The 72,089-nt window shown below is 38.6% G+C and overlaps 3 protein-coding genes across 3 annotated transcripts; 2 read left to right on the top strand and 1 right to left on the bottom strand.

Annotated features, from left to right (window-relative positions):
• Nucleotides 1–15,832: 15,832 nt before the first annotated feature.
• Nucleotides 15,833–16,426, top strand: LOC145284006 (uncharacterized). The gene has a single exon (XM_080133098.1). The coding sequence runs from the start codon at nt 15,833–15,835 to the stop codon at nt 16,424–16,426; it is 594 nt and encodes a 197-aa protein (XP_079989224.1).
• A 21,540-nt stretch (nt 16,427–37,966) lies between these two features.
• Nucleotides 37,967–38,587, bottom strand: LOC145284005 (uncharacterized). The gene has a single exon (XM_080133097.1). It carries the CDS (start codon nt 38,585–38,587, stop codon nt 37,967–37,969), a length of 621 nt encoding a protein of 206 aa, XP_079989223.1.
• A 4,574-nt stretch (nt 38,588–43,161) lies between these two features.
• LOC145284022 (uncharacterized) lies at nt 43,162–65,469 on the top strand. The gene is made up of 4 exons (XM_080133111.1): nt 43,162–47,185; nt 52,748–52,955; nt 58,315–58,516; nt 63,464–65,469. The coding sequence occupies exons 1-4, from the start codon at nt 46,413–46,415 to the stop codon at nt 63,775–63,777; spliced, it is 1,497 nt and encodes a 498-aa protein (XP_079989237.1). The 5' UTR covers nt 43,162–46,412; the 3' UTR covers nt 63,778–65,469.
• The last annotated feature ends 6,620 nt before the right edge of the window (nt 65,470–72,089 follow it).

Genomic DNA, 72,089 nt, shown 5'->3' with positions numbered 1-72,089 from the left:
CTATTTTAATTTTTGTGTGTGAAAATATTCAATAAATAATTAATTCAATGGTAATATCGGTAGTTCGAGAAATTCATTTTTCTTGGAGTTATATCGAATTCATTAATACGGATTTCAGGGGCTTTTTTTTCGTAATATTCCTGTAAAAAATTACTTTATTTTTTTTTTTTATTATTACAAATTACGATGCTTTATTTATATAAAAAAAGCAAAAAATAAATTGTTTTTATTTACTACTGAAAACCATAACTTTAGTAAAAGTATTTTTTGTTTAAACAAAATAATACATTTCCACTAAGATTTAAATAAAAATAATTAATTCATTATATTCCGCGATCATTATTTGATAAATACTGAAAATTTCATTAAAATAAGTTAATTTCCTGATTTTGGGTGATTTTTTAAGTAAAGGGAGGGGTCAAAATACATTTTGAGCATCGGCATTCATGTTGCTCGTACCTAGTCAAATAATTTACGCCGCTAAATTACACATTTGCCAGAAGTGTTAAAACTAAAGTAATATTTTTAAAAATAAATATATGGTTTCGTTTTACGTATCATGCTTCTGTTCCGTTCCATATTTATATTAACCGTATCCACTTCCGGTAGCTTAATTCTTCCGAACACAGATTTTGAAGAAAACCCAAAATGTTTATGCATTTTTGTGGATCGCCATTTATTTTGCACATGTTTAAATAAGAAAGGAAACATAATACTTTGTACGCGCCCCTGTAGTACAAAAAATAATCCCAAAAGCAACTAAATTCAAGAAATACTTACTTTTTATTTGACAATACGCGTTCGACGATATGTTTTCCAGAAAGAACCGATTATAAATAAGATGTATGAATAAAAATAGAGCGACTTTCCCGGCGGAAATCAATATCCAAGATGGCGACCAGAAAAGCAGGTTCGCAGAAAATTAAAGCATGCGAAATTAAAAATTTTAAATATGAACGATCTCTTTGGTGAATATAATGTAAAAAATGAATATTATATTTATCGCGCTATTTCTACAAAAATATTTGGTTATATTGAAGATGTTGGCCGTGATTATGGCACGATCGTTGTTAAACAGGCCTATTCGATCGAAATGACGTCATACACTTTCATGCAATTGGAACGTACTAAAAAGTTAAAATATTCATAGTTAATGATAGCCTTTGTGTTTTTGTTTTTCTAAAACTTTAAAAATTGCTTTAAAAAAAAAAAGGAATGAAAATAACAGAGTCTGAATTTTAATGAAACTGAATTTATTGAATATATATATATATATATATATATATATATATATATATATATATATATATATATATATTTTTTTTTCAAAAATAAATCAATTCTGTATGAATTTGGATGCTTTTACATTGTAAGATATTTGATGTTTTATCTTACCGTTTTTTTGCTCTTTGACAATTAACAACAAGGCTTATCTTTAAAATTCAAAAGAAATTTGATTGATCCTTGGTTGCAAAAGAGAAATGCCTATTTTTTGCCTCTGTAAAGAGCTGGTATCAACCTCATAAGGTGTTAATTCTTTATTTCTTCTACAATTTGCTGGTTCATTCTGTATTTGAAGATATGCGTTTGCAGCCACAGAAGGGACCAACAAGATGTCTTAAGATGTAAAGGATCCAATATTCGCACTATCAGCATAGTGCACAAGTCCATGATCAATGTACATGTTAATTTAGTAATAATACCAATACAAGTCTCTTAGCGGACTTAATAAAGATGTGCGTATATATAGGCATGAAATAAACTGATTCGAGTCTCTAACGGACTCTTAGTAATAAGCCTAATTATTTAGGCATGTCTCAAATAGATAAAAGTTGGAGGCTCGATGCCTCCTGCAGGGGTTTAGTTTCAGAATCCGTCTTCTTGAGTTCGGCTGCTGCTGGTGAGCTGAAGCAGATTCCCTGCATCGGTCCAGTTCAAGTTCTTAGCTGAAACTGAAAAGCAAACACACAAAATACAAAAAGCCCACAAAAGTGCAACACTGTGCAGAAAATAAAATTGGCCACTTTGATTGGTCCAAAACAATTTTGGTCCAAAACAATACATGATGCAATTGTCAAATTTCTGACAGCATGAAGTATATAAATATAAAGTTGTTTAATACATTTTAAAGAGTACAATTCATTTATTTCGATTGTGGACGATCTGAAAAATTTAATCAAAGAACTTATGAAATTAAAACATGCAAAGTTAAGCAATGAAGATTATAAATTTTAAAGTTACAAAATCAACCTCTGCGATATAAAGAATATGGCATACGTCAATGTTGGAATACCCTGACCAAATCACCGTTAAAAAAAATCGTCTGCACATATAAAACTTAAAAATCGAATCGGAAACTCGAAAACAAAATGAAACAAACTTTATTTTTATTGTTACCAGAAAAGATGTATTTCTCATGTTATTATTTTAGTAAGAATGAATTACTACTTCGTTATCTTTCTTACTAAAATATTTTGTTATCTTTTTTACTAAAATGTTTCGTTATCTTTCTTATTAAAATGTTTCGTTATCTTTCTTACTAAAATGTTTCGTTATCTTTCTCACTAAAATATTTTGTCATCTTTCTTACTAAAAAATTTTGTTATCTTTCTTACTAAAATGTTTTGTTATCTTTTTTACTAAAATGTTTCGTTATCTTTCTTACTAAAATATTTCGTCATCTTTCTTACTAAAATATTTCGTTATCTTTCTTACTAAAATGTTTTGTTATCTTCTTACTAAAATATTTCATGTGAGAAAATAAAAAAAGAAGATTGCTTACTTGGTGGCGCCGGCCTCGAGGGCGGAATTCTAATCTGAGTGGTTGAGAGGACGAGTCTCTTATAGACTTGGAGGAGTAGTGGGAGGCACAATTCTTCCGTTATAAAAGAATTGTGTCTCTGACTAGTACCAGTTCTGTTAATGACTTACTGGTGAACGGTTGGCACAACTTAGTTACTCACTGCTCGCCGTACTACAATACTTGTTACTCGACCCAGTAGGGGGGGGGGTCGCATAGGGCATCCTTTGCAACCCCTCGGAGCTTACGCTATCACCGGGTAATCTACTTTACCCTCTAAATAGTTTTTTTTTTCCACATCTTGCAAAGGCTTTGCTGCTTCACTCTTTCGTTGGTTAACTACTGTCATGAACGTCACGAAAGAGCAGCTCCTATGCAGAAGGGAGTCATTGACTCAGAAGATTCAGGGACGACTGAAGATGTGTCGTGATGGAGTTAGGCCATCAGCGTACTCATTCTTAAGGACTGAGATTTGACAATTCATTGTCGAGTTAGAGACTTGTATTACACAGCTGGAGTTAGGCTCCTTTGATGAGAGTACACCTGCCGAGATTGAGGATGCTTGGCTGCCTCAACTGAAGGATTATTATGAAGACTTGGGCAATTTGGATCAAGCATACCGACAGCCAGAGCCCAGCCCTTACTCGGAATCTGCCTTTGAGTTCTCAAGGGCTTCTGCAACTACCAGGAGAGGTTCTTCCTTCGTTGTTAAACCCCCACGTATACAGATCACAGGGCCTACATTTAGCGGACAGGAAATGGAGTCCGACCGCATGAGTTTCAGAAACTTCTTGACTAGGTTTGAGAACTGCGTGATCGGCATGGCCAATGATGCTGAGAGGTTGAACTTCTTGAAGTGTTCACTCTCAGACAGAGCCTTGAGGCTGGTAAATCACCTGAGTTGCACTGACACCAATTACCAGCGAGCCATGGCTATATTGAAGAGGGAGTATCTGGACCTGGATGAAATCATTGACCAAATATTCCAGGATATTCTGGACTATGTACCAAAGAAAGGTGGAGCCCTTTTTGAGCTGGGGGACTTCGTTTCCAGGACGGCATCGCTGTTGGAAGTGCTGGGGAATTCCTTTTCGTGTGACTTTTCTGTGGACGATTCTGGCGGAGCCAGACTGATGGCTAAGATTCTATTAAGGAAATTTCCTCTCGAATTGAAAGGGGAGATAATAGCGCTAACAGATAGACGGGTGCCGCCTTTGTCCTCCATATTGAGACTAACTGGAGAGGCAATAAAGAGATTGCAGATTAAGGGCGGTGTCTCCACTGCATTTACATCAACAGTAAGACAGAATACATCTCAAAAGTTTGGTAGGGGGAACGCTATTACTCCTTCTTTTCATGTGGATGTGAACAATGCAACTTCAACCGGGTATTCCCGCACATTGCCACCCATTCTCTCAGTTACATTCTCTTGTGGAACAAAGACAGTGTCAGTGAATTGCCTACTGAACACGGGTAGCGGGCGGACATATCTGGCGGCAGATGTACTGAGAACTTTGTGCCCAATCGAAACCCTTGGTGTCAATTGTCAGCTGAGATTGTCTACCTTTCTAGGTGAGTGTCAGCGTGGGTTCACAGAGGTAGTCCTGGGAGTTGACTTGGGTTCTGGAAGGACTGTGACATCTCCTGTCTTGGTAGCCGATGGTATGAACTTGTCGGTTTGAGTGGCCAACTTGGAATCTCTATTACGTGTCTTTCAGGATGCAAACTATGCTTTGCCGGCCAGTTTGAGATCAGAGTGGACTTAATACCGCTCAAGGGAATAATTGGGTTAGACCTGATTGAACACCTGGACTCATTGAAGCTGATCCCATGTTTGAATGGATGGGCCTTTGCAACCCCGCCTGGATTGGTCCCGTTTGGAGCAGTGGACTCTTTTTTTTTTGGAAGATAAGCCCCTCTCTGAGGTTACTCACCTCTCGTTTAATTTGGTGATGGAACATACCCCCCAGGTCGATGCATCACATTTATGTTTTGTCCTTGAAACACAATCAACATACCTGGATCCCATGGCAGAGTACTTTCCTGACAGTATGGTGCAAAGAGGACTAGAACAAATGTTTACGTTGGAATCTCTGGGGCTTCCCAGTCAGGAGGACTTCTCTGATTATGATAAAGTGCAGATGAAGCGGTTTGAGGAAATGGTAGAGCTTCGGGATGAAAGCTATTATGTGGAGCTCCCCTGGCATCACGATAGATTAGCCAGAGTCCCCTCTAATCATTCAACTTCGTTGCATGTTTTAGACCGGGTGGCAGCAAACTTGACTAAAAGAAAAATATATGATGAATATTTGGAGGTGTTTCGTCAGCAACAGGAGGACAGTATAATTGAAGAGATTTTTGTCTCCCCTCAGGAGTTCGACAAATATGTGTGGATACCACATAGACCAGTTTTCAAGTCGGACCCTACGGCAACAACCAGGATCAGACCAGTGTTCAACTGTAGTTTGAAGACAGGAGATGGATTATCGCTGAATGAAGCAGCATATTCTGACATTAACTTAACAGGGGACATCTTAAAGTTGTTGTTGGCCTTTAGAGCCAACAATTATGTGCTGCTAGCAGACATTCGCCGAGCATTCCTAATGATTCGGCTTAAGCTGGAGGCGGATAGGAACCGGTTTTGCTTTTTTCTTAAGCAAGGAGATTGTTTGTGCTGCTTCCGCTATACTACCTTGATATTCGGGTTTACCTCAAGCCCATTTGTGTTGGGGTGCATCTTAAAATTGCATGCGGCAAAATACCCTCAGGATGCTTGCCGCAGAATGATGGAGGACCGGTTTTATGTGGATAACCTTGTGGCATCCGTGGCAGACGCGAGTGAGCTTACTACATTGTATTCCCTTGTTAGAGAGCGTTTGCTGGAAGGGGGCTTTATTATCCAGTCATGCAACTCAAACAGTCAGGCGCTCCGCACTAGGATGAAGGAGGATGGTACTCTAAGTATCCATGAAGAGGAGTGGGAGAGAGTACTGGGCTACCGATACTCCCCACATTCGGAGGAGTTGTATGTCGCTTCGGTAAAGTGCAATCCTGACGTGACAACTAAGAGAGGTGTTCTTTCCGAGTCAGCTAAGGTCTTCGATCCATTGTCCCTATGTCTCCCGGTTACTATCCACAGTAGAGTGCTAATCAGGTCCATGTGGAAGAATGGTGCAGGTTGGGATGATCCACTCCAGCCGGCAATCTTGAGCGATTGGAGAGAGCTAGCCAGGGACCTTTCAGGATTGAGTGACTTCCGTTTTTTGCGCAAGGCACTTATGGCAGGGCTGCCTGGAGATATGTACCTGTTTTGCGACGCGTCCAAGGAAGCATATGAGTTTGCCGTGTATATCGTGCAAAATGGTCGGTCATCCTTATTATTTGCAAAAGCTAAGGTGGCACCTATGAAGGACAAGACTTTGCCTGTGTTGGAACTAATTTGCCGTTTTCCTCACCTTCAAGTGTCTCCCCACAATCCTGGACAATTGTGAATCCTGGACAATTGTGAAGGATTTGTCCCCGAGAATTTGTGTATAGCCACGGATGCACAGGTGGTCTTGCCCTGGATTTTATCTCAAAACATGGCTAGCAAAAATGTTTTTGCAAAAAATAGACTTAAAGATATTCTGCAGATGAAAGTGGAGTTGGAGTCTTGCTATGGCTTGAAGACTCTCTTCAGATATGTTGATAGTACACTCAACCCGGCGGATTTGTTAACAAGAGAATTAACATTGAGAAAGTTCCAATCTAAAATGGAATTTTGGTGTTCAGGCCCTTCCTGGCTATGCAAAGGAATAACTCAATGGCCAGGACAGGATATGCCCTGTTTGAGTGAGATATGCCAGTGAATGGCCCGCAATTCATGTTGATATATATTCAATTGCTATAGGGTTATCTGCCCCTTTCCAAAACCCTTTTACTGTGGGGATTCTCTCCCCTTTTATTGTAACTCTTCGGTTCTTCATGTTGTAAATAAAATACATACACATTGTATGCATCTTAGTATTTCGTCAAACAAAATGTGTTCATAGTAATTTTTAAAACCTTTCTGGATGTCGCAGGCTCCGGTGATGAGGTATGTGTCCCCACATTTTTATTAAATGACTTCCACTCATTTTCAACAATTCAGCGAATTGTTCTTTAATCCATGATCAGGAGTACACTTCCACCATACCTTTTCAGAGGTTTTCCTCATTCTCTGGTTTACTGACTGTTACTGCCTTGGTGTTTAAGTTCCTAGCCATCCGATTTAATCGACAATGGGACTACAACTCTAAGGCAGCGATCTACCTTATGAAGACAGTGCAACGGCAAGAATTTCCCGTGGAAGTGGAGTACCTAAAGGAGCCGAGTGGTAAACCCATGCCAGTTAGGGTTCGTGCCCTGGATCTTTTTCTGGACCCTGACGGTTTGATTCGATCTCGGGGAAGAATCAATCAATCTTCCTGTCGTTTATTTATGTTTGTTATTATAAGTAATTGATAACCAAGTTGTCGTTTTATTTGATATAGAACTTTATTACATATTTACATAGGAAGAAAGATTGAAGTTACGTGTGTAGAGGTCTACGCCATGTTGTCGAATACGATATGTATTAGGCGGTTTACATCAATATTCATACGCCATGATTTCCTTGTTACGCGTATGAAAGTAGTTCTATGATAACACTACATCCCCCTTACCAGAAGGAAGAAAAGTAGTACACATTGTTCAGATGTTTATTGTTTGAATCTGTTTGGCCTATGGATTTCACGGCCATGTCTTGTTATATTTGGTGCATGTTTCTTAGTGTTTATTTGGTTTGAGATGCTTGTGTTAGGGAGTTCAGATTGAGATTGGGTTTGGTCACTGAAGTGAACATGTTTATGGGTTGCTTTTCCATCTGCTCTGATATGGACTCTGTTACGTCTTTTTGACGATCCATCTGGCAATTTGAGGATGTACGATCTAGGTTCTGTACATTTGCTGAGAATTGTTGCTGGTTTCCATTTTCCAGTTTGGTTATCCCACATACGTACATGTTGTCCAGGGACAAGTGCTGGTAAGTCATGGTCTGTTTTATCGTGATAGGTTTTTTGTATATCCTGTCTGTGCTTTAGTTCTTCGTGGATATGGTCACGGTTGGGAAATCTGTGATTCGTGATTTTTGCAATCAGGTTCGATTTCATGATGCGACTGTTTAGAAGTTCAGCTGGGCTTGGAAGTTTGTGGCTGATAGGCGTTGTTCTTAAACACAGCATTGCAAGGTTAATATCTCTTCCTGCTTGCTTTGCTTTGACTATTGTTCTTTTAATGGTTTGAATCTGTTGTTCAATGAAACCATTTGATTTAGGAAACCTTGGAGATGAAGTGATATGATCGAATTGCCATTGTTGAGCAAATTCTTTAAATGCTTCACTGGAGTACTGTGGTCCGTTGTCACTAATAACTCTGGTGGGAATACCATGTTCTGAAAATATCTGCTTCATTGTTGATATGACCATGTTGCTTGTGGCCATGCCATTCATTTTCCGTATGATTGGGAATTTACTATAATAATCAGCAATTATGAGGTATTCCTGGTCGTTACAGTGGAACAAGTCAGCGCCAACAACTTCCCATGCTCTGCTAGGGATGTCGTGTGGTTCTAACGTTTCTTTTGATTGTGCTGGGAGGTTTTCCTGGCATATTGAACACTTTTTGATCATGTTCTCAATATCAGTGTTAATTCGCTCCCAGTAGACAGTATCTCTAGCTTGCAGACGTGTCTTTTCGATACCTTGATGGCTGTAATGTAGTTGGTCCAGGATAGTTTTCTGCTGATTTTCAGGGATAATAATCCTTGAGCCTTTCATGATTATGCCATCACTGACAGATAACTCATCTCTGTATGACCAGTATGACCGAATTGTCGGTGGTACTTCCTTAATTGAGTCTGGCCATCCTGTTGTTATGGTTTCATGTAATTGGTTGAGTATTGGATCAGACTTTGTTTCCTTTTTTATTTCATTCAGGCGTTCGCTCCTGAATCTCACCAAGTCAACCCGAATATCTAAGTCGATCATGTCAGTGTTTTGAGTACTGGGGAGACGACTTAGTGTATCAGCTATAGTCATTTCTTTGCCTGGCATGTATTCTATTTGTATCTGGTATCCCTGTAATTTGGTCATCATTCGGTGTAGCCTAGGAGGTGCACTGGTCAGTGGTTTCTGTAGTATCATGACCAAGCGTTTATGGTCGGTGTGTACCTTGAACTTCCGCCCATATAGGTAGACATGATACCTGTGCACACCAAATACAATTGCTAGAAGTTCCCTTTCTATGCATGAATACCGTTGCAGGATTATATGCTTTAATGTCCGCTTTGTATTATTCAGTTGTCTCATTGACACAATGTTCAGCAGGGAGTGAGAAGATATTGGTTCATGGGCATCTCTGATATGTTCTCTGATAACTTTCCAGTCAACCCTTTTGTAGTACCTTATCGTTTTGAGCAATAGCTTTTCACCTTGGGGTTGGGATTTGAGTGTGATTTCTACTGATACCACTAGTTTCCAAGTGGACTGTGAGCATTGGTTACACAATCCTCAGGTGCTGTGCTAAGGAATACTGTGCTAAGGAATAGGTCTAGAAGTGAAGCTTGCTGGTGGTCACTATCTGTTTAATTTTCTCCAAAGCTATTTTAATAAAAAAAAAACGAAAGATAATCCAATTAGAAAGCAGAGATTTTAACAAAAGAAATGCAACCAAATTACCTGCAAGTTGAGAACTTCGTTGTCATCTTGCATCTTTAAAGATTTTGACGCGTATGCAATAGGTTTTTTGTTTTGCATTAATGCTGCTCCAAGTCCTTTTAAACTCGCATCAGTTTGCAGTATTGGTACTTCATTCGTGTCGAAGTATGTTAGTGTGGAGTCTTTGGTGATTATTGTTTTAAGCATCTCAAAGCATACCTTGTGATGCTCTTCCCAGAGAAAAGGTACGTCTTTTTTCAACAAGCCTCTTAATGTATGTGTCTTGTCAGCTAAATTTGGTATGAATGGTGATAAATATGTGACAAGGCCTAAGAATTCTTATAGTTCTTTTTTGCATGTTGGATATGGCATGTCTTGTAAGTCTTTAAGTTTTTCAGGTTCTGGGCTAACACCATTTTTACTATATATCATTCCAAAGAAAGATATATTTTTTGATTTTATTTTGCATTTTGCTGAATTAAACACAAGACCATTTTTTGCAGCTACTTGCATGAGCCTGTATAAGATCTTATCATGCTCCTTGTCCGTTTTACTATAGACAACAATGTCGTCTGTAATTCCAATTGCTCCGTCAACTTGTTCGAGTATCTGGTCCATTTTCATTTGGAAAATGTCCTGGGATACACTTAACCCAAATGGTAATCTCTGGAAACAGTATCTGCCAAAAGGGGATTGGAATGTCGTTAGCAGCTGAGATTCCTGATCCAAATGTATGGACCAATAACCAGCTTTGGCATCAAGTTTAGAGAACAGCTTGGCACCTGCAAAGTGGTGTGTTAGCTCCTCCACTGTAGGGGTTGCATGGTGTGGTCTCTTTAGCGCAATGTTAAGGCGTCTTGGGTCTAGACAGATTCTCAGGCTTCCATCTTTCTTGTGTGAGTAAGCTAGGCTGGAAACCCAGTCTGTTGGCTCTGTGACTTTTCTAATGATCTTGTTGCTGACCATTTTGTCTAGTTCCTGTTTTATGTTGTCCTTTAGGGCAATTGGGGTTTTTCTTGGTGGGTCAATGTGAGGTTGTACGTTTTTGCTCGTTGTTAACTTGACATGTCCAGGCATAGAGCCTATTTTGTCGAATTGATCTGGATAGATCTGTACCAAGTCTTCGATTTTGTTGATTGGTTTGACTATATTTTGTTCTTTCACCGTGCAGTGAAGAGTGACCATTTTCAGTATTTCCAGTGATGGTAATCCTAGAATTGCTGGTCCATTTACATCTACTATATAGAAGGTGCTTTCGTGCCAATCAGGGGTTTGGTAGTTGCATGGTATACTGATATTGTCATAGCACTTTATCGGTGTTCCATTGTAGGCTATTAATTTTTTGTCCTTACTTTGTTTTTTTAGTTTTGGGCAGCCATCAGTAGTTAATTTCTCAGGAAACATTCTACGGAATGTCGAAATTGGTAATGTATTGCCTTGGGCTCCAGTATCGACTTTAATTCGTAGTCTGTGAGTCCCGTTTCGATTAGGTAATTTTATATTTATATAAGTGAAGGCTTCATCTCTCTGTGTTTGAGAGGGTGAGTTAATGGTGGAAAAAGTTAAATTTTCGAATTGTTCATTTAGTTCCTGGCTGTTGTTCCTGGATAATATATCAGTTTGGATGAGGTGTTTTTTCTTGGTCTGGTTCATGTTTAATGGTTTTTGTTTTCCACGGTCTCTGTTTTGCGATCTTGACCTTGATCTTCTGTTATATAAACATACTGTTGCCCAGTGGTTATATTTTCCACACGTTTTGCATTTGGAACCAAATGCTGGGCATGCTTCACGTCGACGTTCGTGACTTTTTCCGCAATTAAGGCAGTTGTTTGTCTTTCTATTTTGTTTATATTTTTTAATTGCTTGTATGTCAGTATTGGCGCTATTGTCCTCCCCATTATTGGTGTTTAACATCTCTCTAAGCTGTTTAATATGGGCATTTGTTACCTCATACGTTTTACCAATTCGGATGGTTTCATCCAGTGTTAGCGTATTATCTTTTCGTAATAGTTCTTTCTGGAATTCGACAATTGGGGTACTCGCAATAATTAGTTCTATAATTTGCTGTTCTTGTTCAGTGTCGGTTAGTGAGCATTTTAACGCAAGTTGACAACATCTATTGATGAAGTCGTCTAATGTCTCATCTTGTTTTTGTTTATAAGACATTAGTTTTAGTCTATTAATCCTAAAGTTTTCTTTAGGTTCTAAATGCTCCAAGAATTTATTAAAAATAGTGTCGGGAGAACGTTTTTCCTCATCTGTTAATTTCCAAGTGTTAAATTTTTTGAGACCTTCGTTGCCGGTCTTTAGCAGTATGTAATTCACTTGTTGGTCGGTTTTTATTTTGTTTATAGCAAAATATAGTTCTAACCTCTGTTTAAAAAGTTTAAATGTTTCCGCTGGATTTGGCATTTCCCAGTCCATAAACGGAATAATGTCATTATTGGTAGACATTATTATTAACGGCTATGTATTTTTTCAATAAACAGAAAATTCAATATGTCTGCCAATGTGCGAAAATCCACACGTGTTTACGGGAACACATACGATAACAACAGCTGACAAAAATTCAAAATGTCTGCTATTGTGCGAAAATCCACACGTGCTTACGGGAACACATACGACAACAACAGTTGGCAAAAATTCAAAATGTCTGCTATTGGGCAAAAATTCACACGTGTTTATAGCATATACGAGAATGACAGCAAAGTTTTATAAAATGCACATTAATGGTAAATTAATGAAAATTGGTTTACATGCCTTGTTTTGTCTTCTGTAAACGTATTTTTCCTCTCGTATCTGTTGCCGAAGTTTTTTTTTTTTTTTCAACTGTTATAAATGTTCGGTATCCATTTCACTGCCACCATGTCGTTTATTTATGTTTGTTATTATAAGTAATTGATAACCAAGTTGTCGTTTTATTTGATATAGAACTTTATTACATATTTACATAGGAAGAAAGATTGAAGGTACGTGTGTAGAGGTCTACGCCATGTTGTCGAATACGATATGTATTAGGCGGTTTACATCAATATTCATACGCCATGATTTCCTTGTTACGCGTATGAAAGTAGTTCTATGATAACACTACACTTCCCACTTTAGTTATGAAGTTAAAAACCCCATTCTGATAGGGAAACATCATCCTGTTACCAGACTCATCATTTTGGATTGTCACGAAAGGTGTTGCCACCTTTGAACTGGGTCAACCCTAGCGGAGTTGAGGCGAAGTGATTATTGGATCCCGCAGGGTCGACAAGCTGTGAATAAGGTAGTGGCTGTTTGTGCCAGATGTAAACGCTATAATTCAACGCCAGTGACGCCGAATGCTGCTGCTGCCCTGCCGTCGCACCGTACCGATTTCAGAGTCCCCTATCAACACACTGGGATTGATTTTACTGGCCATCTTTGGGTGAGTGACGGGAAACGAGATACGAAAATGTACTTGCACCTATTCACTTGCTTGAATATCAGAGCAATACACATTGAAGTAGTTCCCGACATGAGCGTACCCTCTTTCTTCCAAGCCCTGGTTCGATTTACTAACCGATATGGCGTTCCCGAAACCCTTTATAGTGACAACGCGAAAACCTTTATAGGAAGTGGAAAGATTTTCAACCGTCTCTCTCTTTTTACGGACTATCAAAGAAAATACGGTCCTTGTAAGTTAAAACTTAAAACCATTCCCTTGTTCTCTCCTTGGTATGGAGGAACATGGGAGCGATGTATCAAGACCATGAAGAACTGCCTATTTAAGATTCTTGGCAGGGGTAGATTGGATTACTTTACCCTTCTGACAGTGTTATCTGATATTCAGAGGTCTGTTAATAACCGGCCTCTTACTTACCAGGTGTCAGCTGACAAAAATGCTACTCCAATTACCCCCAATATGTTCCTTAAGCCCAATCAGGCTACTGATACGACTGGATAGATAGGATAGAACTACCTTGTTACCACCCAGCAGGGAGAGGCTAATTCAAACCTTGGAACTTAGGGACCAATGTCTGACAGATTTCCACAAACTATGGTATGAGGAGTACCTGCTAGAGCTGGGAAGGAAGATTCCTGGTCGATCCCGACTCAGTACAAGAACCCGCCTCCAGAAGGATGATGTTGTTCTGATTAAGAGTCCTTTGAAACCCAGACCGTTTTGGATCTGAGGAACTATTACTGAACTGATTCCAGGCCATGATGGTGTCGTTAGAGCAGCACGTGTTCAAAAAGGGGAGGGCTTGGAGGAAGTACATTCCCTGAAACATCTGTACCCCTTAGAGCTTTCTAGGACTCCTGAAGGACCTCCTGTTGCGGAGGGAGGGGAGACGTTGGGTTCACCCCCTAGTGTTGAGGAGCAGGTCTGGTTGTGTCCCCTGCGCAGCTCTCCGCAGCAGAATCAGAATATGATTGGGTGTGACTCGTGCGACGATTGGTACCATTTCTGATGTGTCGGTATCGACTCAGAACCCCCCAACAGGCAAAAGTGGTATTGCCCAGAATGCGCGCCCCTGAAAAAACGACGGGGTAGACCTAGCCTGCTGCCTGCTTGATTGAAATCTGGACTGGTCGACTACTGCTAACATGATATATTGTACTAACAGTTGTTTTTTGATTAAATATTTTGGTGGTCTGTCATTTTGATGTAACTTTTTTTTTTTCTTTTCTCTCTTCTACCTTTTGTTTTTTTTTTTTCTCGTTTTTGTTGGGAGTGTGTGAGAAAATAAAAATAAAAAAAAAGATTGCTTACTTGGTGGCGCCGGCTTCGAGGGCAGAATTCTAATCTGAGTGGTTGAGAGGATGAGTCTCTTATAGACTTGGAGGAGTAGGGGGAGGCACAATTCTTCTGTTATAAAAGAATTGTGTATCTGACTAGTACCAGTACTGTTAATGACTTACTGGTGAACGGTTGGCACAACTTAGTTACTCGCTGCTCGCCGTACTACAATACTTGTTACTCGACCCAGTAGGCATCCTTTGCAACCCCTCGGAGCTTACGCTATCACCGGGTAATCTACTTTACCCTCTAAATAGTTTTTTTTTTTTCATACTTTCTTACTAAAATATTTTGTTATCTTTCTTACTAAAATATTTCGTTATCTTTCTTACTAAAATGTTTCGTTATCTTTCTTACTAAAATGTTTCGTTATCTTTCTTACTAAAATATTTCGTTATCTTTCTTACTAAAATATTTCGTTATCTTTCTTACTAAAATGTTTCGTTATCTTTCTTACTAAAATATTTCGTTATCTTTCTTACTAAAATATTTCGTTATCTTTCTTACTAAAATGTTTCGTTATCTTTCTTACTAAAATATTTCGTTATCTTTCTTACTAAAATGTTTCGTTATCTTTCTTACTAAAATATTTCGTTATCTTTCTTACTAAAATGTTTCGTTATCTTTCTTACTAAAATGTTTCGTTATCTTTCTTACTAAAATGTTTTGTTATATTTCTTATGAAAATAAAATTGTTAATTCTTTAATTTTTTCCATGTGTACCTGCTTATTATGTTAATTTTTTTTACTTTATAAAATTCAATATTGCTTTCATTACGAAGTTGTTGTTTTTTTTTAATTTATGTTTTAACAATTATTTATTAATACATTTGTATACAATAAAAGTTTTGTTTTTTTTTCAAATATTTTGAGTTCAGAAAAAATTCTTGTTTGTTACTTATCTGTCGTGAAATTGGAGTATTTTTTATTTTGGTATTTATTTATTTCATTTTCAGTGAAAAAGAATTAATAAAAGAATTAATAATTATATTTTATTTTAGTAAGAAAGATAACAAAATAGTAATTCGTTTTTACTAAAATAATAGCTGTCCTCTAAGCTTCAGCCTCTGTCTCATCGACGAAATGTAGCATCCCTCTGCCTGTCCTACAAGTACTTTAATGGTGAATTCTCTGACGAACTTCAAGCACTTGTGTTATAATAAATTACTGTAACTCTTCAGGAAATGAATCATAGTTATTCCCCTTGGCCGGAACTAAGGATTCCGCCATATTGATTTTGCCAAACACGTGTATATATTTTAAGCTGATAAAACCTTTACGAAAGGCATTCTTAATCATTCTTCTTTTATCATTTCAATTTTATCATCTTAAAATAAAAAAAATAAAAAAATGGACAAATTACTGCGGCCAGACAGATTTAACACAGAACCAACTGCTCCGAATTCAGAAAAAATATACAAACATTGGAAGTTAACATTCAAATACTATCTACGCACGTTAAATAACGGCCAAATCGAAAACAATGCGCAAAATCTTTTCGCTTTGATCAATTCTGTCTCGGCGACAATTTTCGAAATTATAAGCGACGCCATGGATTACAACGGCGCCATAGAAACGCTAGACGCTATTTATATGAAACCAACAAACATTGTATTTAACAGACATCAACTCCTGACAAGTAAACAGAAACCGACACAAACCATCGACGAGTTCATGCAACAATTGGAAGTATTCGCTAAATCTTGCGAATTTCAAGCGGTAAGTGCCGAGGAAAACAAAAAACAATATATATGGGACGCGTTCATTAGCGGCATCTCGTCTTCGTCTATCCGTCAGCGCCTACTTGAAAAACCTTTCTTGACGCTACAAGAGACATTTACAGTGGCTAGGTCCCTAGAACAAGCGGAGAAGCATATGGCCAGCTTCGATTACCACCCGAGTGTAACAGCTACCGTAGTTCAACCAGAAGAAACTCCCTTAGCCGCTGTAAAAGGAAATACATTACAAAAAGGAATTTGTTTCTTCTGTGGGAACACACGGCATGCACGGGCGATGTGTCCTGTGCATAATGTCGAGTGTAGAAAATGTAAAAAAAATGGCCATTGGGCTAAGGTATGTAGATCATCCTCCTCTCCTGCTGCTGTGTTGTACGACCCGGACTCCCCCCCACCCAATCTCTCCTGACTACGAACGGGTGCCAAAGACATCACCTACACGAAATGCGAAATAAATGGGCAGGTAGTGAATGCTATGGTAGACTCCGGCAGCATGGGGACGTTCATTAGCAAAAATACAGCAAGAAAGCTGAAACTTTTTGTTATCCCTAAACTGAAAACCGTAGCATTGGCGGACCCGAATCATCATGCTAAAATCATCGGCGAAACTGTTGTTGACATCTCTCTAAACGGTAAAAACCACCACGCCATGACGGTGGAAGTAATTAAGGACCTGTTCATGGATATGATTGTCGGAAAAGACCTTCTAAAACAATATAAAACTGTGACGTTGAAATTCGACGGTCCCAGTGTCGTGATAATACATACTTTGGAAGCATTGATAAACAGACTCGAAGGTGGTGTAAAATGCGTTCTTTATTGTCTAGTAGTAAACGTTGCACTCAGAAACAATGGCGGACGAGATTCATACGTCACGGGCCAAGGGGCATAACTCTAGGCGACTAATAGTCTCTTAGCCTATATTATGACATCCCTTCCCTTCCATATATATGTATATAGTCCAAGGGCAATATTTAGCCTTTATCTGATTAAGGGATAACATAGTCTCTAATATATTATTTAGCTTGTCTCCATTGTTCTAGGGTAATGGTATTGTCTCTTTTTTTAGGATAGTGTAACCTATAAATTCAGTTTCTGAGGAGCATTCACTCGTCTCTGAGATCTTCTTAATTCGGGGGTGAGTTTCTCAGTTCGGGTGTGAGGCGTGCCGCTGGAGTGTTGTTCGGTGGTCGGCTGTTCGATTTGTTTAGGGGGGGGGACCTTCCTTCTGGGTGGGATCCGGTGGAGAGTCGCTGGGGCGAGGTTGGTCGGATCTATTTGCGGTTGTTGATCTCCTCCCAGCTGGTCTGAAGAACTGCCTGTTCCTTCTATAGGTGTTACCGTTCTCAGATTCAACTATGTAGGATCTGGGTATCACGCTGGAGTGCTGAATTTTTCCAGGCTCCCATATCTTTGCTTTTTCCTGCTGGACATAGACATTCTGTCCTGCATGTAGGTGGGAGTGGTGTCTGTTATGTTTCCTGTCATAGCAGACCTTAGAATGATCTTTCTGTTTCTGTATGGCTGTCCTAGTCTGCTCATCGCCAAGTTGTTGCTTGGATACTAGGGGTGTCCGTATTTTTCGTCCGTTGAGTAACTCTGCCGGGGACTTAATGTCTGATGACAGTGGCGTGGCTCTGTAAGCCATCATTGCTAGGTAGCTGTCTTGACCAGTTTCCCCTGCCTTCGTCAAAATTTTCTTGCATGTTCCCACCATTCTTTCGGCGAATCCGTTAGACTTGGGGTAATGTGGGGACGATGTCCTGTGTTGGAAGCTGTACGTCCTGGCGAAATCCTTGAAATCTTTACTTGTAAATTGTGGACCATTGTCCGAGTATAAGATTTCTGGCACTCCTTGTTCCTCAAATATCGTCTTAATGCTTCTAATAACGGATATTGATGAGGCGGACGGAAGGCGTCGTACGAAGGGGTTTCGGCTGTACTGATCTGCCACAAGCAGATATTCTTTCCCTGCCAATGTGAACAAGTCTGTGCTGACGTACTGCCAGGGGTACGTAGGGGTTTCGTGCTGGAGTATTGATTCGGGCGGGATACTGGCTTGGTATTTCTGGCATGTGTGGCACTCTCGGACTATATCTTCTATGTCCTTATTTAACTCTATCCAGTACACCGCTGAACGCGCTCGTAACCTCGTTCTCTCTACTCCTTGGTGTGAAGCATGCAGCTCTTCCAGTATGCCTCTTTGCAACGAGGCTGGGATAATGATTCTCTGGCTCTTGAGTAGAATTCCATCCTGGACCCCAATCTCATCTCTGAAATTCCAGAATGGCAGGAGAATTCCTGGGCAGTCAGCCCGGTTGGAAGGCCAGCCGGTCAATACCATGCTTACAAGTTGCTTTAGGAGTGGATCCTGGGATGTTTCCACTCTTATATCTTCAACTCTCGTCGGCGCAAAGTTGAGGTATGAGATCATGCTATGGACGTTGAGATCGATCCCTTCAATGTGCCCACTGGGTCTGGGTGCTACTCGTGACAAGCAGTCTGCAATTGGAACTGTTTTTCCTGGGGTATATTTTACAGTAAAATCATATCCCTCGACCTTCAATAACATTCTAGCCAGTCTTGGGGGTGCTTGTGCTAGATTTTTCAATGCTATCGACTCCAATGGCTTGTGATCCGTATGAATTGTCGTTTTGTGGCCCCAAACGTAACTGTGAAATTTCTCCAGGCCAAAGACGATAGCCAACATCTCCCTCTCTATGTTTGAGTAGCGTGTTTCTGGTCCGGAAAGTGCTTTGCTCGTGAATGCTACTGGTCTGTCGTTTTGTAGCAGAGCCGCGCCTATACCCATTGAAGACGCATCTACCTGTAGCACTATTGGTTCTTTAGGGTCGAAGTATCGGAGTGTCGTATGATTTCCGATCTCTTTTTTGATTTCTTCGAATGCCTGTTGCTCCTGTGAAGACCATGTGAAGTCATTCTTCTTCGATGTTAACTCACGTAGGGGTTTTGTCAGTGTCGCGAGTCGTGGAGAGAATTTGTTCAAGTAGTTCACCAGGCCTAGGAAGCTGGTGAGCTGCTTTGCATCCTCGGGGGGTTGCATCTGTGTGATCGCCTCTATTTTCCGGGGATCTGGTTTGACACCGTCTCTTGAGATTATGTGGCCGTAGAAAGGGATTTCGGAGGTTTTCACCACAAATTTCTCTGAATTAAACCTGCAGTTTCTTTCCCTTGCTCTAAACATTAGCTGCCTCAGTGCCTTGTCATGGTTACTGCCGTCTTCCTCGAATCCGTACACTACTATGTCGTCGCATATGGATAGGACATTTTCGAGGTCTCCGAAGTTTTCCTGCATGGCTCTTTGGAACTCATCTTGGGCAGATTTGACTCCCATGGGGTACCTGTTGTACATGTATCTGCCATGTGGGGTAATGAATGTTGTGAGACGTCTCGACTTTTCGTCCAGTTTCAAATGCCAGTAGCCGGACTTGATATCGACTTTTGTGAACCATCTAGCGTTGTCTAGTTCCGCAGTGATGTCTTCGAATGTCGGAGTCGCATAGTGTGGTCTGTGCACTGCTTTATTTAAGTCTCGGGGGTCGAGGCATAGCCTGACCGATCCGTTCCTTTTAGTGGTACAGACGAATGAGTTTACCCAGGGCGTTGGGTCCTTTACAGGGGAAATTATTCCCTGGGCCTCTAAGGAGTCCAACTCCAATTTCAACTTTCCTTTTAGGGATATTGGGACTCGACGTGGTGGGTGGACAACTGGTGGTACTTCGGGGTTTAAATGGATGGTGTGTTCACCTGGCAGACAACCAATGGAGTCGAATACGTCTGGAAATTCCTCAATGATTTTCCTCCTTTCTCCAAGGTTTCCCATCGTACATGGTTCCTGCACGGGGACCGGTTTCATGTCGTGCGGGGGAGTAGGCCGGGATGCTTTGTCCGTCACATGAGTTGTGTCCGTTTTTATAGCCAAGTTAAGGGTGACTAGCCCTAATTCTCTTGATGTTTGGAGTCCTATTAGTATAGGGTCTCTTGATTTCACCACGTGAAAGGTCGCTTTAACGAACTTGTCGCGAGATCTGACCCCTAAACGACAGGTCCCTTCTTGGTCTATCGTTGAGCCTCCAAACGCAATTAGCCTTATAGCTGATTTTTCCAGTGGTACTCCTTTCAGTTCCTTGAATACCTGTTTAGGTAACAGGTTGCTCATTGCACCTGTGTCGATTTTCGCGTCAACCTCTATTTGGGCTTTGCTGTTGCCTATCTTCAGTTTTGTGAAAGCTTCTGTGGTCGCTAACGGTAATTCCTTTACTGTGTGAAAGTACAGCTCCTCTGTGGAACTGTCGTCGTTGCTACCCATATGTGCTGCTGCCATGTGGATTTTATTCTTATTATATTTCCTCTGTGGCTGGAATGACTGTCTGCGTGTGTGCCCTTCGTCTCCCATTTTAGAGTGGCAAACTTTAGCAAAGTGTCCCTTTTTATTGCATTTTAGGCAGTATTTGCCTTTAGCTGGGCATTTATATTGATGGTGTTTTGTGCCACAATTACCACATGTGGTAGGTCCACTGGGCTGTCTGGCTCTAACTGCGAGTGTAGAGCTGTCTTCTACTGCTGTTGTACGTAATGCTTCCATTTGTTTACACGTGGCTTCTTCTGTCTCGACGATTCCGAGTGCTTTCTCGATCGTGAGATCGCTTCCTTCTCTTATTAGAGACTTTTGTGCAGACTGTAAATAAATACCGAATATGAATAGGTCCAACATAATGGTCTCTTCCACCGTCCGACCGTATTCACACTGTTTGGCTGTCTGACGCAGCCGACTTAGAAATGCGTGTGCCGATTCATCCGCGTTTTGTTTACATTTTAGTAGGTTGTGTCTAGCTACACGAAAGTTCGATCGCGGATTCGCATATTCCTTAAAAAATTGGATATATTTATCCAATGTCCTTTCTTCTCCCTGTCGAAAGGGAAAGGTGTCACTTATTTCCTGGCCCTTGATACCAGACCATATTAGCAAGTAATTTAACTTTGTGTCTGAATCTACGTCTTTCATTGGGCCGTCGAAATATAAATGAACTTGCCTGATAAATCGGTCCATTGATTTGGCCAAATTTGAAGTGTTCCAATCGATTGTTGGAGGTGGTAGTTGCGAATATGTATTCATCGTCGATTGCGAGAAAAATACCGACACCACGTGTGTTTTTGTATTAATTTTTTTTTAGATCCCGAAAATGTTCGTTTTTTTTTTTTTTTTTTTTTTTTAGGGTAATATTGTTACTATTCCTTTGATTCTTTAGAGGATCCCACTTCTGACACCATGTCGTGATAATACATACTTTGGAAGCATTGATAAACAGACTCGAAGGTGGTGTAAAATGCGTTCTTTATTGTCTAGTAGTAAACGTTGCACTCAGAAACAATGGCGGACGAGATTCATACGTCACGGGCCAAGGGGCATAACTCTAGGCGACTAATAGTCTCTTAGCCTATATTATGACACCCAGGGAAGAACTTGTTATTGGAGCGATGGGTAAGAGTAACAGTTTTCCATGTATCAAAATTTTTCCTCCTCCCCTCTTCTCTCATCTTTCTACTCGGACGACCCCTATTGCCACCAAATCTCGTCGTCACTCATTCACTGACAACATTTTTATTAAAGAGGAAACTGCCAGAATGCTGAGGGAAGGCATAATAGAGCCCTCTATATCTCCTTGGCGAGCCCAAGTTTTAGTGACCTCTAACGAGAATCAAAAAAAAAGAATGGTGGTCGACTACAGCGACACCATAAATAGACCTACAGAACTAGATGCCTATCCCATGCCTAACATTACTAAAATGATTGATGACATAGCTCGATACAACGTTTTTACAACACTTGACCTGAAGTCTGCTTACCATCAAATCCCAATTAGTCATGCCGATCGGAAATACACAGCATTCGAAGTAAATGGAAAACTTTACCAATTTACTCGTATCCCTTTTGGAGTCACTAACGGAGTGAGTGCCTTTCAAAGATGCATCGATTGCATTGTAGAAAGAGAAAAATTAACAGATACTTTTGTGTATGTAGACAATGTCACGATATGCGGAAAGGATCAACAAGAACATGATTACAACCTTCAAAGGTTTTATAATGTAGCAAAAAAATGCAACATCACACTCAACCAAAGTAAGAGCATCATTTCTACTACTTCTATCACACTTCTTGGGTACACAATCCAGAACAACCAAATTACTCCTGATTACCTGAGGCTAAAACCACTCCTTGAAATGCCACCGCCTCTAAATTTACAGTCGCAAAAACGAATAATTGGTATGTTCTCTTACTATAGTAAATTCATTCGAAATTTTTCTGATAAGATACTGCCGCTGAACCATAACAGGGAGTTTCCACTACCCCCGTCTATTCTAAATTCTTTTCAGACGCTGAAGACCGGGCTGCCAACTTCCTTGCAGGAGAAATCAAAGATTACTTACGTGGCAAAGGTATCGCCACCTCTAAAACATGTAGGTATCACCCTGAGGGTAACGGGCAAGTTGAGAAGCTCAATGGAACTTTATAGAAGGCCATCCAAACGACCTTACACTCTAGCAACATGAAACTGCCTCATTGGGAAGATATACTACCAAACGCTCTCCATTCAATCAGGTTGTTACTATGCACTGCCACCAATACGACTCTTCATGAGAGAATGTTCAAATATAGTCGTAGATCTTCCTCCGGAACTTCTGTTCCCACTTGGGCGAAACCAGGCCCAGTATATGTCAGAAACCATACTAAGTCTAGTAAGCTCGACCCTCCAGTAACCCCTGTTACCCTATTAGACATCAACCCCTACTATGCTCATGTACGACTACCCTCTGGTGCGGAAACTACTGTCAATGTGCGAGACCTGGCCCCTAACTCCTCAAACCAAGAAGACGAACACGATGAAAACAATACTGCAAGCCCTGAAGCCCGTAAAGAACCGCCACCTGACGAAAACAATATCGACGTGGAGGAGAAGAATCCCTTACCTGATCCTGAACATATCCATACTAGCCACGATGTGGATGCTGAGAACAAAAATCCCTGTGAGTCAGTGCGGAGATCGTCCAGAATGCGGCGATTTCCAAGTAAATATAACGACTTTTTAACCTAGTACTGAACAGACTAAATTTAACTTCTGTAATTCCATACTTAATTATTGTTGAAGGGGAAACTGTTATAATAAATTACTGTAACTCTTCAGGAAATGAATCATAGTTATTCCCCTTGGCCGGAACTAAGGATTCCACCATATTGATTTTGCCAAACACGTGTATATATTTTAAGCTGATAAAACCTTTACGAAACGCATTCTTATTCATTCTTCTTTTATCATTTCAACTTGTACCCCCCCTCGACGTAAATACCCCCGACAAACCCGACAAGCAGCTAAATCCCACCCCTTCACAGTAGAGATTCCTAGATGTAAGAGAATCTTCTACTCCAGTAGTTTATTCCCCAGAACTACTAGACTTTGGAATTCCTTTCCGGGTTCCTGCTTCCACAACTGTACTGACATGCAGAAGTTCAAGTGTAACGTGAACCAACATCTTGCTGCCCAACTCTCCACATAGTACCCCTGTAGCTTATGTCCCTGCTAGTAGCTCCCTACATCAAAGTGGCAATGTGCCTTGTTTGGGATGAAAATGTAATTAAAAAAATAAATAAATAACACAATGTAACAAGGCGAATGTGTGTATTTTAGCTTCAAGAATCGCCGACAGATGTCACTTTTCAGCCAAAGAACAGTGGTTGATAACTCTTTCTTTTCTAAAAGTGCGTGCAAACTAAAATTAAATTTTGATACATTTTTATACAATCTTTCTGTACAAAAACAAATTAATCTTAAACTTCCATAAATGTTTCATATTTTTTCATTTATATTTTGCTTCATTTTTTATACAACCTTAACATAAAACAAATAATTCTAAAAACAATCTATGTTTTATGTTTTTAACATATTTTTTATTTTCAGTTATGAATCACTCATTGAAAATAAATTATATTAATACATCAAAATTATATTTTGATACATTTTTTTTTCATACAATAAATGTTTTGATTTTATTATTTTTGTGTTATTTATTTTGTTATTATATATTTTTGCGTCATCGTAAACACTTGTTTATATTTGAGGTTCACATAATGAAGAACAGGAGTCGATAACTCGTCTCTGTTGCTAATATGTCACTGACATGCAGAAGTGCCGTGCATTTTTATAAGACAGATGGTTCAGAATCATAATACAAGTGAAAAAAGAATATTTGTGTAATTGCAAAGGTATTTGCAGGAAGTCTTTCGTGACTGAGAAAATCCTTTGCAACTTAAGAAATCATTATTGTCAACATATGTTATGAAGAAACACTGTGAATGGAGATAATTTATCCGTTGCAATTTGAACTTGGTATTGTTAGCAGTATAGTTTTTATATCTTTCCAGGCAGAGTTTAACATGTAAAATCACAAGCAGCTGCGACTGTGACTTGCGGAAACGTTGTTGAGACTGGTTTGTTTTTGACGCGTTGATTCATTTTACTGACTTTCTAGAATGTTGCAACCCATTCGCTGTCTACACACGTGAATAGACAAAAGTATAGCCCCATGGATTTGTGTGTAAAAAAGCCATATTACAAGTATGATTCTATGTGCCGACAGGACTGCATGGGGGAAGGGTGACAAAATCAATAAATAATGATTTCTTGATGCTACAAATTTCTGTCTATTTATAGTTTACTTTTTTTTTTTTTAATTCAATTTTCATCCCAAACAAAGCACAGTGCCACTTTAATGTAGGGGGCTACTATCGGGGACATAAGTTGCAGGGGTATTATGAAGGGAAATGATCAACAAGATGTCTGTTCACATTACACTTGAACTTCTACATGTCAGTACAGTTGGGAAACCAGAATCCTGGAATGGAGTTCCAAAGTCTAGCAATTCTGAGAAAGAAACTATCAGAGTAGAAGGCTTTCTTACATCTAGGGATCTCAACTGTGTAGGGGTGGGATTTAGCTACTTGTCAGGTTTGTCGGGGTATTTATGTCGAGGGAGTACAAGTGCTTGTAGTTCATCAGAGCATTTACTATTAAAACACTTGTAGAACAGGCAGAAGGGTGCAACATTTCGTCGATGGGGCAGAGGTTGAAACTTAGATAAAGCTTAGTAATGTAATAGTGTAATTTGTCAGCAGAGGCAGAAGAACAAATTCAAGACGAAGCGTTTGCAGCAACATTTTGTTTCCTTGGGCGATAGGCAATATCATAGCGAAAACAGGTAAGTTCTAGTTTCCATCTCGTAATCTTCTCAGTTTTTATTTTACTTTTTCCATTGGGGTCGAACATAAAAGAGACAGATTTTTCATCAGCGATCAACTTAAAATGCTTCCCGAGCAGTAAATGTCACCATTTTTAGATCACCTCTAAAATTGCATAGGCCTCCTTTTTAACCGCAGAATGCTTCTGCTCAGTGGAGGTTAAAGTTCTTGAAAAGAAGGCCACTGACCCAGAGTTCTGAGTTAGAGAGGCAGCGATGGCATGCTCTAAAGCACCAGTTTCAACCTCAAGATAGGGGGAAGAGTTTATAGCTACTAGGGACGATTTATCAATTTCTTGATCCTTAAAGGCATCGGTTTGTTCCTTATTGAGGGGAAATTTGATCATTTTGATTGTAACGTGCATCCAGGAGATAAGCGCCCGCGTGTTTGCGTGTTGTGTGGGTACGTGGGAGAGACGGATGAGGGGAAAAGACTTACCTCGAGACCAGCTCAGCGTTACCGACCAAAAATAGAAAAGAAAGACCAAGATGGCAGCCGCCGTCTTTTGTAAAGTATGATGTCTCGCAAAGTCACACAAATTCTTGCAATATGCAAATTTAGCCGGCCTAGAACGACGATAAAAGCGGGTGAGGAGAAAGACGGGGGGAGAGCGACGATTGAGTTGGCCGAGGAATCGTGTGGCTGTTGCTTCTCGTGCCGTGTGAGGATATTTTACCGTTGTTGGATTCCGTGCAGAACCGGTGTATAACGGTTATTGAATTGCTGCAACATTTATAACATCTTTTCCTGAACTTGCCATGTTAAAGAGAGAGTCGGGCGCCATCTTGAATTTTTCCTTACACATATTTGTTACAAGTTACCTCGGCCATTTGGCCTCTAGGACTATGACCGAGTCGAAATTCAACTTAAAGCTCATACCCGAGTTTGACGGGTCCACGTCCATCGTCGACTGGGTTGAAAGGGTCGAGCTGACGTGCGACCTTTGTGAGGTGAAAAGGGTACACACTGTGATTCCCCTGAGATTGGCTGGGGGTGCCTTGAGTGTATATCAGCAACTCAGTGCTGCCGAAAAGGGAGATGTCACCGCAATTAAAGCTGCGCTGTACAAGGCATTTGCCATGGATCCTTGTACGGCCTATGAAAAATTTGCTTCCAGAAAACTTCTACCGGAGGAAAGCGTGGATGTTTTCTTTGCTGAGTTAAAGAAACTAGCAGTTCTGTTCGGTGGAGGGGTGTCGGAGCGGACGCTCGCGTACGCGTTTGTGGCGGGCCTTCCCACTCGGGTGAAGCAGCTACTGAGAGCCTCAACCAGCGTTTCAACAACGACCATGGAACACTTGATGGAACGTGCTCGAGCCATCATCAAAGATGAGGAGGACCTGGGGGAACCAGTTGTGATGGCGACACAGACAGGCCAGATTGGCGCTCAGGAGATTCCAAATCAGAACCCTGCAAGCAATGGGAAATGTTTTCGCTGCGGCCCACACGGACATTTTGCAAGGAATTGCACCAACAAGGGGCGTGTGTGCTGTTTTAATTGTGGCGGTTTGGGGCATCTAGCCCAAAACTGTGTGGGAAATGTATCAGGGGAGAGGACGTCAGCGCCGCCCTGCTCCCCGAGCAAAATTTGAACAAGGCGCAACCAGTGATGACCGTCTACGTAAACAGGATACCCTGCTCAGCACTTCTCGACTCAGGCTGTTTGCATACGCTAGTGAGCGCCAGGCTGTGTCCAAGTTGGACTAAGAGGAAGATCAAAGTCACCACGATAGGAGGCAAGACCCAGACACGCTGTGGAGCTGGAACTGTCAAGATCTACACGGACACCGGTGCAGCCACTAAGATCAATGTGCTCGTGACCCAAGGAAATCTCCTGGGGTTTGACCTGTTGCTCGGATACGATGCCATCACGGTACTGGGGAGAGTCGCAGTTCATCGGGATGGAAAGGTGCGATTCTTGGAAGCCCCAGTGTGTGCAGCACTCCATATCGATCGGCCGGATTTTACAGTGGACTACGACTCGCGCAAGAGGGCCTGGATTGCATCTTGGAAGTGGACCGAGGGAATGGCACCAACTAAACTCAAGAATGGGGTTGCAGAGTACCCTATACCCAGTGAGGCCCGAGCAGAATACGAAAGGGAACTAAAGGCGTGGATCCAAGATGGCTGGTTAATCCCCTACCCTGAGGACAAGCTTGGGCCTCCCAAGGGTCTAATACCCCTGATGGCAGTAGTCCAGCATAACAAGTCGAAAGTACGGCCCGTGCTGGACTATAGGGAGCTTAACAAGCATATTGAAGCCTACACTGCCGATGCTGACGTATGCGCCAGCAAGTTGAGGGAATGGCGTCAGAAAGGCACTAATGTCTCGATATTGGATTTGCGGAAAGCCTATTTACAGGTGCGAGTTGATGAGACATTGTGGCCATTCCAGACAGTTTGGTTCCAGGGGCAGAGGTACTGCCTTACACGCCTCGGCTTTGGCCTAAATGTGGCACCACAGATCATGAAGACTATTGTCAACACAGTATTGTCCCAAGAAAAGCCCATGAGGGACTCAACGTCAGCTTATATTGATGACGTATACGTCAATGAAGATGTACAGTCTGCGTCGTGTGTCAAAGAAAAGTTGGCTCAGTTTGGTCTGGAATGCAAGAATCCTGAACGTTTAAGGGAAGGAGCACGTGTATTGGGATTGGATGTTTATGAAGAAGATGGTACATGGCAGTGAAATTCCAAGCATCCCCAACCTCGTTACAAGGCGGACCGTTTTTTCTTGGTGTGGAAAACTTGTTGGTCACTTACCGGTCTGTGGCTGACTCCGCGCAACTGTTGGTGTAATTAAACGCAGAGCAAATTTAACAACCACGGGTTGGGATGACATATCCGATGATGTCCTACTAACTCTGATGATTAAAGAGACACTGGAGAGAGTGAACAAGAAGGACCCTGCCTGTGGGTGGTGGTGTGTTAACGGAGACAACGTAGGTGTGTGGGTTGATGCCAGTTCTTTGGCATTGGGAGTATCGTTGGAGCAAGGAGGAAACATGTTTGAGGATGCGTGTTGGCTGCGGCCTATAACAGATTCTCAGCATATCAACCTGGCAGAGCTGGACGCTGTTGTAAAGGGGGTAAATCTGGCCCTGCAGTGGCAGTCTAAGAAGTTGACCTTGTACACAGATTCTCTCTGTGTCTACCACTGGGTGTCTGACACTTTCAGGATGGACACGAATCCGTACCAAGGCAGCAAGCAAAATGTTAATACGGAGAAGGCTAGACACGCTAAAAAACCTGGTATCTGAGTATGGGCTATCACTGAGCGTCACTCTGGTGCCATCACATTGTAATCGTGCTGACCAACTGACCCGTGTACCTCACAAATGGTATGAAGCCGCGAAGATGGGAATGGAGATTACTGCTCGATCTTGTGCAGTTGCAATCGACCCATGTCAAATACAAAAAATTCATGCACAGAGCGGACATCCGGGTATCAAGAGGACCCTTTATTTTGTGAGGCGCGTATACTCAGCAGTGACCAAGATGGATGTCAGACAGATCGTCAGAAATTGTGAGGCTTGCCAGTCTATTGATCCTGCACCAGAGCGATGGCAGAAGGGTCGCTTGGAAGTTGAAAGTGTGTGGCAGCGGCTGGCCATGGATATTACCCATTACAGTGGCAAGCCCTTTCTAACTCTCATTGATTGCGGGCCCACGAGATTTGCGGTGTGGCGGCAGATGACTAGACAGGATTCAGCAAATGTTGTTCGCCACCTATCATCCATTTTTTTTGAGCGAAGTGCGCCGGAAGAGCTCCTGACTGATAATGATGCAGCGTTTTGTAGCCAGCAAGTCCGGCAGTTGTTAGATGAGTGGGGCGTCTGACCACGGTTGTGATATGCCCATGTGCCGTCAGGAAATGGCATTGCTGAAAGAAGCCATCGCAGCATCAAGAGAATTGCTGCCAGGAAGCGATGTACTATTACGGAAGCCACATATTGGTACAACATTACGCCAAAGGACGGGACGTCCCTTTCAACCGCACCTGCGAATGCTATTTACACATACCGAGTCGGAGTGAAGGGAATCAACACTACGCAGCCAGCCGACAAGGGAACATATAACAGATATGAAGTGGGAGATCCAGTGTGGGTGCAGCCCCCAGGAAATCGGTGCACCGACAAGTTTAAGCGAGGACAAATATCTGGAGTGATTAGCCAGCAGTCTGTTTTGGTCGATGGAACCCCACGACATGTGCGACATCTTCGCCCAGCTATCGAAGTGCGTCACACAACTACAGAAGAAAGCAGTGAAGTGTCTAGCGATGAGCTGCCGATGCACGGATTCAGTGAGCCCCCTCCAGAGACTGATAGCAATACTTCATCTGATGAGGCGGAACCAGATCCAGAGCCCGAATCTGAAACAGTGAATGTACCTCTTCGCAGAAGCACACGCACTAAAAGGCCCCCCCCCAGTGCTCTCTATGTGATCATCAGATCAGGGGGGAGTGTAACGTGCATCCAGGAGATAATCGCCCGCGTGTTTGCGTGTTGTGTGGGTACGTGGGAGAGACGGATGAGGGGAAAAGACTTACCTGGAGACCAGCTCAGCGTTACCGACCAAAAATAGAAAAGAAAGACCAAGATGGCAGCCGCCGTCTTTTGTAAAGTATGATGTCTCGCAAAGTCACACGAATTCTTGCAATATGCAAATTTAGCCGGCCTAGAACGACGATAAAAGCGGGTGAGGAGAAAGACGGGGGGAGAGCGACGATTGAGTTGGCCGGGGAATCGTGTGGCTGTTGCTTTTCGTGCCGTGTGAGGATATTTTACCGTTGTTGGATTCCGTGCAGAACCGGTGTATAACGGTTATTGAATTGCTGCAACATTTATAACATCTTTTCCTGAACTTGCCATGTTAAAGAGAGAGTCGGGCGCCATCTTGAATTTTTCCTTACACATATTTGTTACATTGATTAGGGGATGTAATTTCTCAGTGAAGTTAGATATTCACTTTGAATAGTGAGAAAACATTCCCATAGCTCATCGAAGAAAAAAAAAGTCTTGAGCAACAGGTAAGTCCCTCAATCCTTTGAGCCTGTCCGAGTCTGGTTTTACTGAACCTTTGCTTATAGTGTACCCAAGTAAGTTTACAGAAGCAAGGGATAGTGAAGCTTGCTTTCATTCAGTGTTAATCCGTACTTTGCCACAGCCTGCATAAAACATTTTAAATTAGTATCATGCTTAGCGTGATTTTCTTCATAAACTGTAACATTGCCAATGTAGACAAAGGTTTCTTGAGGGTCTTCTCGTTTGATGATATCATCGATGACTCGTTAGAAGCTTGTCAGTCCATTGGTTACTCTAAACGAAATTAGACAAAATTGGTAGAGGGATCCAGAACCTTCAAGGGCTGTGTATTTTCGTTCTTCCAGTTTGATTGCAACTTGATCACAAGGAAGAGAATAAGCATCCAGAAGAATAAACCAGTTTATCGTTTGATTCTCAGGAGACACTACAAGCATTTGGGTTCGCCATAGAAGTTGAGAGGGCTTGTCATGGTGCGCTTATGCCGTGTTTCATTTTCTACTATGATGGCCATTTTTTTATTGGTAAACAATCTCACATACACCACCTGTCGGCGAACAGCCCTTTTCTCATTGGGAACTGAGAAGAAAGAAACCTTAATTCAACCCTTTCTCGATTAAACAGAATAGGAGAGACTTTCATTCCAAACTAAATCTAACATAAATATAATAATTTTATGTTGGAAATCCTTTTTATTGTGATTAATTAAGTGAGAAATTAATTCTGTTCATTTGTTTATCTACTGAAGGAGCGCACTTGTTGTAACCATGTTATTTCATAAATACAGCACGTCTGTGGCCTGCCACTCTTAAGCCAGCTAGGGAGCAAGAAGCCTCCTGAATGCAACGTTAAATGCGAGGGGCATGAGATCCCGAAGCAAGGCTGTTCGCGTGCTGAGGGATCTCATGGCCCTTGAGGTAGATATAGCTACGATTCAGGAGACCCACTTTGTTAGGCCCGGGGATTGTGATGTGCTGGTGGACGACTTTGACGTTTACTCAGCATATGGCAATTCTCATAGCCGTGGGTTTTCTGTGCTAGTGAGTTGCACCCTGGCTGCGACGGTTACTGTGGTCCATGAGTGCACGCGTGGAAGGCTGGTTGTGGTCGATGTTGCCGTTAAAAGCGGTAAGTTCCAGATTTTGGCTGTTTACACACCCAATATCGCTGCAGAGAGGGTTTTCTTTTTTCAGCAGTTGGGATGTTCCTTTCGGTGGGTCTGGAGTGGTTAGTTTTAATGGGGGACTGGTATGCCATCCTGGACCCCAAGATAGATAAGGTCGGGGGGAATAGAGGGTCGGAGAGGTGTGAAAGCAGCCTGTCTGACCTGATGGCCTCGTGCGATCTTGTTGACAGGTTCCGTCTGGATCACCCGGGGAGAGAGATGTAGACGTGGCAAAATAATGCGGCCTCCAGTCCAAGCACTTACTTGGACAGGATGTTAGTTAGAAGAGGCGACATAGATTTCTTATCGTGTCCCACATTCCACTGGCTAGGTCATTTGGACCATAAATTAGTAATGGCCCGTTTGAGAGTAGGTAATAGGCCTAGGTTGGCTGGCTACTGGAAGTTGAACGCCTCCTTACGGGAGACGAACGACTTCCGGGAACAGCTGACAACACTAATTCAGCGGGAGTTAGTAGGAGCGGTCACCGGAAGTAGCTGGTGGGTTAAACTTAAGGCTACCATTAGGCATTTTTGCGTCCAATATAGCCAACGCCTCGCGTTAACTAGGGCACAGACCAAAAAGCACCTAGATGATAGACTGACCCGGGCGGTAGCTGGTGGGGATCCCTTAGAGATAGCAGTAGTTAAGGGGGACTTCCAGCGCTTGGCTAGTGACCATTACGAAGTTCCAGTAGTTAGAGCTAGGTTAAAAAGAGTCTCTAACAAAGCTGTGAACGTTGATGCTGTTGAGTGTATGGCTGCCTTAAGACATGGCTCGGATGAGTACATTTGAAAGGTGAAAAACCTGGAAGGACATACCCTCGTATGGACTCGGGAGATTTGCAATGGGTTTTGTTAACATCTGGAGGAGTGCTTTGCCCAACTACCCAAACTCCGTGGCCAGGAGTTTGGCAGCTATTTAGCCAGCTCGCCCCACATTACTGCGGCCCGAGCAGCTAGTTGTGATGGGATGATTACGGAGTGTGAAGTCAATACTGCGTTGAATGAGGTTGGCCATAACAAATCTTCAGGGCTCGATGGTCTGCCGTACGAACTGTATTTGAGGCTGTCGGCCATGTTTGTTCCTCTTCTGACAGGTGTGTTTAACCACTGATTTGTGCAGGGATCCATCCCTGGGAAGGTAACCAAAGGAGTGGTCATACTACTGAAGAAAAGAGAGCGGCATGGTGGGGAGGACTTAGATGATTATAGGCCCATCACTCTGCTAAACAAAGAGTTGAAGATTTTGGCTCGCGTTCTTGCAAACCGACTGCAGGTTGTTATCGGCAACTTGGTCAGACTGGATCAGACTTGTTCTGTGAAGGGGAGATCGATTCAAAACAACTTGCACTTGGTGCGCACGATCATAGAGGGGTTGGAAGACGACACAGGAGCCACGCTGATCAATTTAGATCAGTCCAAAGCGTTTGATAGGGTCGACCATGGTTTCTTGGAATCTGTTATGGAGACCGCCGGCTTTGGTCCGGACTTCCACAAGTGGATTTCCGTTCTGTATCGTAATCCTGCAGTAGCAGTACAAGGAAATGGTAGGTTGTCGGAGTCCTTTGCGGTCTCTCAGTCGGTGCGTCAGGGTTGTCCGCTGTTGCCTCTGTTGTATGTTCTGGTGTTGAAAACCTTCCTTCACAAATTAAGGGATGAGGCGACTAGACAAGTCCTGCACGGCATAGCTCTACCTGGCAGCAAGTTTGCCAGGGTGTCCGCATACGCTGATGATGTCACCTTTTTGTAGGGCGAAGGATCGATATTAAAGCGGTGATGAAGGTGGTCGCTGAGTATAAAAGTGTCACAGGGGCCATAGTCAATCGCAGCAAGTCCGTTGGCCTGCGGTTTGGCTCCTGGACCGGGGTAAACTTGCTTCCAGGTGGTTTCAGCTGGACTGATGGCCTGATAAAGATTCTTGGAGTCTAGTTTGGGCCTGGACTCCAGCTGGACAAAAATTGGTCGGAAGTGCAGTCGAATCGTCAGTAAGGGCTTGGATTCGCAGGGGCTTATCCCTGAAGGGTTGTGCGGAGGCGTGTCAAACTTACGTCTTTCCGTTGATCCTTTACCACTTGTCAGTACTTCCTCTGCCTGCAGACAGCTGTAAGGCTTTGGAGCGACTCCTTTTCAAACTTCCTTGGAAAGGGGGAAAGCCGTATGTCCATAGACAGGTCTGTACACAGAAACTCAGCGAGGGAGGCTTAGGAATGCCTGACTTGTTAAGTCATAAGTACGCCGAAAGATTGGCGTTCCTGAGTCGGACACTGCTTGAGGAATTGCACTGGGTACCAGTTGTGGAGCAAGCTTTTCCACAGCTCTTATCCTCCCCTGCTATTGAAGGTTGTAGAAAACCAGTGGGGGAATGGCAGCGGGGGAATGCCGAGCCGCCCTTAGGCCATTGCCAGGGTCCAGTGACCTTACACGGCCTAGGAGGAGGCTATATCAGGATTTAGTGGTGGGGACTGCAAAAGATCCACTCGTTGAGTGGCTGCACATGTCGAGGGAGGAGGTCCTCTCTCAGTGGAATTGGGCGCCAGCCAGAAGCTATTTAAACAACTCATTACATGAAGGCTTGTCCGGAGTGCGCTGCCACTTTTTGGAGTGCTTGCCAGGGACTGCAAGAGGGATGAATATGTTCCCTTTTGCCCCCGCTGTGAGGATGATGAGGATGAAACAAGGGATCACGCCATTTTTCTTTGCAGCGGAGTTCGGAGGCTTTGGGAGTACATCGGAGAGGTAATGGCTCGCATCGACCCTGACCAGTTGGTGCCACTTGATTTGGTGTATGTCGTCGACAACATGGATCTGCAGTTCACTGGGGAGAAACGGTTGGTGTTTCTCGTGATCCTAGCTGTAGCTAGGTTAGTGATGTGGGTTTCACGTCTTAACATTGTCTATAAGGAGTAATCTGTTTCGGATCGGGATCTGGTCGCTTGCTTTAAGCATCAGCTTAAAGTAAAGATCAGATGTGATTGGAAAAGATTGGATCGCATAGACTTTGATAGGAGATGGGTGCACAATGCTGGTTTGTGCATCCGACGAGGCACTAGGTTTAAGTTTGTTTTCCCACTCTAGTGGTATTGGTCAGGCGGTGCTAAGGTTCTGTGGAACCCAGCCCCGAACAAAGTTTTCTTTTTCTTAGAGTAGTTAGGTTGTAACCACTTAGAGTGGAAAATACTTTATTAGGTGCTAGACTAGGGCAAGTATGATCGATGATCCAGTCCCCGATTTTATTTTGCATCGGCACTAGGAGAGATTCCAAAGATGCCCAGTCCACCCTTTGTTTTGTCCCTGGTCTGTTGCCCCTATGCGTACATTTATCTTGGAAGACGCCGTCCATTCCCTATATCGCCCATCCCTATCTAATTTGTTTTTCAAATATCGTCCCTAGGTCCCCCATTCCCCACTAGGGAACGACCTGCTTGCTTTCGACCCTTGGGGATCGGAAGACAGTGGGCGCTCCATATCTAGAAGTAGATTGGGAGGATCCCTTACTAACCCGCCCCCCATAGGCATTTTGTTTAGTTGTTTTCTTTTTCTTTCTTTTTGGGTGTATCTTAGTTTGCCCCCCTCCCCATCATCTCATCCCTCATTTAGTTTTATTTTATTTAAAAAAAAAAAAATTCTTTTGATGTTGTTTTGTTTATATGTAAATATTTATTTATTCTTATGATTTTGTTTTGTTTATATGTAAATATTTATTTATTTCAGAATGTATATAAAGCCAACTCATACGCTGGGGAGATTTTAAGTAGATAAACTCCATGGTAAGAATGAGGTATTATGGTGATAGTGTCTTAGTGTAGGGAATCTAATAAAGTCTTTTAAAAGACCTAGCACTTAGAGTAGAATGACCCTCGACCCCCACTACCCCCTACCGGCTCCATGCCTAAGTGTTTTGGACCCCAAATGAGGGCCTGACAGTAGATAATGCCAGGCCCAGGGCCAAGCACTAAATAAGAGCCTCCTGAATGCAACGTTAACGTTCCTAGTCAAGTCGACTAGCCAAGCAGCTGAAGAGTCTCAGCAGTAGTTCAAACAGTCTTTTTCAGGGCCACCTTTTCCATATTACTTATGTGATTCACAAACTACTTTTATGCGATCCACTACTACTACCTGTCTGCTTCTTGAGACTACCCTTCTTCAATCAACGCACTTCAGCTCACTCCTGCAGTTTCTAGTGCTTACTGCAGCTTTACAGCACCTGCTGCATCCTTCTACAGCCTTCTAGTACCAACCGTATCCTCCTGCAGCCTTCCAGCCCTTTGTGCCTTCCAGTACTTGCTGCACCTTCCTGCAGCTTTTCAGTACCTGCCGCAGCTTCCTACAGCCTTCCAGCACCAGCCACACCCTCATGCAGCCATCCATTTGACCATTTTTATTTATTTCTTTTTTGTAAATAAAATGCGATTTGTCGTCTTTAAACTGACTTGTCAGGGCTAACTCTTTTCAGGGCTACCTTTTTCCACATTAATTATGCGATTAATGAACTACTCTTAAACGATCCACTACTATCATGCAACTACTACTGCCTGCCTGCTCTTATTGCTCAACCAGAACACTCCAGTTCACTCCTGCGATTTCCAGCACTTCCTGCAACCTTCCAGCACCTGCTGCATCCTTCTACAGCCTTCCAGCACCAACCGCATCCTCTTACAGCCTTCCCGTCCTTGGTGCCTTCTGCAGCCTTCCAGCACTTGCTACACCCTCCTGCAGCCTTCCAGTACCTCCTGCAGTTTCCAGCACCAGTTGTACCCTCCTGCAGCCATCCAGTCCTTGGTGCCTTCTAGCACCTGCTGCAGCTTCCTACAGCCTTCCAACACCATTTGCAGCCCTCAGAAGCTTTGCAGTGCCAGTCGACGGACTTTAAATATCCAGCTTTTTCAAATTTGACTATTTTTACTTATTTCTTTTTTCTAAATAAAATGCGATTCATTGTCTTTAAACTGACTTCAGCTTTTTGTCATTCTTCCTTTTGCTTTACTGTTCTCTTTTTGCCTCTGTGCCTTAAATTCTACGTTGTACGGTCGATTGATTTAATCACTGGTTACTTCCCTCTTCAACAGGCTCTATAATACCTTCCTTTAGCATATGGGTTATTTCTGATTTAATAAACTCAGCATTGAGTAGGGTATGTCTCTTGGATTTAACTGCTATTGGGCGACAGTCTGAAGTTAAGTTTGTAAAGAGAGAGAGGAGTAAGAGACATTTTTAATGGTGGTCAGTTCACAAATAGTAAGAGAGGGAAGGGGGTCCTCTGAAAGGTATTTCTATTGAAGAAGGTTGGTTTATAAATGTATGCCTGAGAAGAATATCACTGCATAGGTCGACCATAATCGATAGCGTGACATTATGGTACTCCCTTCCATTCAGACTCCGAGATACAAGGGGCAGATAACCCTATAGCAATTGAATATCATAAAGAAAGTTCAATCTTCAGGGGTCACTAACATATTTGGTACTTCTACAGTTTATCGCCGAAAATGGAGATGTCATTTCCTTTCGTGCACGTGCAGTTAAAATCAGAGGGAGAAGTCAGTATTTTAAACTATGACCGAAGTAAGAAATAAAAAAAGTACAAAATTGTTTTATAAAAATTATATTTTCTTATGCAATTTTTTTAATAAATGTCTTTACAATTATATTGGGATACATTTTTATACAATAAATATTTTGGTTTTCAAACGGCGCTTTTTCCCCCCGGTTTAAACAATTATGAATATATCATTTTCGTTTTCTGTTTTTAATAAGAAAAATATATATACGTTTCATGAAAACCTTTCCCGTGTAGTGAAGGTGCTCGCTGGGCAAAAACAAGTGGGTCACCAGTGAAGCGAAGGTAAGCGCGTTGGGCATTACAACGAGCATCTCACTTACGATTAATTTTTCAAAACATTTATACGAAAGTAAACATCTGGAAAAATCAATTAAAAACAAACAAATCATCAGACTTAGCTCTTTGTAATAGATGTGAATTTATTTGCCTGGAATATCTCACTCGTGTTATTTTTTAGTCCGAAAATAAAGAAAAGAAATCCTTCTTGACCGGTTCAATGTTTTTTGACGTCATGTTGGAAATTAATTTTTTTAGGAAATGCGTCGAGTAAGGAGCTGAAGGAAAGATAAGAATGTTTTTCTTTCTTTTTGGTGTATTGTTTCATCAATGGGAAATCAGCACAAGTGTGTTGCGGCTGTTTGCGCACAAGCGACGGAGCGTGACAGTAACGCGTCTTAACTCTTCGGGTGCCGAGTAAAAAAGAGATCGAGAGAGTTCTTGAATTTTGGCGCCACGCCTTTTTTTGTCTTTTTTTCGGAGCTCTCTAGAAACGGTGAAATGTTCAAATGTCCTGACAAAATAAATTCCCGGGTAGACGCTACATACCCCCCTACTAGACAGTATGTCGAACAAAAGAAAGTGGAAAAGTCACTGGGTATACACAGCAAATCGATGAGGACGTTGCACTAATCTGCCCGATTTGGTAGAAGTTGTACTTACTGGTGCATTGCAGTTTCCGTTCTGAACTGCAGTGTTTTGTGTCCGTTTGCGTGGTAACACATTGTCATCCAGAATAGCTTTCTTCAGGCGATCAACACTGACTGAATCTCGTCTTCCGTCAATGTCGATAACGAAAAACTTTGAGTAGCGTTTCAATACCTTAAAGGGACCAGAATACGGTGTTTGCAGTCGAGCTGTGCCTCCATCGTTCCGAACAAACACATGAGTCCACGATTGTATGTCTTTGGGGACGTGAGTGCGTGTGTTCTGTGTTCTCGGGGCAACGTTAAAAGGTTTCGCCAAGTATTCCCTCACACGAGAGGTATAACTTGTTGGGTCAGGCATGCGTGTAGGAGTGGTCGGTGCGACCATCTGTCCAGGAAGAGTCAGCGTTGTTCCGTAAATCATTTCGGCAGGCGTAAAGCCAATATCTGCTTTTATGGTGGATCTGATGCCTAATAGAATGAAGGGGAGGTACTCTGTCCACCTGTTAGGGTCGGAATGTGCTCTAATAGCTGCTTTCAACTGACGGTGCAGACGCTCGATCATGCCGTTTGCCGCCGGGTGGTACGAGGTAGTCCTTATGTGTTTGATTCCCAGTAGGCGAGACAACTCAGAAAAAAGATAGGAATCGAATTGTCTGCCCCTATCGGTTGTGATGGTGTGAGGCACACCATAACGCGATATCCAATGTGTAACCAGGGCTCGGGCAACAGTTTCTGCGGAAATATCTGCGATGGGGATGGCTTCAGGCCATCTAGAGAATCTGTCGATGCAAGTCAATAAGTATGTGCAGTTTCTCGAATGTGGGAGTGGACCCACTAAATCTATGTGAACGTGTTGAAATCGTGCCTCAGGGGTTGCGAAGGTAGCAAGGGGACTTTTAATATGCCTCTGTACTTTCGATTTCTGGCAAGGGACGCAACTCTTGGTCCATTCGCGAACGTCTCGGTTAATGGCTGTCCAGATGAAACGAGAAGTCACCAGCTTCTGTGTGGAACGAATGCCAGGATGTGACAAGTTGTGAAATTGAAAGAAGACAGCTCGCCTATGCTTAAGGGGTACATAGGGGCGTTCATGACCGTTCGAAACATCGCACCATATTGTCTCGTTGGAACAAGGTACTGGGACTTGCTTGAAAGTTAGATTTTCGGAGTGACGTAAGCGATTTAGTTCTTCGTCATCCCGTTGGTCGATGGCGATCTGGTGAAGGTCGATTCCGTTAATCGCTTGAATGGCATCGATGTGCATTCTCGACAATGCATCTGCAACTACGTTCTCTTTCCCTCTGATATACTTGATATCCGCAGTAAATTGTGATATGAAATCCAAATGGCGAGCTTCTTAGGGATGATACTGACTTCCGCACCGGTATCAACGAGAAATCGTATACCAGTGGTTCTATCAGTCACGTACAGGGTGCGACGAATGTTGTTCTTGCCAGGAGTGTTTGCCGCTCCTACTGCCTGGCCTGGGCGTTTTCCCGAGAGACGTTTCTTCGTATATGAACATGGCTGGTGGCATCGGTAAGCTCTTTCACCGAAACGCGCGTGGTACTTGCAGAGCCCACCGCTGTTCTGAGTGCTGCTAAATCGCCGGGGACGGACTCGCTCAGTGGGGTGCTTATGCATTTTAGGTTTTTCAACCGGACACTTAACGTCACATTCGCCAACATGCCAGGCGCCCCAAAACAGCCTATCCAGGCCGTACAAGCCGTTATCGCATACTGCGCAGTTAAACACTTTCGTTATATGTTGGAAGGATCCACTTTCACGCTTTTTACGGATCACGTCGGGGTCACCAGTGTAGTGAAGGTGCTCGCTGGGCAAAAACAACGGGTCACCAGTGAAGCGAAGGTAAGCGCGTTGGGCATTACAACGAGCATCTCACTTACGATTAATTTTTCAAAACATTTATACGAAAGTAAACATCTGGAAAAATCAATTAAAAACAAACAAATCATCAGACTTAGCTCTTTGTAATAGATGTGAATTTATTTGCCTGGAATATCTCACTCGTGTTATTTTTTAGTCCGAAAATAAAGAAAAGAAATCCTTCTTGACCGGTTCAATGTTTTTTGACGTCATGTTGGAAATTAATTTTTTTAGGAAATGCGTCGAGTAAGGAGCTGAAGGAAAGATAAGAATGTTTTTCTTTCTTTTTGGTGTATTGTTTCATCAATGGGAAAGCAGCACAAGTGTGTTGCGGCTGTTTGCGCACAAGCGACGGAGCGTGACAGTAACGCGTCTTAACTCTTCGGGTGCCGAGTAAAAAAGAGATCGAGAGAGTTCTTGAATTTTGGCGCCACGCCTTTTTTTGTCTTTTTTTCGGAGCTCTCCGGAAACGGTGAAATGTTCAAATGTCCTGACAAAATAAATTCCCGGGTAGACGCTACACCCGTTTTCATTAATTAAATCGAAACATTTCAAATTAAACAATTACGGGTATATGTTCTCTTTAACTGTCTTTATTTACTTTTTTTCATAGTTTTTTTTTCCAGAAGTAATTAATAGCTAGTTTAATTTTTTTTGTCATTTATTTCCTACTTCGACCATAGTTTTAAATACTGATTTCTCACTCTGATTCTAATGACAGGTAGCCCCCCCCCCAAAAAAAAATGGCGTCTCCATTTTCGGCGATAATCTGGAGAACCAAATATTTTTGAAAAGCTTTCCTGACTCAATTTTTCGGGATATCTATACTAATTGTAAATATTAGTGAAAAAATGTTTTATGAAACAGTATCGATACCAATGCGCTTTTTTGTCTAAAAAAAAAAAAAAAAAGCAAGGGGGCCAACTCTAAGGGAAAAAGTTTTTCTTTGTTACCTCCCTTGGGCTGGCCATATGTTCATGTTTTTTTTTTTTGTTTAATTTTCATGTTTTTAGCACCCGAAGAAGGTCACAGGTTGCAGCGACCGAAACGTTGTGCTGATAACACCCAAGATGAGAATAATAGTCTGATTAATCAACATAGCACAAGCATTCACATCTCATCTCAAAAATTCAGAATTGCAAAGACTAATTATGTTATTTTTATTGGACAAAGTATGAAATAAGGACCCTGAAAGCCAAGAAACTCAAAGGGAGCACTTAAATTGACACCGGTTAATTGCCAACGCACATATCATTTGCAAACAAACATACACAACCCAAGTAGTTTGTTTTATATGTTGATTTTAAATATGTAGGATATGGTTTGCGCATGAATCAGTGTTCACCCAATTCATAATTGGGATATATCGATTTTTAAAACCAAGTTTGCAGGTGCAGGAATCTCTAGAAGGCAAAAGTAGTAGAGTATCACAGGGTCTATTAAAGGTAAATGTAATGAGATCTCCGATTTACAGAAGGCTTCCACCAAACCACATCCACATCCATATGAAATAAAAAAACATGAATAACTTTGGTAAAATAACGACATCTGAAAAGAACTCAAGATCACTGTATTAGGATGAAAGAACAACATTTAATTACATGTTTAAGAAACAGTAATTCAAATCATTCCAACGTTAGGTTTTTGTAATGAGTGTTCATTAGACAGTCTTTGCTAATAAGTATCTCATGGAAAAGGCATAAAGTTTATAATTACTGATTTTCATGAACTGAGGGACACACATAGTTATTTTCTGAAAGGAAAAGAGTTATTAAGCTGAGTAAGCATGATACGTGCATGCGTGTTAAGAAAGCAGTAGTTTATTGAAAAGAAGAAATAATTCTCATTTGATATGGTCACTTTCCATGCTGAGAATTTAGGTGCATGACATGCGTAAAAAGTCATGTTAGGTGATTTAATACCCCATAAAGATGGAGTCTCTTAGACATGAATCGGGTTAGCGAAATCTGTAGAGAAACTGGTTTGGTTTTTGTGGCATTCTCGCCAAAACTGTTTTACATCTGAATAGACAGAATCCATGTTGAGGATGTTTACTTGTAAAACTGCATCCTGGATTGGTTTGATTATCGCAAGCCAAATCTTATATAGGTGAGTTCTATAACATTCCAGTCTCTCTATTGTATCACTGCACATAAAACGCAATGTAGTCCTTTTATCGCATGTGTGCGGATGGGTAAATTATGACATGCCTTTGCGCATTCTTCACATGTGTGTGTGTGTGTGTGTGTGTTGAAAAACGGTGATTGCTATGAGATGTCTCTGCCAAAGATTTGTTGCTACCGTATCTAGTGAATGGTACAAATATTGAAAAAAGATTCACAGAAAAGTAGGAGAAATATTTTTTTATGTAGGGTGCATTTTTTCTGGGTAGGGAGGCTTTCCTTTTTTTTTTTTTAACAAAACTTTTCAATGAATGAATATAGAGATGGTATCTATCGAGTAAGTTCTCATTTTAAAATGAGTTCATTCTGTATGATTATTCGATTTATGTGTTTTCCTTTAGGCATAAAAATATCTATTTTTGAATGTAGACTGTGTTTTCTTTTTCTTGGTTCTCATGTACTTTTGTATCCTTGTTTCTACTTTTGTTTTTCTTGTTCACATGTCCTTGTTCTGAATTCATAGCAGTGGACCGCTTGTTAGGTGAGAGTATAGGTTAACAAAACACTATCCACATACTAAGAACGGTTTTGTCAACAAGAGACCTTAAAAATTCCTTCTGGGGTTTTTCCTCATAGTAAAATGAAACGAGATGACTTTCATAGTTTAAATGAAAAGATAGTCTTTATTTGAATTTTTATAATAAAGGTAATTTACACAAAACCAAGCAACATAAAAAGTGTGTGCTTCTACAGAATTGAGACGAGATTTTGTAGTCGATAAATGGAGTTTTCAGATAAAAGTTTCAACTGATTTTTTTTGTCAATTCTAATAAGTTACAATGGTAGCTTCCAAAGTATGCAGTCTAAATTAACTGCATATTACTGAATTATTTAAAAAAAAAAATTAACTTTAATCGTGTTAGCAGGTAAAAAATCTTGTTTTTATAAAATTAAGCGAAACGAAACCATAAACAAGGGAGGTAACTCTACATTTTTAATGTGAATAACACAAAACAAATAAAAATAAACATAACATATATACAGTGTTTCTGAGTTCGACTAAAAATTAAATAACGTACTCCTGTGTCTTACGTAAGCATACACGATCATTTTCTTTAATAAAATTTTTCTACCTTATCGATTTTCGTACTTTTTGATATAATCAGCTTAAAAATGGGGGGAATACGTAGATATCGTTGTTTTCATGTGAAATTCAAGATAACGATTTCCGCAATCTCGTCCCAATAGTGCAAGAAGCGCCAAATAGTGTTTACTTGAACTTTTATAATAAAATATTTATGAACTTCTAAACTTTAGTTAAGAAATCTTTTAATTATTATTATTATTACTACAAAAATTACAGGGAGTCGCCACTTATCAAGTCCCGAAGGCCACTCGAGGATTAGGGTAGTTAATGAATGTAAGGTGGTAGTTTAGTAATCGTTAATGGATAGAATTTTGATTATTTAAAGGAACGGTTTAACAAGAACTTGTTTACATTGGACTTGAGGGCTACCATATTGTACCTATTTACAATGCCTCCCCACGGGACAGAGTTAGACACCAGGGTCGTTTTTTAACGTGGAGAAAAGGTACAAAAATAAAAATTGTCTCAGTCGTGAAGGATTTCTCCTCCACCGAAAGAGAACAAGAAATAGAAGTGCAGTTTGATCTTGTCCCGAGAGGGCTACCATATTGTAATCGACTGGGAAACAAGCTAATGGAACAGTGTTCCATTCCACACGGGGGCAGTTCTAGAACAGAAGGTTTTTTTTATTTTTTTTTTTATTTATTTTTTTTTATTTATTTATTTATTTATTTATTTAACAAAGGAGTCACCACTTATCAATGCCAGAAGGCCACTCGGGGATAAAGGTTAATGGACACGTGTGCGAAAATAGGTTGGCTACTTTAGTCTTTTTAAGGTGAACTTGTTTCAAAGGTGTCCTTCCTTGACATTCCTTATAAATTAGCAGAGGATTTTTCTCTATTTCCGCTAAGTTTTTCGGGATGTTTAAACGTAATCGTCTAAAAATATTGCATCTCTGTTTATTGCCAGCTAAACAAACCCGGTGATTATCAGTATCTATGGATGTCAAGGACACCTTTGAAAGAAAGTTCACCTTAAAAAGGCCAAAGTAACAAACCTATTTTCGCTCACGTGTTCATCATAGGAAATAAGAAACGAGAGTGACCTCCCTTGAGCAAGATGGCGGCCTCCAGGCGCTCACAATTACATCAACAAAAACACATTTTCCTCCTTTCCTTATTTTTGCAGCAACAACTCCGGATTCAATATCTCAACTCCACCACAGGATGTCAACAACAAAATTCCGATATCTTTTAAAAAAAGGTTTTCTTTAACTACACCAAGGCTCAACTTCTTCGTTTATAAGTTCGGATTTTTAATTCTTTTTTCAAGTTTTATCAAAAAAAAAAAATAACAAAAAAAACAAAAACAAACAAAAACAACAAACAAACAAAAATAATTATGAAAAAAAAAATATATATATTAGTAAATTTTAAATACGCCAAAGAAAAATTCTGACAAAATAATTGTTAAAAAATTTATGTTATAAAATCTGAAATTCTACAAACAAACAGGTATATTTTCTTTTTATTTAGATTTTCTCGTAATATTAAATAATGAAGTGTAGTATCTGTTCTGCAGACGCTGCTGCTGCACTTAAGATAATTTGTACCAGTCTGGTCAATGGAGGGGAAACCCTCTATACTGGGACAATTATTATTTTTGGTAACCAGAGCGGAGAGTGCCCCCTTTTTGCCTACTTTTAGGGGAGCTGGTTTTACCCCACATTAAAAACGGCCTTGTGCCTCACCTCATTTGCTTTGGTGGGGAAGCAAATAATGTTTATAAAAAAATATGAAAATAACTTCTTTTATTATTAAAAGTTTATTTTTTAAAACATTTACTTTCTATGTACGTTAGTACGATATTTTAGTACATTAACGGATTAAATATCATTATTAATGTTTTTGGTGCTTTTACATTATCGGGACAGATTTTGTAGTCGATAAATAGAGTTTTTAGATAAAATAAAAAAAATGGTGTCAATTGATTTTTTAATATTTTTTTTTTAGTAAATTCTAATAAGTTACAATGGTAGCTTCCGAATTATGCAGTCGAAATTACCTGAATAATACCGAATTATTAAAACAACTTAATCGTGGTAGCAGGTGAAAAATTGCCGCCATCTTTGTTTAATTCGAACGGAAAATTACCTCCCTTTTGAACTCTCCTGTGTCTTACAATCGTTTTCATCAAATTCTATTTTTTATTTTCTTTAATAAAAATTTTCTACCGTATCAATTTTCTTAATTTTTGGATATAGTCATCTTAAAAGTGCGAAGAATACGTAAATACCATTGTTTTCATGTGAAATCCAGTTTTACGACTTCCGGAAATCTCGTTCCAATTCTGCAGAAGCGCCATGTTTTTTTTAAAAACTTTATTTAACTAAAAAAATCAAGTTTTTAAATTCTGTCTTAATTTAGCCCCCCCCCCCCGAATCATTAATACAGTAATAATATATTGTACCTATTTACTATGCCTCCCCACGGGACAGAGTTAGACACCAGGGTCGTTTTTTAACGTGGAGAAAAGGTACAAAAATAAAAATTGTCTCAGTCGTGAAGGATTTCTCCTCCACTGAAAGAGAACAAGAAATAGAAGTGCAGCATCTGAAGAACAGATACTACACTTTGATCTTGACCAAAAGGCCAAGTCTTTTCGAAATGTTCAAATAAGCCTAGTATTACGATTTCAAAAATCTGAAAGTTAAAAATATATCTGTGATCATAATCATAAAATATCTCGATGATTTATTGAAATAATAAAACTGAGTCTAATTTTTTCCCTCTTTTTTCTGTGTGTAATCTCTAAATAAAGGCAAATTAACATATTCGAAGACCGTTCTACAAAAGTCACGTAAGCTGGTGATATCACAGAATAAAGTAGGACAGGCGCCGAGGCGGTAGATGACTATTTCGAGGGTTGTTATTTTCTGTTTCAGTTCTCAAAGAAATTGCCGACAGATTTGTGAAACTGGTTCAAAAGTGACTTTGCTTCCAAGATTTTACGTTTCGACATTTGCAATTGAAAGCATTTTTTTTTTTTTTTTTTTTTGCTGGGGGAATACCGTACTGATTATTTTTTTTTAAAAATGTATTGAATTATTAATTTTAAAATGCACCCGTTTTAAAATAATCTAATATCACCTAACTGTGGTACTTTATTCTGTGACGTCACCAGGTTAGGTGACTTTAGTGGAACGGCCTTCTATTTATGTAGGTCATTCTCGACTAGGTTAATATGTGGGTTTACCTACATAAATACAAGTAAAATAAACAAAAAAAATGTTAAGAAGTCTGTCAGATTGGGGATGGTGCCAGAATGTGGCTAGGTCGTCAGCTATACGAACCAGGTTATTTGCAGCATCTGTGAATGTTGTGTTTAACAAAAGAACTCAGTTTTCAGATTTCCAAAAGAATAGCAAGAAAAAATGGAAATTTAAAACTAGTGACAAACAAAAGCTGAATTCATCTCCAAGTACTATTCCATTAAACTTTATAAAATCAACCTTTTTTCTTTGGGAAGGTGGAGCACTGATTTCACGTGAGATAAATATGACACCAACTTTATTACAGGAGGAACTTTATTTTAGAGAAAAGGAAATGCTTTCGAAATATAAGAGACCCTCTTTATTCAGCTTTGCTACAAGATGTGGTAAGATAATCTATGACAGCTCCAATAACCATAACATTCACCAAGGTTTTTCTTTTTCACGTTCGGCTCCATTGCCAATGAGCAAAGCAAATTTTCTCCAACAAAAACGGCATTTTAATCTAAATCGTTTCTGTCACGGTTTTCATAATTCAAGTTTGCCTTTTAAGATGATGAACAAAAACATTGGGAATTGTACGTCCATCGCTTCTGCCTCTACCAAAAGCCGATCTGATGCTTCTCGGGGCTGGCTTACTCTTGAGGGTTATCGCATCTACCCATGGTCAATATCTGGATTAGAGACATGTGTAGTTGTCAAGGCTGAACAAGATAAGAAACTAGCAGTGGCCTTCGACCTAGGATACACGACCAGACCGAGTATTCGTTGTCAACACGTTTTCATCAGGTAAGAAAACACAAATCTATAGCTCATCATCACCATCAAAACTAACCTATTTCTGATCAGGTCTTTAGATTTCTTCAAGTCCAACTTATCACTTCCTCCCATGTTTTCCTTGGCCTATTGCTGCTAACTCATCCTGCAACCTTAACTATTCTACATCTACTAATCCAAGAACTTTCATCCATTTTTTTAAATATTGCAATTCCATGGTATTATCAAATTAATATATACCATCACAATTCCATAGTATTGTCAAATTAATATATACCATCACAATTCCATAGTATTATCAAATTAATATATACCATCACAATTCCATGGTATTATCAAATTAATATATACCATCACAATTCCATAGTATTATCAAATTAATATATACCATCACAATTCCATGGTATTATCAAATTAATATATACCATCACAATTCCATAGTATTATCAAATTAATATATACCATCACAATTCCATGGTATTATCAAATTAATATATACCATCACAATTCCATAGTATTATCAAATTAATATATACCATCACAATTCCATAGTATTATCAAATTAATATATACCATCACAATTCCATAGTATTATCAAATTAATATATACCATCACAATTCCATAGTATTATCAAATTAATATATACCATCACAATTCCATGGTATTATCAAATTAATATATACCATCACAATTCCATAGTATTATCAAATTAATATATACCATCATAATTCCATAGTATTATCAACTTAATATATACCATCACAATTCCATGGTATTATCAAATTAATATATACCATCACAATTCCATAGTATTATCAAATTAATATATACCATCACAATTCCATAGTATTATCAAATTAATATATACCATCACAATTCCATGGTATTATCAAATTAATATATACCATCACAATTCCATGGTATTATCAAATTAATATATACCATCACAATTCCATAGTATTATCAAATTAATATATACCATCACAATTCCATAGTATTATCAAATTAATATATACCATCACAATTCCATGGTGTTATCAAATTAATATATACCATCACAATTCCATAGTATTATCAAATTAATATATACCATCACAATTCCATAGTATTATCAAATTAATATATACCATCACAATTCCATAGTATTATCAAATTAATATATACCATCACAATTCCATGGTATTATCAAATTAATATATACCATCACAATTCCATAGTATTATCAAATTAATATATACCATCACAATTCCATAGTATTATCAAATTAATATATACCATCACAATTCCATAGTATTATCAAATTAATATATACCATCACAATTCCATAGTATTATCAAATTAATATATACCATCACAATTCCATGGTATTATCAAATTAATATATACCATCACAATTCCATAGTATTATCAAATTAATATATACCATCACAATTCCATAGTATTATCAAATTAATATATACCATCACAATTCCATGGTGTTATCAAATTAATATATACCATCACAATTCCATAGTATTATCAAATTAATATATACCATCACAATTCCATAGTATTATCAAATTAATATATACCATCACAATTCCATGGTATTATCAAATTAATATATACCATCACAATTCCATAGTATTATCAAATTAATATATACCATCACAATTCCATAGTATTATCAAATTAATATAAAGCATCACAATTCCATAGTATTACCAAATGAATATAAAGCATCACAATTCCATGGTATTACCAAATTAATATATACCATCACAATTCCATAGTATTATCAAAGTAATATAAAGCATCACAATTCCATGGTATTATCAAATGAATATAAAGCATCACAATTCCATGGTATTATCAAATGAATATAAAGTATCACAATTCCATGGTATTACCAAAGTAATATAAAGCATCACAATTCCATGGTATTACCAAAGTAATATATACCAAAGCTTTTATACAGCAACCAATTTAATATTCCTTTGACACTTCATTCTTCAGAGGAAATCAGTTCAACCTGCCTAGGATAAATTCTGTACAAAAAACAAACAAAACATTACCAAAGTAATAAAACTGAAAAACCTCAATCCAAATATCATTTTCTTGTAAGACACTATTAGTATATATATATCGCTACTATTATATAAAGGTCACTTTGAATGTGTGTTTGTGAGAGTTCCTTCTCCATAGGTTCCGAAACAGCTGAGCCTATCCTTTGCAAATTTCACACAAAAGTAATTTATGTCTGGCAGTGATTTTAGATATGCGTTGGACAGAAATTCATCTGATAAGTACAGGAAATCTAAAAAAGATCTGATCCTAACAATAGTCTTCCTTTCGTATAGATCAAAAAGAAAAATATTTACATTATATTATACTAGCGGGTGTACCCAGCGTTGCCCGAGTGTTTGTTTCCGGGACAGGGGGGGGGGGAGTTTTAAAAAATGTTATGGTAGGTAAGTAGGAAGGATCAAACCCGGAGTCATGAGTAAAAGTAGGAAAATAAAGTGTGAAAAAAAAACAAAAAAAAAACATCTGCAACGTTAACAGTTCGGCCACCAAGAAAAGTCCATTCCAGTTGTTTAGGGAAAAAAACCAAAAAAAAAACCGACTACGGTAGGTCGGCGCGAACGTGAAAATATAATGTGAATTGTCCAGCACGCTAACCACTATGCCACAGAGCACTGCAGCTTAGTTTAGTGATTTTAAATAACTTCACATGAAAGAACTACGAAGCCAAACCGGTGTTCTCTTCTCAACTGTTCCTTGTGAATGATCCCCAAACGGTGTTAAGTGGTGGCAGGGGGGAGGAGGAATTTATTAGAGAGAAAATATTTTACCACTTCCATTGATCTTAACCGATTTTGGCCGTGACTTCTCAGCAGAAAAAGTATAGAAATCTAAGATTATCGAGGAATTTGAGAAATAATAAGCCTATAACACACCTCAGATATTGTTCTGCCGTTTGTGCATATTATATTTGCATGAAATATCTTGATTTTTAATCCTATTAAGGTCAAAATCCGCGGGAAAAAATGAGTTCATTTTATTTATATAGAGATTATATTTACATTACACCAGCCAAAGTAAATAAAATCTCAACAAATCATTTCTTCTTAAAAAACAAAACAAAAAAAAAGAAACAATAGATTAGATCATTTGACTAAAGATCAAATGATCTCCTGTTCAAGTCCGAGTCTACCTCACCGTTTTATTTTAATTTTTTCTTTTTAATGAGTTCAATTTACAATGTACCATTTAAAATCGCCACAAATTATTTCTTCATTTACATATTTTAAAACTAAATATTAATCAGAAGTGACTTTGCCAGAGCATTCATCGTCAAGTCCAAATATCAGCTGACGTGATATTGTAAACGAACACAGACGGAATTTCATAATTATTATTTAAAAAAATTTTTGCCAGATTAGTCCACCGGGCAAATTATTCCTCATAATAGATAATAATCAATAGAGGATTGATTCTATAATACATACATTGCATAAATTAAAATATCATGTTTAAGTGTATTTACGACTGGGCAATGCTGGGCATCCAACAAGTATGTATGGTATTTGTAACATTTTGGACTGGTGAGCAAAACTACTGCATGACCAAAAGATGAAGTCCAAGGCCTAACATTCACAGGGAACATGAGTTGGAACAGATACATTGAGAGCATTGCTGAGGTTGTGCGAAGAAGGTTGGCTCTCTCTACCATGCTAGAAAGCTACTTACAATCCTGTACCTCTATAAGGCCACCATTCGCCCATTTATGGATTATTGCTGTCACATTTGGACTGGTGCATCTGCTACTAGTTGCTCACTCCTGGACAGGGTTCAAAAGAGAAAACTGTCATCTAAGTTTCAGCCTCTGTCCTATTGGCGAAATGTTGCATCCGTCTGCCTGTTCTACAAGTATTTTAAAGGTGAATGCTCTGATGAACTGCAAGCACTTGTATCCCCTTGATGTAAATACCTCCGACTAACCCAACAAGCAGCTAAATCCCACCCCTACACAGTAGAGATCCTTTGATGTAAGAAAGCTTTCTACTCCAATAGTTTCTTTCCCCTAACTTCTAGACTTTGGAACTCCCTTCTGGGATTCTGCTTTCCAAACTGTACTGATATGCAGAAGCTCAAGTATAATGTGAACAGACATCTTGCTGCTCATCTCCCTTCATAATATCCCTGCAACTTAAGTCCCCGATAGTAGCCCCTTACTTCAAAGTGGCACTGTGCCTTGTTTGCGGTGAAAGTTGAATAAATAAGTGGAGCATGTATGGTCCCCCGTGAGTGCACAGTGAACGAGGCATAAAAAATGACTAAGTTCAGCATTTGTCCCTATTTAACCCTAAAAATCCCCAGGGAACATCAAATCCTGGTGAGAAGGAACAAACAGTGCAGTTTTAGGCCTTAACATATGTAAATTTGAGTTCTGCACTATGCAAAAAAAGAAATGACTAAGTCCATCATTCGCCCCCCCTCCCACCCATGTAGCCTCAAAAGTCCCCAAGGCCTTCACATTTTAAAATTGTAGTTCAGCACCTTGAAAAACTGCTAAATAGACATAAACAGAAAATTTTGGACAAATATCGTAAAATAGTCCAAAAAATGGAGTGTTTCTATTAGCCCTAAAAGAGCCCCTGGGGCACACCCAATATTATCGCAAAGTATAGACAAACAAAATTATATAAAAATCAGTTAGTTACAACTTTTCAGAAAGTTTTATAAAAATCCAAGTCATCAATTTCTTTTTAATACACACAAATGTGTCAATTTTAGCCATTTTAACCCGAAAGGCACCCCTGGAGGGGAAACCAAAGTTTTCCCAGAAAATCTGTTCTGTTACTTTTTTTTACTTATATCATGTTTAATATGTGCACAAAATTTCCAAAAATTCCAAGGCATAGTTATTGAGAAAAATGTGGACAGACGAATGGACAAACAGACAAGGGTAAATTTACAGGTCCACCCTCCTTTTGTCGAGGAACAAAAAAAGAAAAGTGTTTGGATTTGTAATGTGAATCTTAATCAAAGCCTTAGATCTGGTGAGTTCAGAGAAAGATTTTAATATAATCTGTACTAATAAATTTGTTGCACTTCTGCCCCCTCAATGTACGTATCACTGACAAACCCGCTTAGCAACAAAATCACACCCCTTTACTGTTAAGGTCCCTAAATGTCAGAAGGTCTTCTCCTCTAAGAGTTTCTCCTTTCAAACAGACTTTGGAATTCCCTTACTGCTACCTGCTTCCTTGACTGTACTTGTAATGACATGCAGAAGTTTAAATGTAATATAAACCAACATCTTGCTCATCTTCCCTAAACATGGTCCCTCTTACATCCAAGAGGCAGTGTGCCTTGTTTTGGATGAACATGAGTCAAGAAACAAATAGAAGAACAAAAGAAAAACACTAACAAATGTTAATTAAAAAAAATGTGATAAACTGTTTGAAATTATTGTTCCCAGATAACACTGGGTTACCTTGCTGTTTAAATCTTCATTTTGTGATGTTTCAATTAAAATTGTGTAAAAGCAAAAATGTTTTTTTGGTTTGAAAACTTTTTTTTTTCAGTCATGGTCATATGGATCACGTTTCCGGATTGTTCCAACACGCAACGAAACGCAACTTGTATAATCTTCCGCCGGCTGTCTACTACGTGCCACCAGATTTAGTTGAGACACTGCATAAAATAGGAGAACTGCTGTACACGCTCTCTTCGACACCAGACATCCTGAGGCATTTGGATATACGGCCAATTCAACCTGGTGACCGAGTTTTGGTAAGTCATCGCTTCGTAGCAGAATTTTATTTTTGCCATTTTATGTGGTGCATTGAATTAAGAGTAAATATGGAATAATTAGATCAATAAGTAGAAAAGTATCATTTTAAGGAAACCAACCATTTTATATACCTACAAGGTGGAATGATAAAGTTGTCAGCCTAAAGAAAATAACACTATTTTAGAACTTTTATCAAAAAAATTCAGATAAATTGATTATGTAATTGAGCTGACATCTATTCAATGTAGCCGACTTCAGCCTCAATCACCGCCTCGATATGTACGGAACTGGAAGCATACCTTTTCATCAAGCGCTGGCAGGAACTCGGCGAATGGTGGTGATCAGACTGGCTTTGGTGTTGTGGGAGGTCATGTTGGTGATGTTCTCGCCGTATGGCCAAACAAAGTAGTCTAGCGGGTTTAGGTCAAGAGAGAAGAGGGGCCAGTGAGAGAAGGATACAAAGACGTAGCACTCTTTCTGAAGCCAAGCCAGGGTCTCTTAGGATTTGTGGGCTGGGTCTGACAGCGGCCACCTTATTGCATCAGGGGATCACCACAGTCGTGAGCACATTTAGATACAATTTCATGTCAACTTTTAAGCCAACTTCGAAGATGTAAGGGGGCATGATGTGGCCCTCACTTGAAACCATACCAAAGATCATAACCGTGGCTGGAAACTTTGTTTTCATCACTCTGGGCACATGCCTGTTATTCATGGTAATCCACTGATGCATTTTGAGGATACTGGCAATGGTCCTGTTGTCGTAACTTGGATTGGTAGAGAGAATGAATTGTACGGCAGCACATCTTGGATCTCGCTCGTTGGACATTGTGTTACTTTCAGAATGATAAAAGGTTTCTTTCGCTCTTGGAATGTCTACACAATTGGCCAACTAGTAGATGGTCTGCAATAAAAAAAGAAAACTGGTTTTTATCAAACGGAAATTGAATCATGTCATCTTTTCTAGGGTGACAATTTTATCATTAGACTCTCTCTCTCTCTATATATATATATATATATATATAATTCTGTTGATTTTCTTGATCTGAGTGATTTTTTTTGTCAACCATTTTCCTCTAGCACTTTCAATCATTGATCGTTGTCAGGAGCAATTTTGTTGTTCTTAAAGAGGCTTTTTTTTGTTGCCTTTTTATATGTAACTAATAGGGACGACCGGCGTAATCCGACCGCAAAATACACTTAAATATGATATTTTGATTTATGCAGCTTTCGTATATATTATAGAATCAATTTTCTATTGATTTTTATAAAGTTGTGATTTCAAAAATAAAAAATATGTCCATATGACTTGAGTGCATCAGCTTGAATCAAAACCGTAACTTATAAAGAAAATATATATATATATCTATATATCTATAAAATTGAAATTGTCTGTCTGTGTATGAACATTTCCCTACCAAACTACTCTGTCAATTTTCAGTCTACAGACTCGAAATTTGACATAAGGTGTATTGAGATTTGGAAAAATCTTTTTAATCGGTTTTCAGCCAGAAATTTGGCTGCAAGGGGTCAAAGTTTAACAATTTGACCTTTGAAAACTCTACCAAACTCCTCTGCCAATTTTGGGTCTAAACATTTGAAATTTTAGATGTTGGTTACTTGGACATGGATCAAACTATTTAATTTAATTTGAGCCCAAAACAATAAATTTTAAGGGGTTAAAATTGGGGTCAAAGTTTTAAAAATTTGACCTCTGCGGTCTTTACCAAATTACTCAGTCAATTTCTGGTCTAAACATTTGAAATTTTATATAAAGTTCATTCAGACATAAAGCAAGCTTTTTAATCGGTTTTTGGCTGAAAATTTGGCTACCAAGAGGTCAAAGTTCAAAAGTGTTTACCTTTGCAGTCTCTAGAAAACTATTTAGTCAATTTTGGGTCTAAGCATTTGAAATTTTACATAAAGGGTGTTCAGACATGCAGCAAGTTTTTTAATCAGTTTTTGGGCGAAAATTTGGCTGCCAAGAGGTCAAAGTTGAAAGAGTTGACCTTTTCAGACTCTACCAAACTCCTCCACCAGTTTTGGGTCTAAACACTTGAAATTTTAGATGTAGGTTACCTGAACATGAGTCAAACTTTTTAATATACATATGCACATTAAATTATGAACAGTATATAGGGCCCAAGCAAAGCTGGGCTGAACTGCTAGTTTATATATATATATATATATATATATATAAACTTCTTTCCAGTTAACAAAAAAAAAACATTAAGAAATTTACATGTGGGGTTTGAATTTACAGACCACGTCATGTAAAAAAAAAACAACATAAATTTTCAAATCTTATAAAATTCATTGCAGTTAATGAAAAAAAAGTTAAGAAATTTATGTGCAGAGTTTGAACCTACAGACCATGTAATGCAAAAAACAACACATTATCAATTTACACACAGTAGAATTTTCACAACCCGTTATGCTAAGCAACGACATGGAAAAAATAGCTTTACCGATGATAGATAAATTAAAAGAATGGTTTTGATTATCAATTATTGGTAATTATCGGGGGTATTCTGAGACAAAACTAAGATAGCTCCCAGACTTATACACTAAAGTTCTGTGAATTTTAAAGAAAATCTGTTCAGCCATTTTGGAGTCTATAAGGAACTCTCTCTCTCACATACACACAAAGTTGCATTTATATAATTGTAGAGATAAATTTTATTTTGGTTTTTATTTATTGGTTTAATTTTATTTATTTAGTTATTTTGATTTAAGTCATGTGTTGGAGAGGGAGGATAAAGAGGGCTGTGGCAAAGTCTATTATTCTAGTTCTTTTTTAACTATTATATATATCTATATGTCTATATATCTATAAAAGTGAATGTGTCTGTGTGTGTCTGTGTACATTTCCATACGCAATAACTCTGTCAATTTTTAGTCTACAGACTCGAAATTTGATATACAGGGTACTGAGATTTGGGAAAATTATGTGATCGGTTTTTGGGCAGAAATTTAGCGATTAAGGGGTCAAAGTTCAACAATTTGACCTTTGAGAACTCTACTAAACTCCTCCGACAATTTTGGGTCTACGCACTTGAAATTTTAGATATAGGTTCCTTAGACATGGATCTAACTTAATAACTTGATTTGAGCCCAAAACAATAAATTTTAAGGAGTTATAATAGGGGTCAAATGTTAAAAAAATTGACTTCTGCGGTCTCTTCCAAATTACTCAGACAATTTCTGGTCTAAATATTTGAAATTTTACATAAAGGGTATTAAGAGATAGGGCAAGCTTTTTCATCAGTTTGGGTCGAAAATGTTTAGTCACCAATATATAAATGCATGCATGTATGTATGTCTGTTTGCATGTCTGCCTTAAACTTTCAATAGAGGTGACGGATTTTACCAAGATCAGTATCGTTTTAAAGTTCAACCTTTCATACGACAAATATCGAAAAATTGGCTAAAACATTAATATCTTCCCCTTTTTTCTACAGGAGGGGGGTCACTTTTTTCGCCTATATTTTTTAAACTTATCCTCTCCTTTAGATTGTCTAGTCTTAATTTAAAAAAATGTCGCTTCCAGTTTGGCGGTGGTCATAACAGCATAAATGTTAGGTTTTACCCCGTTCTTTTCCTCCTTTGCGGTACGGGTTCGAGTCTGCCTTCCTACTACCATTTTTTTTTTTTTTTGCTCAACATACACATCCAAACACCCGGGCAACACCGGGCTGAAATGCTAGTACATCTATAAAAGTGAATGTGTCTGTATGTGTGTCTGTATCTGTGTGTGTCTGTGTACATTTCCCTACAAAATAACTATGTCAATTTTCAGTCTACAGACTCGAAATTTGATATACAGGGTACTGAGATTTGGGAAAATCTTTGTGACGTGGTTTCAGCCAGAGATTTCACTGTTAAGGGGTCAAAGTTCAACAATTTGACCTTTGATAACTCTACCAAACTCCTCCGAAAATTTGGGTCTAAACACTTGAAATTTTAGATATAGGTTCCTTGGACATTGATCCAACTTAACTCGACTTGAACCCAAAACAATAAATTTTAAGGGGTCATAATAGGGATAAAAGTTAAAAAAAATTAAACGTTTTTTTTTTTTTTTTGCTCAGTATACACCTTTATGTCTTCAAATCAGTCATCCTGGAGAAGTCTTGAAATAAAGATGAAATGCTGATAATTATATGAATAATTTTGGTTATTCCTTTTCCATATTTCTATATTTATTTATATATAGTGTTTCACTTTTGCTGTAGTAAAATAATTTTTTGAATGATGGCTCAGATTTTGTGAAACTTTGTCTTTCAACATACTTACTCCTTTGATGGAATAGTCATTACTGACCAGCCGTGACACTTTTCACAAATCTTCGCTACTGACTCCGGTTCTGCGCCATTCTGAGCAACTCAGCCATGCTAATGTCCGCAATGTCCTTCACTTTGTCTGACATTCTTGTTTTTGGTCTTCTACATCCTCATTTGCTAGAGGTTGTTCCAAAGAGTAGATTTTTTGCTAGGCCATCTGTTCTGGCGACATGTCCCAAAAATTACTTGCAATAACACTAGCACCTGCTCCTCTCTGTGCCCCAGTGGTATCCCCAAAGGTTACAAAACTTCTGAAAACCATCAATAGCTTTGCTATCCAAATTTAATTTTGTCACATCTTAGTTCCACTTCATTGGAATTCTCTTCCTGCTCCCAGTTTCCACAAGTACCAATATACAAAAATTTAAAATGATAACATTTTTCTACTCAACTCCCTACTTAGGATGTTTTCTATAAATCTGGTCCCTAATCAAAGTAACCCCTTTCATTTTAACGGCAGATTCATCAGATTCGTCTTTTTATAAGTTTTATTTTTTTATTACATTTTTACCCCAAATAAGGCACAGTACCACTTTGATATAGGGGGATACTATCAGAGACATAAGTTACAGGGATACTATGAAAGGAGTTGAGCAGCAAGATATCTGTTCACATTATACTTGAACTTCTGCATGTCAGTACAGTTGGGGAAGCAGGAACCTGGAAGGGACTTCCAAAGCCTAGTTGTTCTGGGGAAGAAACTATGAGAGTAAAGGCTTTCTTACATCTAGAGATCTCTACTGTGTAGAGGTGGGACTTTGCTGCTTGTCGGGTTTGTCAAAGGTTTTTACGTCAAAGGTGTATAAGGGCTTGTAGTTTGTCGGAGCATTCACCATTAAAATATTTAAATAAGATACATCTTTCTGTAACAGCTAATAAAAACGGAGCCCTTGGTCATCCCAATTTTAGTTGACCACTTAGCTTTAACGTTTCAAGATTATGTAATTCAAGTATTTGTGATTGTAGGGAGAGACAACTCATGCCTTTTTTTTAAACAAACGTTTCTTCTTTGCAGATATCTCCTGACTATGAAGTTCGTCCCTTTGATACAATTCACCGTGTCCGCAGTCAAGGATACCTTGTTTACCGTCGATACAAACGCCTGAAGCCATTGTTCCAACATGTGGAAGTGAAAAACGTTCAGCAAATTGTTAAGGAAATGGGAGGAGAGGAGAGCGTTTATGATGTCTCTTGGTTTCCAGAACTGGCCTACACAGGTAACGTTAAATGGAGATTGTGGGGTGACAATTGCAGTTCACTTAAAGGGGAACAATATTACAAGAAGACGGTGTAGGAACAGAATAGTTTACAAAGTACCCTTCCCATGTTAAGAATGTATTTCTAAATAATAAAGTAACTACTTAGTTATATTTTCCAGCCTAGTACTCTGTTATAAGGAAAACCTTTTCAAAATAAGAGTGTAATATTTATATTTTTATTTTCAGAAATTTAGATAAGATAAACCATCGGTACCGACAGTTTCAAATCTGATAATAGGAACCATTTTAGTTCCTATTACCAAGCTTTCTTCAGCTGATCTATCTCATCTGCCTATACCTGCAGTTACATACAGATGAGATAGACCACCTAAAGAGAGCGTGATACTGGGATCTAAAACGGTTCCTTATTATCAGGTTTGAAACCGACGGTACCAACGGCTTATCTCATCTAAATTTCTGAAAGTAAAAGAATATAAATAATCAAGTTACTATTTAAAAAAGGCATTGCCAAGACTGTTGCAAAGAAGGTTGGCTCTCTCTGCTGTAGTAGAAAGTCACTTACGCCTGAGAGTATTCTGTATCTCTACAAGAACACCATTCGTCCATATATGGAGTATTGTCACCACATAGGGGCTGGTGCATCTGCTACTATTCTCTCCCTCTTAGACAGGGTTCAAAAGAGAGTCGCCAACCTAATAGGTCCTGCACTGTTAGCTAGGCTTCAACTGTTGTTCAATCGACGAAATGTTGCATGCCTCTGCCTGTTTTCCAAGTATTTTAATGATAGGTGCTCTGACAAACTACAAACCCTTGTATCCTGTCGATGTAAATACTGCCGAGAAACTTTACAAGCAGCAAAATCCCACCCCTACACAGTAGAGATCCCCAGATGCCTTCTACTGTAATAGTTTCTTTCCTATGACTTCTAAATGTTAGAATTCCTTTCTGAGTTCCTGTTTCCCTGACTGTACTGACATGCAGAAGTTCAAGTATAATGTAAACAGACATCTTGCTGCTCAACTCCCTACATGGTATCTCTGCAAATTATGGCCCTGATAGTAGCCCTCTATAAATTGTTTGGGGTGAAAATGCAATCTGTAATATAAAACTGTAAAAATGAAAACAAGATACACAAACTAATATAGTAATTATAATGATTAACAAAATGAGATTTTACTTTTTTAGGTGATTACTTGTGAACACATTAAAAGACTTGATGGAAACAAGAAAAACAAACAAAACAGTTTTCAAATTTATGGTTGGAAATCGGTTGTGTATTTAACTAAAAATTATAAAATAATTTCCAGGCTATTCTAACGTTTTGGGGATGTTTACTAAATTTTTTTACCACTAATCCTGAATCTGACTGGCAAAGTTGTAAAAGCAGAATCTCTTCAAAAAAATAAATATATAGAATTTATCTTTGAGACCAAAATATACAATTTTGGTTAACCTGCTCTAAAACGTTAGAATATCCTGCAAATGTGCTTACATTTATATGTGAAACTGATCCTAGCATTACAAGCATATGCTGTATTTTCGTGGACATTGGCAATATTACCTACCTAATGTGCTTCAATAAGTCGTATCTTTTTTATGTGTTGGTCAATTTTTAAAAGAATTACATTGCTGGAAAGAGAATAGAATAAGCATTCCAATGATGTTAATTTATTTTTCTTTTATGCATTCAATGTTTTTATGCGCCAAGTTAAAAATGAAAAAACGGTAAAAAGTGACGACGGCAAAAAGGGAAACTGTTTTTTCAATGTTTACATTTCATTCATTCCATTTGGATAAGCATAGAAGTTCATCTCTACTGTACTTTGATGTATATTTTTACGACCACAGGAAGCAAAGTTACGACCGAGCAAAGTTGACAAAGAATATTTCAAAATTGATAAACTGATCCTTCACTTTAAATTCTAAAATATATTTTTTGGGAAATGTTTACAAAAAAAAAAGTCATTCTTTAGGGGCTGGTGATTTAGCTAATAGTATTAAATTAACCATAATTCACTCTACATGCATCGTGAGAAGACCAAGGTGATGTTAAACCAGCACGCTGCCAAGTCGTCAATAACTGTTGATGGAAAGACCATTGAATAATAAAAGTAATATTTAGAGGGTCTCATATTGTAAAAGAAAACGTTAATTTTCACAATAAATTAAAAAATAATTTTGAATTTGAAACAAAAATTAATAAAACATGTTTGTAATTGTTTTTTTTAATTCATAAAACACATGTGATGTTAAACCAGCACGCTGTCTAGTCGCCAATAATTGTTGATGGAATAACCATTGAGGACATTGAAAGCTACATCTACTTGGGAAAGAAAATTATCAAAAATGGAGAGCTCCTCCCTGAGATAACGAGAAGGATAGCATTGGGATGGGCAGCTTTGGGAAAGTGGAGAATATCATGAGAATCCAAAAGAAAATATGACAATCAAAGGGAAGATCTTCAATGAATATGTGATGATCTACGGTAGTGAAACATGGGCCCTGACAACTCGCCAAAGTGAAATCTTGGCAGTAGCACAAAGGAAGGTAGAGAGAATAATGTTAGGCATCACTCTACAAGACAGAAAGACAAACATTTGGATCCACCAACAAACAAGAGTTATTGACATCAATACTGCCATCAAAACATCCAAACACAGATGGACAGAGCATGTAGCCAGATAACCTGACAACAGACAACGGAATTGACATCTTGTGAACATAAGAGGCCAAAGGGAAGACCAAGAATGAGATGGAGGGACGACCTGATACAACACGTGTTCCACATAGTAGCGGATAGCTCAGGACAGAGATAGATAGCTAAAGTCCAGGGAGGGGTTCCTCATTGAGTGATAAAACCCTTGTTGATTGATTGAATCAATCATAATTCATTATTATTGTGTATACTAAGAGTTTTCAAAGAGGCCATTATCAAAGATTTTTTTTTGTCAACAATTTGTGGTGTTCCCTGAAATCTAGGTGACAAGTCTCCCCAGATTTTCAGTACTGTTCACCTCTTTTAAATAATTTTGCATTATCGCAATAGCTGTTTACCATTGACTTTTCACTGGTATTGACCATTGGTCATCATTGGAATTTAAAGAAATGGGAGCAAAGGAAAGCATTTGTAATATCTCATTACTTCCAAAACTGGCCTACACAAGTAACGTCACATGGAGATTGCATAGTGACAATCAGTTATGGCAACACAGAATATTTTTCTTTGGTATGCTTAATATTTAGTAATATTTTGTTTTAATAATTATCTTTTTTAATACATTAATAATTACAGAAAAATATAATTAAAAATAAACTCAAGGGTGTGAGTGCATATAGAAACATTGATTTAATTTGAATAAAATAAAATATGCATCAAGTGCTCTTGAAAGCCAAATCACAACGTAATATTAGGAAAATAAACAATATTTTACGTGCTTGAAATTTATAACAAATATATTTCAGAGATATACTCCATCTTCTTAAAGATGGAGTATATATCTCTGAAATATAATTGTGATTTGGCTTTCAAGCGCACCTGATGCATATTTTATTTCATATAATTAAAAATATTTTGAAAACATTTTTTTCTATTGCTCCCCACCCCCCCAAAGTAGTTTTTATTATTATTATTATTTTTTCTTTGGTAAATTTTTAAGACGTGCCCAGCATATTATAAACACCCTAACCTCCCCATGTTAAGAATGGCTTTCGGAATAAGCACCCAACAACCTAGAAAGCTGTTCTTAACATGGGGAGGCTGGAGGGGGGTATTCCGAAAGCCATTCTGAACATGGGGTGGTTGGGGGTGTTTATACTACGCTGGGGCAGGTTATAAAAAAAATTCTTTTTTTTTTTTTTCTTTTTTTTCATATAGCTAAAATTTGAAAAAAAAAAATTTTATGAACGAAGAAATTGAGCCATGGTGTTATTAAAGAAAACTTATTTTAAAAGAGATTGGAGCTTTGTTGTCAGCCTCTTGTCGTGGAGTTGAGATATTGAATCCAGGGTTGATGCTGCAAAAAATACAGTAAGGAGGAAATGTGTTTTTATGTGATTATAGCAGTCTGGAGACCGCCAAGGGAGATCTCAAGGGAGATCACTCTCGTTTCTTGATGAGACGTTCCTTTGTACACCAGGAACACAAAAATAGGTTTGCTACTTTGACCTTTGTGAGGTGAACTTGTTTCAAGGGTGTCCATGACATCCACAGATACTGATAACAACTTGGTTTGTTTAGCTGGCAATAAATAAAGATAGTAGCAATCCTATTTTCACGCTTCTATTATACCAAGGAACGTCTCCTCAAGAAACGAGTTATCTCCCTTGAGCAAGATGGGGCCCACAATCACATTAAAACACATTTTCTTTCGTTTTTGTATTTTTGGAGCATCAACTTTGGATTTAATATTTCAGTTCCACCACAAGATGTTGACAACAAAGTTCCGATATCTTTACAAATAAGTTTTCTTTAATGATACCTCCAAACTGATAAATTTCTTAAAAAGATTAAATAGGTTAAAATAGTTGTTCTTTTTCTTATTCTTTTTATACATTTTCATACCATTTAAAAAAAAAATTTTTTGTAATGTTTTTATGTGATGGCAATGCTGATTGTGATACAGCTGATCATCGTGTTTGTGTTGTCAACTGTCCAAAATGTCCACCGACGTAATGGATGAGGGCAGTTTCGCTGTCAGTCCTTTTTTTTTTTTTTTTTTTTTGGAGTCGCAGATAATCTTGCATCCGACACTTATCAGATAAACATTCGCAGAATAAAAGAATGGACTAAGAAAAGAGAAAGAAATTTTTTTTCCAATTCCAATACCCGAAAATTCTGATTTTTCTGACTCCGAATTCCAATTAATCATCCCAACACTTGTGTCAACCTAAAAAAGGATATTTAGAATTGTATTTTTAATATTTACCGCGTCTTTCTCTTTCCAGGTGATACAACATTTGAGGTGTTCTTGAATGACTGTCCTGTTGATCTACTGAAAGTCCGAGTGCTCATCTTGGAAGCAACATATCTGGAGAGTGTCACACCAGGATTAGTGCATAAGGCTCGAGAGCGTGGCCACACCCATGTTGCTGAAATAATTGAACATGCTCACCTATTTTCGGATATAGAAAAACTTGTGCTCATTCACATGTCTGATAAATATTCATCGCTTTTTGCTCGAGAGGCTATTGCTTACCAAATGTCGCCGGCTCTTCGGAAAAAAGTGGTTCTCGCCACTTTGGCCAAGGATAGGTTATGATTAGGACTATGACAAGAGAATATTCTTTCCATTGTTTTGACTCCCAAGTATATATCCGACACAATTAATCGAGAACCACATCACTCTATCTAAAAACATATAAAATATTAACTGATATATACTCAAGAGTCAAAATAATGAAAATAATATTCTCTTGTCATAGCCCTAGTTATTACTATTTAAACATGCCCTCAAATAAAATGACAAACACACACAGGTTTATTATATATATATTTAGTATAAGTGTAAATATATATTTTCACTCACTATTGGTATATACGTGTATCTTACACTCTCGACAATTTGGCCAGGGATAGGTTATGACCGTTCTTGTTCTCCAAGATTTCTGCAGAAATTTTTTTCTTATCACACTTTGAATGTAGTTTGTCATGCTACCAGAATTTTAATTGCATTAAAGATTTGGTCAGAAGAGATAGAGAAGAGTTCAAAATGGTCAATAAGGATCAAATAACAGAATAAAAGCGAACATATTTGAACTGAAATATATTAAACCTATGCAAAATTTATATCATGTATGCCATGTAATTTTTAGAAGACGTCATATTGAAAAATCTTTGTCATTAATTTTTGCTGTGGTTGCATAAGGATCCAGAAGAAAAACATAACTCGATAATTTGCGTAAACAAAATATATTGAACAGAAAAGCAAATATAGAGTGTCGGTATACAGGGTGCAACCATAAAAGTGTTACCTTAAAGAAAACAACACTACAGCTTTATTTAAAAAATTTTATTGAAAAAAATAAATTCAGATAACTTGATTACATAGTAGAGCTGATATCTATTCAATGTAGCCGCCTTCAGCCTCAATCACCACTTCAATGCGGGTCCAGAACTGAGAGCATGCCTTTTCCATAAGCGTTGGCAGGAGCTTGGCGAATACTTAGTGGATGGTGGCGGTAAGGCTGGTTTTGGTGTTGTGGGAGGTCATGTAGGTGATGTTCTCGACATATGACCAAACAAAGTAGTCTAGCAGGTTCAGGTGTTGTGGGAGGAGGGTGGCAGTGAGACAGGGGTACAAAGTCGTTACACTCTTTCTGAAGCCAAGCCTGGGTTTCTTGTGGGTCGGCAACGAGTCCTACTACCACACCCGACGGTCTGCCAGCAACCACCTGATTGCATCAGGGGATCACCCCATTCTTCAGTACATCCAGATACACATTGGTATTGACTTTCAAGCCGACTTTGAAGATGTGAGGTGGCATGATGTGGCCCTCACTTGAAACACCACCAAAGACTATAACCCTAGCAGTAAACTTTGTTTTCATCACCCTGGGTATGTCCCCGTTATTCCTGGGAATCCAGCAATGTATTTTGAGGGTGCTGACAATGGGCTTGTTGTCATAACTTGGATCGGTAGCATGAGTTGTAGAGCCGCGCATCTTCGATTTCACTCGTTGAACATTGTGTCATTTTCAGACATGATAGAAGGATCCTATCACTCTTTGGATTTGTACGCAACTAGCCAACTAGTAGATGCTCTGTAACAAAAAAAATAAAACCGGTTTTCATCAAACAGAAATGGAATCATGTCTTCTTTTCTAAGGTGACAATTTTATCATTCCACCATTGAGTGGAAAAGTTTGTTATTATATATAAGATTGGGTACCAAACTTCATAATTCTACACAGGTCTCAATATTTTTTTCTCTTTGTGTTTATTACGATAAGACCTGGCAATATATATATATATATATATATATATATATATATATATATATATATATATATATATATATATATATATAATTTATTGAAATCCTTTGAGATGAAGAATTTGTATATTTATTTATTTTATTTGCGGACTGTTGTCCTTCGGGGTCTTTGGTACAGTGGATAGAGGCATTGAATCTCTACAGTTCTAGGCCTTGATACGGGTACAGAATTGAGAGCATGCCTTTTCCACAAGCGTTGGCAGGACCTTGGCAAATATTTAGTGGATGGCGGCGATAAGGTTGGCTTTGGTGTTGTGGGAGGTCATGTTGGTGATGTTCTCGACGTATGGCCAAACAAAGTAGTCTAGCATGTTCAGGTGTCGTAGGTGGAGGGTAAAAAGTCGTAGCACTCCTTCTGAAGCAAGGCTGGGTTTCTTTGGACTTGCGGGCTGGCATCAAGTCCTGCTACCACACTCAGGGTCTGCCAGTAACTACCTGATTGAAGGTAGCGGGTTCAATCCTACCCAAAGCCGGCCAAAGAATTAGTTGGCCAAAATGTGGTGAGATACCAACAACTATGGAATGCAGTAATTATAGAGGATACAGTTAAGAGACTCAGCATTCCTATCTTGTTGTGGTTAACCACCTGAAGAAGGCCAGAGGATGAGTTGGTCCGAACATGGTGAAACACAACTATGAAGATGAGGATAACTGTCCGCAAATAAAATAAAGACCTGCCAACTTTTGTCTTCTATTTGAATGACACTGTTCTAGTTCTATTTGTGGGTATCTTTCGATCAAAGGTATTCTAAATGGTGTCGATCACTACATCTTCCTGTGAACACTGTTTGTGTCTTCTGCAAGAACTGAGAGGCTTGGATTATGTAGACTACATTTCCAATCATCTTCTCACATTGCTTTAAAATATCTTTATAAATTCCTTTTTCGTTTCAGATATACCGTTTCTTTAATCTTATAAATGTTCATCCATGTTTTGTCTGTGAGAGCAGCAGTTTTTCAAACGCTGATCTTATTTTTTGCACAAACATCAATTCAGCTGGAGGTAATGAAGATGGTATATGACTGTTTGGCATTATTGGGACGCGTGCAGAATTTGAATCGGATGTAATTAATCATCTGCTCGACTTTGCTCAGAACATGATGACATGCGCTCGGGTTCGACTGTAATCTGACCTAAGATGCTAATCAGCCAATCAATATGCGGCAAAGGAGCAGACGATCTTTGGGGAAATATTGGAAGAAAAAAAACCATAAATTAACTAAATAATACATCCTTAAATGGCCGTTCCTAACTTTATACAAGATGAATATCTTCACCTTGGATTAACAATTGCAGATACCAGAAGATATCATTTTTGTTAATGATCCTTTTGCTCCATCTTAAACCATATATTGATAAGCTACCCAGTTGGTGAAGTTTCTTCCACATCCTCTGTCTCTTCTCATCCCACTTTGGCATCGTCTGATGCGACTGTAGAAAAGGCTACATAATCATAAGGGAAAATCCCGGCTGTCTTAATGTAATAAAAAAAAAAAAAACCTGATTGTCCAGCTCCACCCACAGGAAAAAAATTGTTCATGAAAAAAAAAAGTTATATTAGTGACAAAAATAAAGAAAAAATGCAAGTAAAAAAAAAAAATACATGGAAAATACACAAAAAATGCTTTTTTAAAAACTTTTGTTACAAAAAAATATGAAAAACACAAAATTGGTTTTCTTAACTTTGTTCAATTTTGTTTGACAAAAAAAAATGTTTAAAAAATATAATTTGTTTATTTTTTTTCACTTAAAAAAATTGTTACAAGAATAAAACAGAAATTGTTATGATAGGTTGTTGTTTCTTTTTTCTTTTTGTTATATATTTTTTTCTGGTGATTTTATTATATTTAAATGTTTTTTTTTTCAGTATATTCCTTGAGTAGCGTTGTTACGCTTTGATAATTGACGATGGATTTCTATGTTAGTGGGATAAATAAACTTGTTTCTCGTTGGCAAAAATGTGTCGATTTTAATGGTTCTTATTTCGATTAATAAAGTTTATTCTGAAAGAACTTATAATTTTTTGAAGTTGAACAAAAAAACGACATTATTTTTCAAACTATCATAATTCCTTTCATAATAAACTTTATTAATCGAAAAAAGAACCATTAGCATATTAAGTGATGCTCTTTGTGTAAACAAATTGAGCTTAGGTTTTTGGACAGTGTCAAAACACTGTTAATTCACTGCCCGCATAGCAGCAGCTGAATAGCACAATGGTTAGAAGCTCCGACTGTCGTTTGGGCGGTCAGGTTTTGATCCTGGCTTGAGGTAGTTGCTTGTCTAGCAACACTGATGAGCTGTGAAACAACAAAACAGTACTGTATGTAGATGACTATATATATATATATATATATATATATATATATATAATGTTGGTTGTCCATTGATCCGATGATGACGTTTTCGTTTTGCATCTCATCTATAAATGAATGCAGAGGTGACTCTGCAGCCCCAGCCTAGAAGCACATAATCTTGAACAATGGGGACATCACAAGTCAGTTGTTGTGATCTCTGCTAAGGCTGCTCTGTGGTGTGTCTCTCTGGTAGCAGTGAGTTTCTGGCATCTGGTTTCTTCAAAATTGGCAGCAGCTTTATTAACTGAGTCTTGCCATTTTAGTCTGTCCATGGTATAACCCTCCAGGTCTTTCGATTTGATGTAGCACCACAGGAGAATAGCTTTAACCGTGTCCTTACATTGTAGTCTTACCCAATCTCCTTACACCGTAGTCTTGCTCAATCTAAGTTCAATGTAGAAATAGTCATGTTAATGTGGCCTTAGCAGAGGCCATCAAGAGTAAGTACAGGCCAATGAACATGAAAGCATGACGTCATTACCATATCATCATGTAGGTATACAGTGCCTAAAGTTTGTTATGTTCAACCATGTGACCATGTTAATAGCGATAAAAAATATTTTTCGTTGCCCCTTACACGCTAATAGCCATAAAAAATATTTTCTGTTGCCTCTTGTAGTAATTTAAACATTTTTTTTCTAAAGAGAAACAACAATTCTTCATTTGGATAATTATATAATTGCACATTCATTTGGATAATTTTAATCTAACATATAACAGTAAGTGAATGTTTTTGAAATTTTCTTACATGTCTATTGAAGAAAATCGAATATTTCGTTTCATTATTTTTTTAAACTGCAAAACGAACAATTTTTATATAAGAATATTTTTTAGTCCGTTCTTTTAATAATAAATGAAACTTTTTATTGAGTATTTTCAAATATTTAAAAGTTAGAAGCATTTTTCACAAGTTTTTTTTTTTTTTAACCAAAATGATATCGATGAATTCAATATTTTAGCACCGGGCATAATTTATTTCTTTGAAATATATTTATAACTTAATGTTTGTTTGTTTTGTAATATTTCAACTGTAAATAATTTACATAACTGAAATGAGAAATGAAATAGGAAATTCTATGTTCTCTATTGAGACATAACGAACACACATTCATCTTAAAAATTAATTAACTAATCAGTTTAAATTAAAGTTTTGATATGAACTAAAAATAAAGAGTTCATTAAATTTTAGTTAACATATTTTCTTCTGTTTTATCTTATAAATAAATGAGTACTTCATGGGGAAAGTGGACGTAAACAGTGTTTTTATTCAATGATTGCTCCCTGAAAGTGTTTTCTTTCACTTTCTTCGTATATAACTCAGATTTTTTTTAATCGTGTGTGTATTTACTTTTTTTCATTTTTTTTGGGGGGGGGGTAAATTTGATTCATACTTTTATTTCATGTTTGTTTTTATTTTATTTCATTTTCATTTTTTTATTATTTTCTCCACTAAAGATTTTTAGTTTTTTGTTAAATTATTTTTTCATACATATTCAAATAATGTTCCCCCTTTTTTGGCCTCAAATAGTACCTGCAAAAAAAGCTTTTGAGATTAAATAAACCAAAGAAAACCTTTTGCGCATGCACTTACAGGGAGCAATCATTAAATAAAACACTGTTTACGCAGGGTCCACGTTCCCCATGAAGTATGAGTAAATGTTATATGTGCCCTGCTGAAATAACATAATTATTTAGAAAGCCATTCTTAACAGAGGGAAGGGCTTTCTAACTATTCCGCACTTTCACCTAACAATTTATTGAAAAAAAAAAAGATACCATAAAAATTTAATTTAACTTGGAAATACTGTTTAAAATATAGTACGGTGGGTACACTGCACAAGCACCATTATTATTATTATTATTATTATTATTATTATTATTATTATTATAACAATGATAATAAAAAAAAATGGTGTAGATGACATTGACTGGCGCCACATCAACTAGTTGTGAAGGGTCAGGGAGGATGGAAAAACCGAGATGGGAGAGTACTAAACAGATTTCCACTGGAAGTGTGCAGTTCAAATCTGGTACCTGAGGGGGGGGATATTTTGTCACCCAAACCCCGAGAAACATCAATGGCTTATGCCAACGAGAAATCAATGGCAAACGGCTGTTGTGGCAACGTGCAATAATCTGCACTAGTGGTCAAGAGGTGGAGAACATTGAGGAGACGCGGTCTCCAGCGAATACCATAGGTTACTGCCAGTGAGCAATCACTGATGATGGCCTGTGAGACAACTCCTAGTGAGTGAAATAAATAAGAATAATAATGTCCCCTCCGAATTTTACCACCATCCTGATTTAATATCGTAGATGTTTACTATATTTTCTTAGTTTTTAACCAATATTCACATTATAGTATGAGTGTCTTTTAGTAGTTATGTGAACTTCATTTCCATATTCATGTATTCTGTACTGATATGAAACTGAAGACTATAGCGGAGTATAGGATTCCTAAGCATGTAACTGATGAAAATATGCTACACATTTGTATGAAAAACATGGGGAAAAATGAACATACAAGAACAGAAAACCAAAACTTTAAATATAATTTCTGTATTAAAAGTAAGTTATTTAAATATTTCAACATATAATCTTGTGGGGAAAATCCAACTCCCCAGTAAGGGGCACTCTTGATAGGAACAAAATTAAAAATTGTCTGTCATGGAGGATTTTTCCTCCACCGGCCGAGGACAGAAAAGGAGAATTATAGCATGAGAACAGATACTACAACCCTCTGATCTTGTGCCGAAGGCACCGACTTCACGTTTTGTAGTTGCATACAAAAACTAAAATGCTTCTTATTGGGGGAAACGCAGCACGCTTTTTCACACACTAGGAAAAAAAAATATTCCTCTCCATTTTTTTCTGATTTTCTTTATATATATATGTATATATATATATATATATATATATATATATATATATATATATATATATATATATATATATATATATATATAAGTGAACGTGTCTGTCGGTCTGTCTGTGTACATTTCCCTACGCAATAACTCTGTCAATTTTTAGTCTATAGACTCGAAATTTGAAATGCCGCGTACTGAGATTTGGGAAAATCGATGTGACGGGTGTCAGCCAGAAATTTGGCTGTTACGGGGTCAAATTTCAACGATTTGACCTTTAAGAACTCTACCAAACTCCTCCGACAATTTTGGGTCTAGACACTTGAAATTTTAGATTTAGGTTCCTTGAACCTGGATCTAACTTAATAAAGTGATTTGAGCCCGAAACAATAAATTTTAAGGGGTCATAATAGGGGTCAAAGTTTTAAAAAATTAACCATTTTTTTTGTTTTGTTTTGTTTTATTAATGCGTGTATTTTGAAATGTAAATCACTGGCGACCATGTTTAAACAGGCGGCATATGAAAGGAGGCAACCCTCAGTGTGTTCAGGTATGCTGAAAACGAATATCGCAAGGAAAATCAGCACAAACTGACTATAGATTCACCATCAAAGTAGTGAAATATTTTTTTTATTTTATATGGGAATCACTACTTATCAAGCCCCAGAGGCCACTCGAGGATAAGGGTTAGAGTGTGTACAGTAGTCAATGGACAATATCATAGTAATCGTTAGAAGTGTACATTTGGTAAATTGGATTATTTAAGAGGAACGGCTCATCAAGAACTTATTTACATTGGACTTGAAGACGACGAAATAAAAATATAAAGTTGAAAGAACTATCATTTTAATGATGCCTTTCAAATCGTAAACTGCCTGTTTACATTTTTTTACATTTTTCGAATATAATAAAAAGTGTAAAAAAAAGCAAACCTATAGAATCCTAAAAAGATCTCCCGGGAGCATTTTTGAAACATGAAAAATATACAAACCAAAATAAAGAGAGGAGGCAACCCTACTCAAATATATGGTTTATTACATCGCCTAAAAAAAAAAGAAGAATCGGGGGCTCCAATAATACGATAATTTGGTGGGGAAGTAAATTGTTTTCTTTTTTCTAACTTTGTTTTAAAAAGTTTTTATTGCTAACATTTATTTTCATAAACTCTAACCACACCTCACAACCCTAATCCCGACCGGTTGGGAAAAGTTTTTATTTTTTTAAATTTTGTTGAAACCGACAACACACATACGCACGCACGTACACACACACACACACACACACACACACACACACACACACACACACACACACACGCACGCACGTACACATATACACGCACGCACGCACGCACAC

Source organism: Euprymna scolopes, chromosome 8, assembly GCF_053919585.1.
Source record: "Euprymna scolopes isolate OS-2025 chromosome 8, ASM5391958v1, whole genome shotgun sequence".
Taxonomy (NCBI): domain Eukaryota; kingdom Metazoa; phylum Mollusca; class Cephalopoda; order Sepiida; family Sepiolidae; genus Euprymna; species Euprymna scolopes.
The sequence above is the reverse complement of the archived record's forward strand: the minus strand, read 5'-3'. Positions and strand labels throughout refer to the sequence as shown.

What these genes read in the sequence shown, in the direction of transcription:
- LOC145284022 (XM_080133111.1), top strand. Translation starts at nt 46,413, where the DNA reads ATGTTAAGAAGTCTGTCAGATTGGGGATGGTGCCAGAATGTGGCTAGG. An exon ending in TGTCAACACGTTTTCATCAG is followed by an intron (nt 47,186 to 52,747) that starts GTAAGAAAACAC and finishes TTTTTTTTTCAG; the next exon opens with TCATGGTCATATGGATCACG. An exon ending in TCCAGAACTGGCCTACACAG is followed by an intron (nt 58,517 to 63,463) that starts GTAACGTTAAAT and finishes TTCTCTTTCCAG; the next exon opens with GTGATACAACATTTGAGGTG.
- LOC145284006 (XM_080133098.1), top strand. Translation starts at nt 15,833, where the DNA reads ATGGATTACAACGGCGCCATAGAAACGCTAGACGCTATTTATATGAAA.
- LOC145284005 (XM_080133097.1), bottom strand. Translation starts at nt 38,587, where the DNA reads ATGATCGAGCGTCTGCACCGTCAGTTGAAAGCAGCTATTAGAGCACAT.